Source organism: Eucyclogobius newberryi, unplaced genomic scaffold (assembly GCF_026437365.1).
Source record: "Eucyclogobius newberryi isolate DKJ021-1_F unplaced genomic scaffold, fEucNew1.0.hap1 SCAF_3, whole genome shotgun sequence".
In the NCBI taxonomy this organism is placed as follows: Eukaryota; Metazoa; Chordata; class Actinopteri; order Gobiiformes; family Gobiidae; genus Eucyclogobius; species Eucyclogobius newberryi.
In genome coordinates, this window is record NW_027315945.1 from 9933371 (window position 1) to 10005459 (window position 72089).

At 41.2% G+C, this 72089-nt stretch overlaps 3 protein-coding genes across 3 annotated transcripts; 1 reads left to right on the plus strand and 2 right to left on the minus strand.

Annotated features, from left to right (window-relative positions):
- Nucleotides 1-9550: 9550 nt before the first annotated feature.
- mcl1b (MCL1 apoptosis regulator, BCL2 family member b) lies at nt 9551-11726 on the minus strand. Its single transcript, XM_072461203.1, has 3 exons — nt 11139-11726; nt 10430-10680; nt 9551-10340 (listed from the first exon to the last, which is right to left on the minus strand). The coding sequence occupies exons 1-3, from the start codon at nt 11617-11619 to the stop codon at nt 10224-10226; spliced, it is 849 nt and encodes a 282-aa protein (XP_072317304.1). The 5' UTR covers nt 11620-11726; the 3' UTR covers nt 9551-10223.
- Nucleotides 11727-18510: 6784 nt separating this feature from the next.
- On the minus strand, nt 18511-26735 carry ensab (endosulfine alpha b). The gene is made up of 3 exons (XM_072460015.1): nt 26505-26735; nt 22028-22141; nt 18511-18711 (listed from the first exon to the last, which is right to left on the minus strand). Exons 1-3 carry the CDS (start codon nt 26559-26561, stop codon nt 18541-18543), a joined length of 342 nt encoding a protein of 113 aa, XP_072316116.1. The 5' UTR covers nt 26562-26735; the 3' UTR covers nt 18511-18540.
- A 696-nt stretch (nt 26736-27431) lies between these two features.
- On the plus strand, nt 27432-44086 carry hormad1 (HORMA domain containing 1). The gene is made up of 15 exons (XM_072460754.1): nt 27432-27464; nt 29073-29217; nt 33913-33976; nt 34337-34373; nt 34443-34463; nt 34549-34575; nt 34759-34826; nt 34904-35052; nt 35753-35910; nt 38554-38622; nt 38807-38855; nt 40096-40148; nt 41896-41976; nt 43848-43895; nt 44000-44086. The coding sequence occupies exons 1-15, from the start codon at nt 27432-27434 to the stop codon at nt 44084-44086; spliced, it is 1089 nt and encodes a 362-aa protein (XP_072316855.1).
- The last annotated feature ends 28003 nt before the right edge of the window (nt 44087-72089 follow it).

The following is a 72089-nucleotide window of genomic DNA, read 5'->3' on the forward strand; positions in this document are numbered from 1 at the left end:
TTTTGACTGAAAATCCAAAATGGAATACAATAAAATATGAACTGTAAAATTTTGATAAAAAAGGTTGCGGCTACAATGGCCGACTCCCTGTGGGGTTGAGGATGAGGTCATAAAATAAGTTTTTGCTTGTCCTGACAAGAGGCATGTTTTCAAATGTCATACATTTTAATTTTGAGGTGGCGGTAGTGAATCATTTTGTTACCGTTCAAATATATATTTCAAAAAGTAAATTTGTTTACATTGTCTAGTTAAGGTTGTGTTTATGAAATGGCCCATCGAGTTAACACTACCAACATCTTGAACACCAACAACACAGCCAACCATCTATATGGGGACAGCCTGCTTGTAAATATGATATTGATGTATTATACCTCACCCAAGCACATTTGTTGTGTTACTGGGCAGAAAACATAAGTGCGTACCGTCCTAAAAATCTATTTAAAAATCTGAAATGAACAAAATGTATTAGTAATCTGATTTTGGTTTAATTTCCTGAAACATAATATCAAGATATAAGTATGAAAATCTGCCAAAAATACTGCCCCAGACTGTGTTCCCTTTTCATAAATCACATGTATACATCTCCAAATTATTCTTGGACTCATTGTACATCCATTTCCTTCCCGTCTGTAACAAGACAGGAATTTAGCCTGGAACATCACCACGCCCCTCGCTCCGACAGAATGATGCCGTTGTTTCCCTCCATGAATAGAGACTACCTCTGGTGACCTCCCGTAGGGTCAGCGTCCTGAGGAGAACACTGTGTACTGTATGGAAGCAAGCCGTTATGACAGCGTATGCTCTGTCACGTATCTCTGTCTCACATCAGCCACACAATAAAGCTGTAGAAGACTTAATAGTGAAGAGAGCAATGTATGTGGTTCATGCAAAGGTTATGTCAATGCCTGAATAAGTAGCCACAAATCATTCATTTAACAAACAACTGAGATGCTGCTTTTAAATTGGTAATAGAACATGTCAGCTTAAATCTACCCTAAACACAGGAAAGCGCAATTACTCACATTTTAGTTCAATTGATTCAATAATTTCAATTATCAATTATACCCGTGGGGCTTTTATATTGATATACTAGGTTGATAATCATTCCATAAAATAATTTGTTAATGAGCGGAGTCCACAATCTGAAGGAATACATTTGATTATTTTTGTTATTTGGCACTGATTAAAGTCTTGTTTATGTTATGAATATAAAGATTGAAAGCTGTACTTGTTTTTAAAGAACAGATCACTTTGTTCCCTCATCAGAAACATCCCTGGAGTTGTGTTCAGCTTTATTTTCACTTGTTTCAATAACCCTGTTTACAAGGACAGAGTGCTCTGAGCCTCAGTTTAACTATTCCCCGGATAGTGACATCACATTCTTGAGGTCTTCTGTGCCTTTTTAAGCTTGGAAATCATATTACTGTGCGCCGGTCACATTGCTGAAATGGCTCGTTTTAGTTTTTTTAATAGCTCAATCTAACTGCTGCCAATAGATGGTTGGGTAAGGCCTATGACATACTACATGCATATTTCACGCTATGCACATGTGCTTGGCTCCATGATCGGCCTGCCGCAGTGTAGTGGGTTCGAATCTTGGTAGTTTGTTCTGCCCATTATGCGCTGGGCAGTCCTGTCTAATAAAGCCTAGTTTTTATATTAGGAAAAGGAAAATAATGTCACGGGTATGGTGAGGACCCAAAAGCAGCACAGGCAGACGGAATATCAGTCGGTAATGACCTTTATTTACCACAGCAGTTTTTAACAGTTTATACAGAGACAAGGTGAAAAGTCTTGGCTCACGGTGATCTTCTGCGAGATCTGAGCAGGAGTGAGTCTTGAGCCACAGAGGTAATATCCAGGGCAGAGGCGAGTCAGGCAGGTCGGGGACGGGCATAACACAAGAACAATCTGACACTGGCGCAGAGACAGAAGCAGGCTTGAATGCAGCCAGAGCGGTGTCACAGGTGTAGGGAGTGGGTCTGATGAGGAGGCGTGGCTGACAGGTAGAGCGGAGCAGCGACAGGTGTAGGGAGTGGGTCTGATGAGGAGGCGTGGCTAACAGGTAGAGCGGAGCAGAGACAGGTGTAGGGAGTGGGTCTGATGAGGAGGAGTGGCTAACAGGTAGAGCGGAGCTGGGACAGGTGTAGGGAGTGGGTCTGATGAGGAGGCGTGGCTAACAGGTAGAGTGGAGCTGGGACAGGTGTAGGGAGTGGGTCTGATGAGGAGGCGTGGCTAACAGGTAGAGTGGAGCTGGGACAGGTGTAGGGAGTGGGTCTGATGAGGAGGCGTGGCTAACAGGTAGAGCGGAGCAGAGACAGGTGTAGGGAGTGGGTCTGATGAGGAGGCGTGGCTGACAGGTAGAGCGGAGCAGAGACAGGTGTGGGGAGTGGGTCTGATGAGGAGGAGTGGCTAACAGGTAGAGCGGAGCTGGGACAGGTGTGGGGAGTGGGTCTGATGAGGAGGCGTGGCTAACAGGTAGAGCGAAGCAGAGACAGGTGTGGGGAGTGGGTCTGATGAGGAGGCGTGGCTGACAGGTAGAGCGGAGCAGAGACAGGTGTAGGGAGTGGGTCTGATGAGGAGGCGTGGCTAACAGGTAGAGCGAAGCAGAGACAGGTGTGGGGAGTGGGTCTGATGAGGAGGCGTGGCTAACAGGTAGAGCGAAGCAGAGACAGGTGTGGGGAGTGGGTCTGATGAGGAGGCGTGGCTAACAGGTAGAGCGAAGCAGAGACAGGTGTGGGGAGTGGGTCTGATGAGGAGGCGTGGCTGACAGGTAGAGCGGAGCAGAGACAGGTGTAGGGAGTGGGTCTGATGAGGAGGCGTGGCTAACAGGTAGAGCGAAGCAGAGACAGGTGTGGGGAGTGGGTCTGATGAGGAGGCGTGGCTGACAGGTAGAGCGGAGCAGAGACAGGTGTAGGGAGTGGGTCTGATGAGGAGGCGTGGCTAACAGGTAGAGCGAAGCAGAGACAGGTGTGGGGAGTGGGTCTGATGAGGAGGCGTGGCTAACAGGTAGAGCGGAGCAGAGACAGGTGTGGGGAGTGGGTCTGATGAGGAGGCGTGGCTAACAGGTAGAGCGAAGCAGAGACAGGTGTAGGGAGTGGGTCTGATGAGGAGGCGTGGCTGACAGGTAGAGCGAAGCAGAGACAGGTGTGGGGAGTGGGTCTGATGAGGAGGCGTGGCTAACAGATAGAGCGGAGCAGAGACAGGTGTAGGGAGTGGGTCTGATGAGGAGGCGTGGCTGACAGGTAGAGCGGAGCAGAGACAGGTGTAGGGAGTGGGTCTGATGAGGAGGCGTGGCTAACAGGTAGAGCGAAGCAGAGACAGGTGTGGGGAGTGGGTCTGATGAGGAGGCGTGGCTAACAGGTAGAGCGGAGCAGAGACAGGTGTGGGGAGTGGGTCTGATGAGGAGGCGTGGCTAACAGGTAGAGCGAAGCAGAGACAGGTGTGGGGAGTGGGTCTGATGAGGAGGCGTGGCTGACAGGTAGAGCGGAGCAGAGACAGGTGTAGGGAGTGGGTCTGATGAGGAGGCGTGGCTAACAGGTAGAGCGAAGCAGAGACAGGTGTGGGGAGTGGGTCTGATGAGGAGGCGTGGCTAACAGGTAGAGCGGAGCAGAGACAGGTGTGGGGAGTGGGTCTGATGAGGAGGCGTGGCTAACAGGTAGAGCGAAGCAGAGACAGGTGTAGGGAGTGGGTCTGATGAGGAGGCGTGGCTGACAGGTAGAGCGAAGCAGAGACAGGTGTAGGGAGTGGGTCTGATGAGGAGGCGTGGCTGACAGGTAGAGCGAAGCAGAGACAGGTGTGGGGAGTGGGTCTGATGAGGAGGCGTGGCTGACAGGTAGAGCGAAGCAGAGACAGGTGTGGGGAGTGGGTCTGATGAGGAGGCGTGGCTAACAGGTAGAGTGGAGCTGGGACAGGTGTAGGGAGTGGGTCTGATGAGGAGGCGTGGCTAACAGGTAGAGTGGAGCTGGGACAGGTGTAGGGAGTGGGTCTGATGAGGAGGCGTGGCTAACAGGTAGAGTGGAGCTGGGACAGGTGTAGGGAGTGGGTCTGATGAGGAGGCGTGGCTAACAGGTAGAGCGGAGCAGAGACAGGTGTGGGGAGTGGGTCTGATGAGGAGGCGTGGCTGACAGGTAGAGCGAAGCAGAGACAGGTGTGGGGAGTGGGTCTGATGAGGAGGCGTGGCTGACAGGTAGAGCGAAGCAGAGACAGGTGTGGGGAGTGGGTCTGATGAGGAGGCGTGGCTAACAGGTAGAGCGGAGCTGGGACAGGTGTGGGGAGTGGGTCTGATGAGGAGGCGTGGCTAACAGGTAGAGTGGAGCTGGGACAGGTGTAGGGAGTGGGTCTGATGAGGAGGCGTGGCTAACAGGTAGAGCGGAGCAGAGACAGGTGTGGGGAGTGGGTCTGATGAGGAGGCGTGGCTGACAGGTAGAGCGGAGCAGAGACAGGTGTAGGGAGTGGGTCTGATGAGGAGGCGTGGCTGACAGGTAGAGCGGAGCAGAGACAGGTGTGGGGAGTGGGTCTGATGAGGAGGCGTGGCTAACAGGTAGAGCGGAGCAGAGACAGGTGTGGGGAGTGGGTCTGATGAGGAGGCGTGGCTGACAGGTAGAGCGGAGCAGAGACAGGTGTGGGGAGTGGGTCTGATGAGGAGGCGTGGCTAACAGGTAGAGTGGAGCTGGGACAGGTGTAGGGAGTGGGTCTGATGAGGAGGCGTGGCTGACAGGTAGAGTGGAGCAGAGACAGGTGTGGGGAGTGGGTCTGATGAGGAGGCGTGGCTAACAGGTAGAGCGAAGCAGAGACAGGTGTAGGGAGTGGGTCTGATGAGGAGGCGTGGCTAACAGGTAGAGCGGAGCAGAGACAGGTGTGGGGAGTGGGTCTGATGAGGAGGCGTGGCTAACAGGTAGAGCGGAGCAGAGACAGGTGTAGGGAGTGGGTCTGATGAGGAGGCGTGGCTAACAGGTAGAGCGGAGCAGAGACAGGTGTGGGGAGTGGGTCTGATGAGGAGGCGTGGCTGACAGGTAGAGCGGAGCAGAGACAGTTGTGGGGAGTGGGTCTGATGAGGAGGCGTGGCTAACAGGTAGAGCGGAGCAGAGACAGGTGTGGGGAGTGGGTCTGATGAGGAGGCGTGGCTGACTGGCAAACAGGAAATGACCCGACTGTGACAAATAAAGGATTTATTTAAATATTTGCTCTGTATAAAAGTTTGATTTCCAATGAAAATCAATAGAACTCAAGTGTAAAATTGGCCAAAGTCATGGACAGTTCAGCGCACAAATCTAACGTAATTAAGTAATAAAATAATATATTTCAGGTATAAAATCTGACTGACTGTTTTTAACTATACTTACTTTTTGACAACTCTTATAGAACTCACCATGACAGTAGAAACACAAAATAGTCAACCATTTAAATAAAAATAGCACTTCCTTTGCTATGGTTGTGGTTCATAAAGCTCCACCACCTCCTGAACTATTTAAACACACGCTATCAAGAGCTTTTTCCATTTAAGGTCAATTGTTACCTCCATAAACTCACTTCCACACAGGCAGAGGTTAATTGTGTCACACCACAGAATCAGTGTTTTTCTAGTTGCGTATATGAGATAAAAGCACCTGATTAATATTCAAATTTAAAGGGCATCTTACATCACAATTAAGTCTATGTGCAGCACGGGCCCCTGTTGGTTTAAAATGTTCAAACAATACCGTGAAATGTAAAAAATAACACATTTTTAAACCAATTCTGCTACTAAAGCATCTGTCTTATGTTTTAGATAATATATTCTTGCCATTCATATGGAGCTGTGTGCATGATACGACCCCACACAAGGATAGGATAGGGCAGGCTGTGTGACATCTATTAATACTGCACTATGGCCTATGACTATGGTTTCAAAAGGCTGTCACTCTGAATAGAACATGATGCATCAACCACTGGACTCAATTTCATCCTCACACAACACAAAGAGTAATGTCCCAGCCTGCGCTTTTAATGAGAGCTCACTCACCCCTGATCCACTTTACGATGGTCTGTAAAAATACACTGCTCACTGCCACAGTCCTCATCACATTGTGTGGCATAGCAGTGACATATGTTCTGTTGGATTTTCTTTGTTGTAATTTGTGCAAAATTGCTACGCAACGCTGTACAATTATAGTGCAGAGGGCGTGTATAGGTGATAGGGGAAAACAGGAATTTGAATGCAGGAGAATAAACATGCATGAATCACACCAAATGCATTTTGAGTTTGCTCAATAGGGTTTGTGTCTGCATTCCCTTAAAGTCAGCTGGAGCTCAGGGTAGAGCTGCTACTCCTTTCTCATCTAATGATGGCAGCTGAGGTACCCAGAGCTGGACATAAAATACGACTTCCTTAGAGCCAATAATATTATGATAATATTGAAATCCTGGGTGTATCCTGTTATGAGTGTTGTGTATAATTTAAATATACATGAGCATGACTCGACTTGTTCCTATGAAGCAATCAAGTGTAACTTGACTCCTTGGTTAGTTAACCTGTTACTCTGCCCGTTTCATTCAACCGTTAAAACAATTAACTAGCCGACCTTTTGGAATTGTATTGCTTTACTTCAACATCCTGTATAGCATTTAATCTGACATTGATATAATTGATAGCTCTCGTTTAACAATGAGTGAATTTGTCCTCCCCAGCACCAAACTTATCAAGCGTCTGACGTCAGACAGGCCCCTAACGTCAGACAGGCCCCTGCAGCTGCACCAGATAAACTTCTGAGGAAACTAAAAACTCCAAATAAAGAGATTACGAGGGGCGGATTCTAGTTTTGACATTTAGCTAATGCATATTGGTTGGTTTTAGTCCTTAAAAAGATAGATCCGGAGGTTATTGGTCTTTGCAAAATAATAAATAAATTGGGCATCTCCATTGGGTTGGTTTCCATAATGTTGTCATTGGCCAAATACATATATTTTTTTTTTTACTTAAGACTATTTTAAATAACATGTGGGTAAAATATAGTCATGGAAATTTTAAGTAAAGTAGAGCACTATTTCAGTCAACAAGGTAGACTTAACTTTTACAAACGTACTCTCTGTTTCCTACAGAGTGTGAAAAGTGGGCTATCTGACACCCCCAGAGTAGATTTCCTAGTATTTGCACTCAGTAACAAGTAATTGTGCTGCTAACTTCTGCTGGCAGATAACTATGCGTCAGCTGACTTCCCAGAAACGGCAGCTTTTTTTAAAACAAGGGGGCGGCCTGTTGCTAGGAGGAAGTGAGGCCTCTGGGTGCTGCTCTGACTGTTTAGAGAGCTGTTCCTCTGAGCTCAAATTACAATGCTCATTCTCCATATCACTACTATCTTACATTATGTGGAAATGTCTGTCTGTTAAAGCACTCTTGGCCTCTGTTGTTTCTACTATGGTTTCCAAAGACTTTTGAATTTGCTTATTTGTTTTAGCCAAGCAATTAGCCGTCCAAATTCAGATGCAATTTGAACTGTACGTTTTAAACAGATTATATTTTCACATTCTATATTTGTTTTGGGTGGCAACCGTGAAGTAATCAATACTTGGTTGTTTGAATGTTCAGTTCCATTGTGGTTGGGAGGATAGGTTTATTGGGAACCGCTCCCTGTAACGATCCCAAGCCTGGAATGTGATCACCTGCACATGTTTTTCAATAGCTGCACTGCTCTTTCATGTGCATGTTACTTCAAATAAAGAATCCACTTTTAACCCACAAGTTCAGCACAAACACACTTCTTTATGGGCTTTGGAGGAAAAGAAAGCAAAGGGTAATTTTCTTTTCAAGTATAAAAAAATGATACAAATGCTTTGAAGCAGCATTTTGCAAAAGCCTGCTTTTAGTACAAACCCTGCAAAAGGTCAACGTACTAACAAGTAAAGCAGAAAACTACCTTAGGACCTTTAGAGTGTTTACGTTTTTTCCACCAAATAGTACAGCAAGAAAAAAATAATAATACTACAAACCAAGTGAGGGTAATATTTCATTCTGATGGTGCATTTTTAATCTTTGCAATGTCTTACTCAAGTTCTTGTCCTTAAAGTTACGGTCAGAACGAGACATTTATTTTTCATGCATGTTTAGTTTTGTTATCCAGTATCGCATTATTTTTTACTAAAGTTAAATATGTCTTTTCTCACCGGTAATATGAATTTTGTCACATTTTTTGCAAACCGCCCTGAATTATCACGCATTTGTAATTTGTCCGCAGTAACACACACAATGCATGGAAATTTGAATAATTCCCATTAATAATGCTAACATGCTAATGCCCATTGCTTACTAGTTAGTCTCCAGGCTGATTTATGCACGGATGTAAATAATGCATGTCTAACAAGCGAACATCGAGGCGATTCTAAGGAAGCTGTAACCCCCAAGACGCCACAAGCGCCTGGACGTTTTGTGTGAGCCCAATCCACTTGTGTACGTTCTATATGGTGCAAGCTACCGAGCGAGATTGCCTCAGCCTCAAATCCCCCACCGACTTGCACCAACAGCTGCCGCCTGTTCTTCACAATGAACTGGAGAGAGGGTTGCCAGGGTGAAGGCCGCCAGCCACAGGAGAGGAACGGAGGTCGGTCTGCAGTGGCTCATCACCAAGGGAAAATCTGTCTACTCCACTCTCCTCCCTGGACCTTGAAGCCTGCAGTGTTTGTTCAGATCGACCTGTTGACTTTGGTTACAGGGCAAACATGGACGCAGTCGGATGTGAAGCCAAGGATTCCCCCTGCTCCAGGCTCGCTTGGGTCGGATTTACGTGAAAGCTAAAATGCTCTTTAAGTCTTTAGTTTAAACCATCAGTATCAAAGCGCCACCCAATTCTGCACTAAACAGAAGTGACTTTTAGCAAAGCCACTTTAGCAAATATTGTGTGATGGTAATAGTACAGTAAAGGATGAAGTTAAGCATATTTATTAAACCCTTAAATAACTTGAAGCAATTCCTTCGTGCCAGCCAAATTAAGTGTTTAACTAAGGCAAGGAGAGATAATAGTTTGCCGTGCTTTAGCTTCTTCACCTTTTATGGGGATGCTACTCAAGAATGTGAAAAAATTACACACTAAATTCCTACTAAGTTCTATTGTTCAAGAAGACTTGAAAATAAGTAAAATAATGTGCTTGTGACTGCTCTGCCTACAAGTTTAAGGCCAAGCACAATATTTGTATGCACTGGTCATTGCTTCGATTACAAGTAAACTGTTAATTACATTACATACAAGATACATTTATACATTCTTGGACAAACTTATTTAAATCAAAGCTAAATTGTTCAATTTCACTGAAAAGATACCAAAAAATAGGCAAATATGCATTAATTACTAGAAATGGCCGACGTGGAAGAGCGTATAACCCATTCTGTTGTCGCTAGCGTCAGATAAACACAAAGCTTGCAGGGCATTGGCTGCACCTCAGCTGAGACTAAACGCATCTGCGGTTCCACCACAGAGCCTTCTCATTTCTAGGAAACCGTCGCCATGACATTGAAACAAAGTACTGGACTTGATGCAAACGCCGTCTTATTTTAACAAAACAAATGCCAAAGCCATAGTCTGTGTGAATGCTGCCTTTTATTCACTAATGGGAAATTTTTGAAGATATTGGGATTAAGCTTACAATTACAACTGTATCATGACCATCAAATTCAGCTTCTGTGCCTTCACATTTACAGAGGACCATTGTGTGAGGGCAAACCTCAATTGAAACAACTCTGGGATTCTAGAACAATCATAAGTGTACAAACTGAGCCCACTGCATTTCAACTGTTCAGGGCCACACTTCTGGTTAATGCCAATCCCCCACGTTTAAAGTGACAGTAGCACTCCATGCCCTCATGCAAATCCGTTCGTCCTCTGACATGTTCAGGGTGTGCACACAATGGAGATCCCAGTCTTTTCATGGACATAGTGAAAGGCATGGAAACAAGCTTGTGCTCACCACTTTATCCAACCATTGCCAATAAAGCAGTCTCTCAAAGTAAACTATCGACAGCAGATTTCAGGTCAACTGAGAGCTGTAACCATTCTTAACTTGCATAGAAACTTGTATTTACATTTATTAGAAAAATAAACTTTGTGAAATTAAATACAACTTAAAATGTCTCCAACATAACAAGGAGTCCAACTTTGTGCTCTTGCAAAGTTTGTAAAACATCTCTCATTCCCATCTTGATGTCAAAAGAGCGGGTTGTTAAATAAAAGTGTCTCTTGAAAGTCCTGCCACATTCACCGGATCAACATGGCCAGTGTTGCACCAATACCAGCTAATCCGGCTACTGCCATAAGCGTGTTCCTCACTGATGACTCTGGGTCTTCTACTCGGAAAAATTCGACAAAGCCCTCCTGAAAGACAGAAATAATAAAGATTAGGGGAGGCGCTTTATACAGTACACAGAAACTCAACACACAATCAACAATCTGTTTCAACATACCCATGCATTGTTCCGGACTAGCCACTCTCGTTGGTGTGACAGAAGGTATGAGGAGATTTCTTTGCCCACTAGCTCCACGCAGTTCTCTCTTCCGTTTGTCTTCAGATACTGGCACACAACTGCCCCGAATGAGATCAGGCTGGCGATACGACCCCAGTTGGTGGTGCCGTCTTCAAAGATGCTCTTGGCCACTTCAGTGATGAACGCTACATCGTCTCCCCTGTCATCCAGAGACAGTCTGTTTATCATACCTGAAGACAAGAAAATCCAAGGTTAGAACACAAGAACAAGTGTACAAGATCTAGTGACAGAGCAGAAATTAAGGAAGTCATCTTGTAGGTTCATTTTCCCATGCGTTTACGTTTGGCCTCAATCTCTTGTCTGGTCTAAATCTCGTTTTTTTTATCGTGGGAATTGAGTCTAGTCCACAGAATATTTGAAAATTGTGTTAACGGTAAAGTATCGCAAATAAATGTTCACAACTGTGTCCAATACAGAAAAAGATAAACCGGATCTCAACTAACTAACAGTCTTTGGCAGTAGCTGACAAGTCAATAAGTTTCAGAAGCACAATTCAAATTTATTTGAAAAATGCACATTTTCCTATCTACGTAGTCCAGGCAACACCATGGAAACATCAGTCATCGGGCAAGTGACGCGTAAGCTTAGCTGCCACGACTCCCTTTGTATTGCGGACATCGGTACATACCATTGTATGCGTATCTGTGCTTCTCCAAAAGGCCCTCCACCACTCTTTTCATTGTAGTTAGCGCCGGCCTTTTCCTCCAGTTTGATTGAGAAATCCCAGTGAAGACGTTGAAAAAATCGCTAAGTAGCTGCCTCGTGACGCTGTCCAACACTTCGTGCTCCGCCGAGTAGCCGGAAAGCTCCAGTTCACTCTCCGGCGTGCACGGTAGAGAATCGTCTGAGCCGTTGTAGTTTTCCTCCCGCATGTTTTTGCCCAACAGTTCATTTTTCACGACTAGAGCCGTCGGTCGCGGATAAGGGGGGCCGCTCGAGCCACCGTTTCCTTTGAGAGAATCCATATTTGCAATGGACCTAGTTATCGGCGCGGAAGAATCTGCTGGTACACAGTGCATAGCGCCCTCGACTCCATTTTGAGGCAGGAATAAGCCCATACTGGATATTTTCAAAGCAGTCCGTTTCGCTGGACAATTCATCAAATTCATCGTTGCTGATCAATACCACACGAGTATGAGCGATTGTAATTGAGTTGTTCCAAGTAACTGCTTGTCGGCTCAACTGACTCTTAAGCGTTGTGTTGTGTCGTCGTCGTCGCGAGGGCCAAAGTGAGAGTAGCGGAACTAGCACTGCTTTTATACCACGCTCTTACGTCACTTAGCACGTTGCCGTTACGTTCTACGTACGGTAACGCCCATAGACCACTACTGAAATTGTTTAATATTTTATTTAACATTTTTATAAAACTAATAATAAATTAATTCATAATATGCCATCATATATGATATTGCTATATATGCAACTATATTAAAGTATTTATTTCATAGTGATTGGGCAAAAGTTTTGTGAACATGCAGTATTTTTCCATGTGATGCTTTGACCGTGGAAGTAAGATTATTTTATTATTATTTTTGCGGGACCCTAAAAAACCCTTTAATGGAAAACCCCCAAAACACAAAACGAACTCAAATCAAATATTGTGTATACTGTATGTATTGTTTACATCGTAAATATATATATTTTAATAAATCAATTAAATCACACATTAACAATAATTCAAACTCATATTTCTGTGTCAATGGTTATTAAGAACAGCTGGTGTTAATCCTTCATCTCAACATTAAAAGTGAAATGCGTGCGGCATGTAGTTTTGTGGAATAACCCAGATATTTCCAGAGCGGTAATGCCATCTACGGACTCCTGCCTCCCTCTAGCGGAGATCACAGGTAGTGTAGTGCTAAGATATTTTAACAAATAATACATATACATATTTTTTGTTCCAATTGTATTGTACCTTTTTTAACCCACAATCTAAAATTAAGACAACAAAATGGTATTCTTAATGTAAAAGTTTATTTCAAATACTGACAAAACATTCTCTCACCAAATCCCTCAAATCTAGACAGAAGTATATACTCTGAAGTGTTAACAATCAAAAACATCAATCCGGGGGTCTCCAGTCAGTTTAGAATGTAACTCATTTAAGCTGGGAAGCAAGACCATCTTCCTGCAGTTTTTTCTGTGCCAGGATGAAATATATAACAATTATTTAAAAAAGTGAACACAAGAAAAAGAAAAAAGCAAATCAACAAAGAAACAACAAAAAGAGAAAAAGCAGCACAGGTGAACTTCAGAGCTCTATACATTCTGGCACATTATCATACAAATAAGAGACTCTGTTTTCAAGGTACAGACCAAACCCTGCTTAATACCCTCTTCTTCTTGTACATCTTCTCTAAGGCAGACATCAAGTACCAAGGGCCAACTGTAGCCACCAATATTCAGACCACCCTTCTGAAACGTACATAATATTGAAGTGGCAGGTTACAAAAATTACGCTAAATTGTCTGCCTTGGCATTCACTTTTAAAACAAAACTTGTACAACAGATTATCACACACAACATTGCAACAATATACATTTTTGTCCAATTCAATCAGAGATATTTGAATTGGCGAATTGCTGCAGGAGCCATGACAGATAAACTTGGCTTGAAAAAAAGGTGCGTTTCCAGAGTTGTCTGCCTCAATCAGCAGCATTTATACATATTTTCATATGATACAGAGCTTCTGGTACAGTAATACAGAGGCCAAAATGACATATAGGAACCGCTGATATGACGAACAGCTGAGGCAAGGAAAAGTCATTAAGTATAAATCAGACAAATCTGTTCTATTTACAATGGCGTTCAAAATCATTCATTCATTCATACATACAACTTTGACACGTTTAAAGCCTCAATGAAGTCACAATAAGGTTGAGGATGAGATTTGTGCAGTTTACGTCAGCCTTATTTCACTCAGATAACGTACATTTCCAGAGACGGGACAGAACCGGCGAGTCCTATGAATAACTTTCAAAAATACAGAACTAGTTGCGGCGCGTTTTACTAGCATTTGAAAAATATATACATCTTGGTGCCGGATCACAATTTTGATTTGATTTGCGATTGCTGTAAACTTAGTATGCTTATATGGCCTTGAAGCAGTACCTAAAGTCCTCTGCTTCTTCTAAGAGTTCACTCTTCACTGCAACTGTAGGTGGTGTGGTTGGGAAAATGTGTGGGTTTATGTATTTATTTTTTAGCATAGAGCGGCATTCAAGATACAATTTCGGAATCACAATATAGCGATTTGACTAAAATGATATATTATCTACACTGGAATGAGATAAGATAAGATATTCCTTTATCATGATTCAATTTGTATTGCCATATTGCCCAGCCCTACCATAACAACACATGTTTACAAGTTTTAAGGTTTAGAAGCTAAATTCAACTCGAGGTATGTTTTGGTGAACAATGATCTGACATGGTTAAAAGCTCACAAAAGTAAATTTTGCATAATGTGTCCAAAAGACCTTGTAATTTCTTAGTTTTCCATGTACTTGTAGTTAGAGGAGTGTCCAGTAGAGGGCGCTCCAGCCTTTGCATGATAGTGTCCTTTATGTCTTCACATGTACTTTATGACATCACATGCGCTTTATGACCAAACATGTGATGTCATAGTCTGGAGTTATCTCTCCACCAGCAGTGCCCTGACAAAGACTAAACTTTGAGCTACTGATCCGATACCTCGGTTTTAAGCGCCCATCGCAGCATAACGTTTAATTTGAATAAATAATACACTTGTTGTTTAGACCCTAAACATCTAAACAACACGGTTTTCTAAAACACTCTTTTCACCACTGCACTAGTATAATCTTTTGAGTTAAGCAGTGGAAAACAGCACGAGCTTACCGTCATCCCTGCCCCCTCAGCATGTGTTACAAAATCTCAGTACGCGGTGCCAAGCGGTGGAGTTAGCACACCCTGTAGGCATGCGGCGGCCCACTTCTGTGCCAAGAGGGCGATGCAGGGAGCAGGCAGGCACCTGTGTGAGAGTGTCAGCCTGTTTATCCCAGCACAACCCTCTGACCTGCTGTTTAGTGTTTCAGAACGGAGGGTTAGGGCAGGGTGAAGGTAAGGTTAGCCAAGTGTAGGGCAAAATATTTGGATTTTTTGGGGGCTAGATTTGTGATGTATTAAAAAAAATTAAGATAACGTCATAGAACCTTTTAAACATATCCACGAGTATTAACATTTGAGAGATTGAAATATCTACAAGGATCACATTTCAGGACATGTCTGCGGAGATTGCAACTGCAGGGTTAGTTACGGTTGCACTCGTTCTCTCTGTGGATTGTGATACCTAAATGACACTGTGATAATCTAAATAGCATTCAAATTATAATTTTATTATGTGTATTAGTTCAGCCCTAGCCAAGTAAGTATAGGGAAACTAGAATCATAGTGCAATGGTGGCAGTTTCTGATCAATTAAAAACTAATTTAATTGAAAGAACACATTTTATATTAACTGTAATGTTATTTGCCTTAAAGATGCTCTTGATTCTGCTTTAGCGTCTTATGTTTTAGCACTTAAATGCATCTACTGAAAGCACACAGTACATTGTAGCCGTGAGGTGTTCCCTCATCAGGAATTGTGTTATCGCTCCATCTACTGGCGGCAAAGGGAATCACCGTGGGGAAATACACAAAAGCTAGCTTGCCCCGACATGCTAATGTACGCACACAGTTGTAATGTTGATGGCAGAAATGTTCAGGTTAAGTTTGGTGATTATGGACAGCAAAGGAGACCTCTGGGACTCTAGCTTTGAGGTTTTACTCAACAGGATTAATGAAACAAGTGTGATTGAAGCTAAATACAACTCCAGGTATGTTGATAAAAATGTCAATTTTGCATAATATGTGAATAATGCAAAGAAATGCAAGCTAACTTTTGTCTCTAAAGTTTTCTCTTGACCAATGTCACGAGGAATTATGACCAAGGTTGAGTGTAATTTACAAAGACATGAAATCTATGGAGTTTTGTGTCCAATCTTACCGCAAATCTTTTAGGCCTCCAGTAATCGCTTATTTATGCAACAGCAAGGGAGCTGGCAAGCCCCTGAAATAAATAAATACATTGACCAGGCTCTGGGTCATTATAAATGTATGTGAACTGACAGAACAGCAAAATGTAAATTGATAAGTGGACAGGTTTGGAGGGAAGTTTGTTCACAGAATTATCATAAAGTGAAAGAAATGCTGTAATGTTGGAAGTGAGGCCAAGTTGACTGGTGGCCGAGTAGCTGAGCGGATCCTGAGTGAAAGCATGTCGGGCTAAAGCGCAGCGGTGTCATCATTTACAACCCACTGCTAATGTTGACTCTGCGGCGGGTGTGGATGATCGCTAACATAACAGTGTTAGCAAGCAGATGTACAAAAGGCGGACTTACTAAATGTTTTGTTACAGGGGAAGATATTTCGAATTAACAGCGATTCATTTTTTGACTCTATATCATTTCACAATCAGGGTAAGGCAAGGATTAGGGTTCGGAACAGTTAATCTGGTTATTGTTAGCTCTTTGGGACGTGGAATGCCAAACACTCCACGTGAGAAAATGCCGAACTTTTGGGGAGTGTCAGGAGTAACGGATAAGTGAAAGTAATCCAAAATATGCTAAATTTTAGGTATACCACAACTGACTTAGGCACAGCACCGCAATAAGGGAAAACTGCATTTGCAAAGTGCAGCTATACTGAGGCAGGCCTTGTGACAGTCATAAGACCGTCTTACGAGTGAAACATCCATAAAATGATATCATAAGACTTGTTTATGTATTTAGTCAGTGAAGCCTTGAGTAATAATATGTGTTTCAAAGAATTGTTCTTCCGTTTCCAAAGGAGCCTGTCACATGTGTGCGTGGTGGATGCTTGTCGTTTAGGTTAATGGTCATTTAAAGGGAACATATAATACAAAATAAACTGTAATGAGCTTTTAACTTTGTTTCAACAGTGTTTCATCATCATTAGTTTCCTCAAAGTTGTATTTTGATTGATGCCTGCCTGTTTGAGTGTCCTGCAACTGAGGCTTATTTTATATGTGCTCAGAAAAGTCTGGTTTTCACTTACCCCCTATCTCTGCCCGGTTGCGATTATTTGAAAATGTAAGACTCCGAGTGATACATGGAGGATTTTAAAAAGTCACGTAGCCACTTTCCCGAATAAAAACACGTAAATGACAATTCTCTGCATGTTACGGTGACTTATCAGTTATCTGCAGTTTTGAACAGGAAGTCAATTGTCCTGTTTCTATCTCCAAGCCGTTCTAGGTCAATATTGTGTAATGTAAAATGATCTAGTAATGTTATAGTTCAACACAAAGTAAATGAAAAAAGGGCTAATGTGTCTCTTTTAAAAACATGGACGTTATACATTTAAATTGAACCCCCTCGGAGGCAAATGCTTGTGGTGTCGGGACCTCCACAAGACTTTTTAATTTGGAACAGAATTGGCTGACATTTGTTGTGCAAAACAGGCTCTGGGAAAGTTCCGGATGAAATGTACGCAGTTGAGTGAAAGCACGAGGTGTGGGAGGTGGACTACTTCAGCTCGTTTTGATGGTTGGAGGAAACAAAGTCAAAGTTCATCAAGAGGCCTAAATTCACATGACTGGCGTGCAAGCAGTGCCATTTCTTTTCACATCCATACTTTCACCTTTCATCTCGAATAAACTAATTATTAGGCCCGTCATGAAAACACATTTTCAGGTGCGATAATTGCTACCAAAAATATCAGGATGAGCGATAATATTGAAAGTACTTTATGCCACCGACACAATAACCCCAAACAGCAGAAACATCCCATTACCCTTTAAGTATAAGAGTACTTTTTTAAGTACTCACGTCGAGTTCTCACATGATGAGAATTCCAAGGTTAAAACACTGGAACTATTTTATTGAGCCCCCAATAATATAGTTCCAGCTTTAATTAAAGTTGACAGGCCTAATAAGAGTTTAAAAAAAAAGAAACACAATCATGGTTCCTAGATCATTTTGGTGTCAATTATATGAACGTAGTAGTATACAGAATACAAAGTGCGTTAAGTCGTGCCCCCTGCCCACAGCCTTGATGACGCGCACCCACGAGAACGAACCTAGACATGAGCGAGCGAGCGAGGCGGACTGCGGATCCTCCGTGCTCCCCCCGGACATGCAAATGGAACTTATAGACCCTTTAAAATGTCATCCGAATGGTCAAAATGATGAACTGGGAGGCAAATGAAGTAGATAATAATACATGTTGAATGATTACCTGACATCAGATCGAAGCAGTAATGATTAAAAGTCTTTGATCATGAAAAAGAAGCGACAATTTTGGGTTTCTGGGGTAGAAATGTCAGTAAGGTTTCTTTTTATCTACTACAAAGGATGGAGAATATGCAATGTTTGAGCGTGAAAATAGTTTTAGACTTCACAAAAAGTATCATTTGTGGTGAAGTATGGACATGTAGACAATATCGTGAATGTGGTTTTGAAGCTATGCAAAATTTGAATATTGAAATGATCGTTTACATGAAAAAATGCTACAAAAAGAGATAAAAGTGATGTTGTAACTATTATTATTATTTTTTTTCTACACTTTTGGGATTCATTTTACCGGCCTTTCACTTGTGTATGAAAGTTAAACTGACTTATACTGTCATAATATTGTCTATCAGGATACTCCCACCCCCAGTATGTGTGAATGTTTCTGCAGCATTTTTCCAGTAAAATTATGTTATGCGTGAATAAAAATGTGAAGTGTCTTTCATAATCGCCTGTTAAATAAACAAATCATGTCAAATACAATAGTACATGTCTTTATACCAGTCACGTTACATATTTTGTGATACTCTATTGTTAATCCGAGTTTCTCCATTGAAATATCCTTATGTTAACTTCACTTTTGCCTCCAGTCACGTGTTTGTTGACTAATATTTAAAGGGTCTATACAACTCTGCCCGGTGTGTTAAAGAAGAGGGAGCGTGGAGGCGTGAGTATAAGAGCCCGGTTCAGGTTGATTTTTTAAAGGGAGAAAAAAGGAGGGCTAGCCGGCCAGTTTACTGGTGACCAGTGAAGACTTCCTCTGAGGCAGGTCCTGCGGCGTGGGGATGTGGTCGCCCGTCACCAGGTTCTTGTCCGTGCCGGCCACCGGGATCGGCTTGTTCATCATCTTGGCTCTGGCCATGTTGTAGTCGCCGGAGTCAAAGTACTTTTGCTGGAAGACAATGGAGCGGTCAGTGGTTTTATTTCACACGGTGCAGAGAAGCAGAGGTTAAACTGGTGGGTCAAATATCTGCTGGAGGAGAGGGCCACAAAAATAGACTTACCAGCGGGTGACAAAAGCAGCCAACTAGGTTTTCTTTTTTTTTAGATTTTCAATAAGTCAAACACTGTAAACTGTACCTAAAACAGCTGACCAACAAAGCATCAAGTTAGAAATTAAAATAGTGGGGATGGTTACGATATGCAAACCCTTACCACTATATTCATTTAAAGCTGGGGTATCTAACTTTTATTTAATTATTTTGTACAGTTTGCGTTTTCCACCAAAATGAGTGGTCTGCTTATTATAATGATGTATTTTAAGACTCGTCAACTTGGAACGTAAGATAAGATAAGATAAGCTTTTATTTGTCCACACAATGGAGACATTTTGGTGTTGCAACGTAAGTAAGAAGTAAAAGAACAGATAACTTATAGAATAAAAAAAAACAAAAAACACTCTTAATAGAAAAGCTCTTATAAACAAAACTCTTAAAACCTCTTATATTCTTAATAAGGAATAGAAAGGAAAAAGTAAAAATCAAATAATAATAAGAGCTGTAAGCAGCACGCTGATTGGCTGCGCTTGGGTGGTCCACCCCGGTTTTGCTTTGACATCTGAAAAAAGCTCTTCTAAAAAAGGTGAGCACGTTCCCGAAAATGAATACATGTGAATATTGACAATGTGCCAAAGAGTTTGTGCGAGCCAGGAACTACAGAAGTTACACAGATTTAAAAACCCACTTCCGGTATATTAACAATACAATATTTATTGTGATATTGTTAAGCTAGAGGATAATGTTTCCTTTTGAAGCTCGATAAAGACTTTGGAGTGAATCATTACAGTCACAATCCAAAGAATCAAGATATAAAAGTTTTTAATAAGTTATTTCTTTATGCTGTCGGCACTGAAATGGAGCAAAGGATCATGGTCTATGTACAGTAGTTCCCACTGCATTCAAGCAAAGAAATACTATGGTGAGACTTTTGAAGATACAATATATCGATAGAAACATTGAATTTAAATAGTGCCGCAACTAACTACGATTATTCTAACGATTATTCTTTCAATTAATCAGTTGTTTGGATAGGGAAAGATTATGTGAATTGGAGATTTGTACAAAATTTGACTTAGCTGGAGCTAAAGTGATGCCGCTTAAGGACATCTGATGTACGGCAGTATCTTTACAGACCAAAGAGGTTTTTCTAAATACTTTTTCAAATCTATCAATGTTTTGTGTTGGCTTTCGTGTCCTTTATGGCTTTTCAGCTACTTACAACAACCGTAACCGTGACATTAAGTGCTTTAGAATTTGAACAAATGTACATCTATTTAAAAATCAGTACCAAGACGTAACGAGGGCTGTAGCTGCAGGCTTCAAACTCGTTTAGGCAGTTTGGAAAAGGTTAAAGGACATAGCTGTTCGCCATCGCCGTTTGATACAGTTTTGATGAAGGAAAAAACATGGTTCACTGAAAAGAAGTCCTTTTTAACATAATATAGGTCCAGTAAATGTATAACCTGCATACAAACTACAGTTCAAGGTCACATTACAAACAAAACAGTAAATTGTGGTGTAAAATGCCCGGTTCATGTGAGGTTCTAGGCTTGTGTCAGCATTAAAAAACACACTGGTTTGGACTTGCACACTGTGTTTTTCTCCCTTTTCCCCTGATGGCCCCCCTCCTGAGGCGGAGCTCCTCTGTAGCACACATGTGTAGGAGGAGAAGACTAAGCGCACTAGATGCTTATACAACAGGTTCACAGGGCTCCTTCTACTGTGTGAATAAAAGGCATTATCGGCTGTTTAACATTCGGGAGGTAACAATAACTGAAATATCGCTCCTTAGTTCACTGTTTTGTTGCTAAAAAACATATGGAACTACATAGACCATGATCCTTTGCTCCATTTCAGAGCAGATAACACAAAGACATTACTGTTATTAAGCACTTTCATATCTTATTTCTTTGGCATTCAAAGCAAAAGGAAAAAGTAGTATTTCTACAATTCTCCACAATGAGTAAATGAAATGTCCAAACCTAACAAAGGAGGTGTCACCCACCCATTTAGAGCTGAGGGTTCTAAAAGAGCACCAGGCTGGTTGAGGGTTCCCACTTCCATTAAGCAGAACTAAGAGCTCCCCCTGCAGCTCCCTTGAGACAACACATGGTCAGTTTTTAACTTTTTTTTTCTTTCTTTCTTTGTCATTATAAAAGGCATACAAAAACATTGCCAAATAAAATGTTTTAAAAGCCAGGGTTTGTCAGGAGAGTCGATGTCTTTGAGTCGATGTTGGCAAATGTTGCAAGGCTGGTTTTCCGCCCAGAGACAGCAGGGGGCGACGAAGGGGACAATTCAAACGCCCCAAAAATACATATTTAACCAACACAAAAGATATTTAATCACGTGAAAATGTTACTTAGAGCCGCTTTAAATGACCCTACAACTTTAAGTTAAAAGAGATTTTACTATGAAAACCTTTGTCCAGTTGACAGATGATTATTTTGTTGCTATAGAAACAGTAACTGGGAGTAAACTGATAAAATGGTCATATTCAACAGCTAACAGTGACTCTGCTTGTTCTACCGCAGCTCAATGAGCTCTGGTTACTCCGGGTTTAGGCCAGACTTAGAGCTGGGTTAGTCATAGTTTTAGTCCCGGGTTGGGCCTCGTCATGAGATTCACAAAGATAATGAGCATTTTTCATCTCCTTTTTACTTGTTTTTAAACTAAAAACATTGCCGATGTTATGGAAGTCAAGATTAACCGCTTAGTCAATAACTGTGACTATTAACTAAAAACTAATTATCTATTTTAGAAGCAAAAATGATCATGTATCATTTCTGTCAATTTGGATCCCAAAAAGTACACTTGAATGTATAGTGAGTTTTATGTGCCAGTTTATATCACAATAACTTTACTTTTGCATTTGGAAAGCTTGATTTCATAAAGCTGGTCAAATATGAATGGAACTATTAGAATGTAAGAAAATGACTTTTTAGAATTTTATCGTTGTTCAAATAATCATGAATAATCGTTAAATTGTGGCATTTCTTTTCACAATAAACAGTCAAATTTGATATCGTGACATCCCATTACATTTGCTATAACACAAATACAATAAGTGTGGATTTAGTTATATAAATAATGATTGCCCCCTTTACTACTATCCTTATATGAGCATCTTTTTTGGCACTGCTGGAGGATTATTTTGTTGTTGTTTTTTGGCCCTTTGAGTAAAAACGATGCAGTGTGTGGACGCCGTACCCCTTTCTGTAGCCTCTTCATGAGGAAGTCGGAGCCCCCGGGCTTCTGAGGGTACTTGGCCTTCAGCTTGGCCTCCTCAGCCTTCATGGCGTTCACATTCTTCTCCTGAGAGTCCTGCAGAGACGAGCGCAAACACAGCATTGGCGTGATACGTTTGGACACAAAACAAGCTTACAGGTTAAAGCTTTTGTTTAACACATATGAAATTACAGACGCACCAAATCAACAACGGGTGACAGCAGGGTACATTGTCTATGCACTGACCTGTTGGTTGCCCTGAAGTAGCATTAGATTTATTTTATTTTTTCAATTCATTTATGTTCTTTTTGTCTTTTTGTTGATCGGCTGATTAAATATCGTTTAAGTCTCGATATTGCAACAAACTGAATATATTCCCAAAACACCATTTTTTATATGAAAACTTAAAAAGGCTGATTCTTTTCACATTTCCCCTTCATTCAGTCCAAATGATCCTTGATTCAATCTCAATTGTGTCATTGTTCAGTATTTTCCTTTGACAGAGTTTGACTAATACAATAAAGCATGGACTAAAATAAGCGTGTCAAATAGTATATACAAATATCGCACTAATACTGATATCGCAGCACTCAACAGCCATACCAGGGACATTTCCAATATCGTGCAGCCCTAATATTTTGTTTTTATAGTAGTTGGTATTGGAGTTTTTGTGCTGAACTGAACCTAAACTTATTCAGAGTTTCCAACCTAACCTAAACCTAAATAAGGAGTGTAATTGCAGGTCCAAACAGGTGCCGTGACAGTCGGACACGGCGCTCTCTGCCGCCTGAGCCACTGGTTGAACTGGTCCGCTCTCACAGTTGCTTTAACAGGAGAATTTGGGCCGCCTGCTCATGCCCTGTTGGTGCCGGAGCGAGGTCAAACTCCACGGGCCGTAAACGCACGCTTAGATCCGATACGAGCGGCATCTTTCAAAAGTAAGACAGGAGGAAGTGAAGGGAAATGGCCAAGACAAATAGAATATGGGTAATTAATCAAATACCAGGACGACTGTTGAGGACGGATTGGACGGGAACTTGTAACAATATCTGATTATAATTTTATCCATTGCAGAAATATCCAATCCAAATGCAACTCATCTTAACGGGGAGTATGCTAAATCAACCTTCATGTTAGAATGGTGTTTCCTCATCAGTAGTTTACTCCGAGTTGTGTTGTGTGTGCTGTGATTTAGATATTTGCATGTATAAGTAATCCTGCATCAGACTCAGAAGGACTTTTGTTCATCCAAGAAGACATTATTTTTGTTACAAACATGAAACAGACCAGCAGAAGGAAAAAATAAGAAACTAAATTAAATATCAGTATCACAACCAGGCATGTCACGATATAAAATGTTGCTGTTACGATTATTGCGAGAAGCAAAAATAAAAATGTAACAATTATTCTCTATTATTTGAACGTGACAAAATAAAAGCAAAATCCTTAATTTCCTTCACTTCTAATACATCACTGTTCCATTAATACTTGACCAGCTTTATGAAATCAAACTTTCTCAATGCCAAAGTAAAGTTATTGTGATCTAAACTGCTACATAAAACTCACTATACATTTGGGTGTACTTTTTGGGTCCAGATTGAATAGAAATTACATAATTTTGCTTCTAAAATAGTCACGATTATTAGTTTTTAGTTCTTCTGATTATATTGTGACCTGACTAATCACAATTACCAATTAATCGGTTAGTCTTGACATACCTACTCACAACAGAATACAATACGATAAATCTGTTTTTATTTTTTGTGAGAGTGAATGTTCGTCTATGTATCTGTGTTAACCTTGCAATGAGGCCCCTGTCCAGGGGGGCCTTGTCGCAGGGTTAACCCGCCTAAAGGAACAAGCGGTGGAAAATGAATGAATGAAAATCATGTCCAAAACAATTGCAATTAACAATAATATCACAATAATGTTCTAGATATGAATATTTCAGTGTTAATATGAATAAGTTCAACGTTCCACAACTATTATAAAAATGTACTTTAAGTGAAAACAACAAACAATCTAGATGAGACCACACCTTTGTATTGCAATAAACTATATTGTTGTTTATGGGCTCATCCCCCCCAGTATGAACTAAATAAATTTACATGTACCCTCAAAACATGAATGATGAAAGCTATAGTCGAATACTAAGTCCTAGAAATGAGCGTAATATGTCTCCTTTGAGTTGATGGAACCTTTTATACTTTAATAAAGAACATGAGGATATTTATGAACTGAAAGAACAGATGATGTACAGCCTGCAGGTCCAGACGCCGCAGCTAGAGTCAGAAAACTGCTGAGCTCCAGAGCAGAGTCAGAGCTGTGGGTCAACAGGTGCTTAGCTCTGAGCACCTCCACAGGGTCTGCTCTGCCTTCCAAAACAAGAGCAGACAAGCGCTCTAGAGAACAAGAGAAGACTTTCTGTCCACCTTTTTTAATTATATGTAATTACATTCTAATACAACATTTCTGGTCAAACTATATTTTTGCTGAGTGAAGATTTGACTATGTCCAGAAGCAGTGGAAGAACTACAGGTAAAAGAGCAAACAATGACTCAAGTTTAAGTACTGCATTTCAAAATCTATTGACGTAAATGTACTGAGGTATGCGTTTATTTATTCATTTTATTTTTATAGTAAAAAGTTCAAGTATTTTGTGATGACTTTTGATAACTATTAAAGTGTGAAATGTGAAATTTTCCCCTAATTTCTCAGTGTTTCTAGACCTTTTTTTAACATATATTTTGGTTTGCTCAAAAAAACAACAACTTGAACTCAAAGCCAGAATGTCACTATAATAATTAACCTTTAAAACCCTTTTACTTTACTTACTTTTCAATCCTTTTCATAGATGTAGTGGAGTAGAAAGTACCGACATCTGCTCTCAAATGTAGTGAAGCCTCTATAAAATTGACTTGACATGTACAGATACCTAAAAGCACTTTTACTTTTGTACTTTGTTATTTTCCACCACTGTCCAGAAGTCTTAACAGAGAACTGAAATATGAACTGCTAAACTAATGCAAGAATCACATACATATAGACCATAGTTACACATATCCCACTGTGCTATTGTCCTGTAGAAAAGTCAAGATTATACACACTCGTAAAACCCTTATAATAATTAATGTCACAATTTAAGAAGCAAAATCTTGTCATTTCTATTGTAAACCTAAACGTAACCTTTGTATTTGGCAGTATATGTCATATTTATTTAACTTTACAGAAACTAGGGGTGGGCAATATTGACAAAAATGAATTAATCTCTATATTCAGAAGATATTTTACCACCAGAGCATCAGGAATGTACTAAAATATGCCCGTAAATGTCTTGTTTATAGTTCAAGTATTGCATGACACGTGAATTGACCATAAAAGTCAAACACACTTTATACCCTTGTTTGAGTCTGTTTTTACTGTCATTTTTAATAGATTTAACTATAGACGATGCACTCGATATTCTAATTTCTCCAAAACAACAATTGCAATATTATGTGCTTGAAACTGGTCTCAAACTTGTGCGAACGGTGACGCATTAGACACAACGGTAGTGAAAGAAAATGAAGGATATAAGTCCACAGAAACAGTCGCGTGGAATGAGAACCATGCGTTTGCTCAGGCTTGTTCATGATGTTACTATGGATACATCCTGTAAAAAAAACCTTGTTCATTTTGGTCAATATTGCTCACCACAACTGCCCTACGCCGTTATATCAAACATACTTTGAACCTGAAGTCATAGGAGACAGAAACCTCCTTTGACGCTTAGTTACTAAAATGTTTGCCAAGTCTGAGGTGTTGAACTCCCGGCTATGTCAGACTAATCCACACACAGCTGGTTATAACCCAACGATAAATCATAGATAAAACCATGATAATAACTAAGTTCACATGGGAACTGTTAACACTCAATGTACAATTGTTTTTATATGGCTCAGGTTACGTGCCCACGGGCTTGAAGATGGTGGGATAAAGTTTGAGGGCCTTCCTTATATTGAGAAGTTTTAATATAGGGCCACTCCCCTGTTACTATAAAGTGTAAATAATTTTGGGCTAATGAGTAGAAACTCATTAGGTCTAAAAGGAGAAGGCTGATCTAATTTAGAACTGATTGATTGATTGATTGTGTATGAATGCGATTATAATAGAAATGGAGAAAACATATAACATAACATATAATATAACATGTTCATGGCCATACAATGCAAGTGTGACGGTAAAGCCATTGTAGCCCACATTTCCAGGATGAACCAATGAGGCCCAGGCTGCTCTGAACTCAGCAGCCAATGACATCAGGCAGTAGAAACAGAAGTGTCACTCAGCCAAGGTGTCTGCTGTTCTAGTCGTGATCGTAAAAAGACGCGCTTCCACCCTAAATGCACAGCTTCCCCCTGTGCAAAGACCGCACGTACACACACACACACGCCAGCAGCACCACCTTTACCAAATCTCCCACCTGTTTTTCGTCCTCGCAGTCCACCTGAGTGTCCGAATCCGTGTTTTCTGACGACATCGTGGACTTGTTGTGAGCAGACCGCTGTCTCCTCTCGCACCCGTGAACACGACGCACGAAAGCTCGTTACACGAAGCTACCTGTGCGATGGAAATAATCCTGCTTTTCCCCAACACGACTGCTGTGCTGCTGCCGCTGTGCTCTGCTGCTGCCTGACAAAAATGGCGTAATGAGATATGACATCGGCAGAGGGGGGGTTGAGCGACGCATACAGTAGCCAATGGGAGAAGAGTGTTGGTGCGGTTATAGCCAATGGCGCGGTAGTAGTAGGCGGGTGGAATTTGAGTGACAGGCGCTCATCCAATGGTTGTACGCGAAGAGTGCGATGCGGGGGCTGCGCTGCATTGACACTAAACACATAAACAAACGAATTTTGTGGGGAAATAAGCGACACATTTTACTTGTGTGAACAATTTGAAGCAAAAGCAACTACCCATGCAAGCCCAGTGCGTAAAACGTGCCCTTTTATAATAAATAATAATATTATTATAGTATAATTATAGTATATTATTTGTGATTAGGAAATCTCTGGCTTCTGATTGGCTCCGTGCTCACATCGCCTCTGTTACGTCTCTTGCCAATCAAATAGATTATTAGCGGGATGAGCACAGACGTAAACCAATTGTTTTAAATTGTCTACTGAAGCTTAATTTAATAAACGTTTCTACAGGCTTGTAAGTAGACATTATCCTCCGAGCATATTATCAACGTTTTGAACCAGAGTTTGTACAAACGTTGTAATTAATTCTTTGGTTGGTTAATATGGATTAAAGCTAATGCTAGCATTGTGCTAATGTAGCTGTTTCTCAACAGGTGCTTCACTTGAATAATGACCTTTTTCTTTTGTTCTTAGCTGTTCTCTCACGAATTATGGCCTGTCTGCAGCAAGTTCGGACTTCTCAGGTAAATCAACAACGGGGTTTGTACTTTGAATGAAAAGTACAAGCCATACATTTGAAATGTATTGTTTTCCCTAACTTTTATTGTTGGATAAAAGACCATTTGGGTATGTATGATCACCGGGTATGAATGAACACGCAATATCTAACACTTTTTGTAAGTTTATTTGGAGAATACAATTTGTACACAAAGTAAAGTCCTTTATGGAACAGAAAATACAAATCGCAATACAATCAATTGAAAGGATCCTAATAATTATGCTGTTGCTGTTGTAACATATTAATTTATCCACCTGGTGATGTCTCAGTGGTTTTCATATTTTAGAATGTGTTTATGTCATACTCCCAGCAAGGCATGTCAAGATTTCATTGATAAAAGTGATTATTTAGGACACAATATAATCATGAGAATTAAACAAACACAAGCTTGACTATTTTGGAAGCAAAGTTGATTGATCTAAATTCATTCTAGACTCTAAAACGTAAACCCAAGTTTAAAAATGATTTACATCAGTCTGTTAATGTTATTAACTTGATTTATCATTCATAAAGTTTGATTATATAAAGCTGATCACATATGAGACAAATAGAATGAGAGAAAATTAAGGATTTTACTGTTGTTTGGTCGTGGCGTTAATAATTGTGAATAATCGTAGAATAATTATGTTTCTTCTCACAACAGTCGTAACACTAAAACATTACATTGTTTTTTTAATAGAAAAATCTAAAAGGAAAAATCCAGTGTAACGTTCAACTTGATAATTTACAGTATATTAGTAATTGTATCTTAGAACTTGCTATATTACAACAGAAAATGCAATTAAAAAAGTAAACTACCATCCCCCATCTCCATTAAATATAATACGCCTACATAATGTTGTGATGTCATCTGAAACCAAGCATCAGGATTCTAATTGGATAGAGTAAAATCTAATTAGAACTTTCTGACTCGGGTAGCACTGCAAAAACTTACAATCGGCAGTTTGCTATTAATCCAATAGTCTCCTCAGATGATTCCCTGAGTATTTTGTGGCTATGATCTGAAAATTTGCTTCTACTGAATGTTGATGATTTTTTGTAAACTTAACGCCAAAACTGATATTTTGATTAAAGACCCAGTTTCCCATTTTTCTTTGGGCTATGAGACAATGTTGACTCGACACGGTATGGATTTGTCAGAACAGGGATGTCACAAGGATTAATAGAGTTAACAATTTATGATAAAAATGTGGCAGTTGGATATTCAGAATAATGTGGATGATACACTAAGATAAACAAAGTACAAATAATTTCAAAAGAAAAGAGAGTCCTGTTCTGTCCTGGAGAACAATAGGATTTCCTTTTTTGTGTCACTTACAATGACACTAAAGACTAGTAATGCTTCCTCTCTCATAATTGTAACTCCTAAATTTGACATGAAATCTCTAATTAGTATTGACTAACCTGTTAATGACGCTTTATATAACAAGACAACAGTATAAACCATATACAAATGAGTGCTTTTCATAGTATGAGTTTGAAGTTTTGTAATTCAGCGAACAACCAGCCAGAGAAATGTATTACTGACAAGACAAGTTGTTATAATAACTGTGTAATCAACCCGTTTTTCCAGGAGACGCAGCTGTTACCGAACCAGGTGGCGTCTCTGCAGCAGTCCCTTATAGTTGTCAAGAAACTTTTGGCCATTGCAGTGTCTGGGATAACGTACCTGCGCGGGTTATTCCCAGAGAAAGCCTATGGGACCAAACATGTGGAAGGTAATTACCTGAAAGTGATCAATGGAATGAATTTATGGAAATGATGGTCTTGACACACGGGGAGTGATGTCGCTCCTTCAGCATTCAGTTCCATCGATGGAACCTGTGCGACAATGCAAAACCATGTCAGTCTCCTCTAGGTTGGCGACATGTGAAAGTAGTACTCGTCTTTGACAGGTCCATGAGCTGGAGGAAAACTGCACAAATTCAACATGAAGGACAACTAGTCTCATGTGTCCAATTTTCATATATTTTATTATACGAAACTACTATTGGGACCTGTCTTTTCTTTTGACAGGAAGCAGGGTCAATAAAACCATTTCAGTCAATTTGTGCCCCCCCTCTGACACTTTATGTCATTGAAATATAAAATTACTTTTAAAAGCTCATTATCCCCTTGATTTTCACAGCCAATCAAATATGTGGGAGACTCACGATCTGTCCTGTCACAGAGCGCTGCTGCAGTTCATTACGGCCCGTGTGTTTGAGTTTAAACCGGTTGCAGTTAAGGACATCAAGAATAACCGGTTTAATTACTGTGAATATTTATAGCTACGATAGGTTATTTGTGGGGGTTTTGGCACCCACGGTATACCGCAGAAATGAACTGAACAAACTATTGCACAATGTTTAATGCTTTTGTTTAAATAGAAATGTTTTTTTAAAATTCAATAGGCAATTCATCTGCCTTAGGTGAAGGGGTAGAGCAGGGGTGCCCATTGCATCGATCACAATCTACCAGTCGATCTCGGAGGCAGTGGCAGTCGACCCCAAAGCAAAGTTTATTGTCTTGCGTTAAGAGACAGTAGATGCACACGATGAGCAACCAGTCCGCACATGGAAGTCCCCAACAGCGCAAGTGAACCATGAGTTACAATAAGCGCGAGGAGCCGACAGTTGTTATTTTGTCCGCTTTCTGAGTGAGTTTCGGCAGGAGCGTACCGCGGCGCGAGCCGACAACACAAGACAACAGCGGAGCCGTAGAACGCGCACATGAGGGAGGAGGGGGAGACCCAGGAGCAGGAGACGGGTAGAGTTTGAGCGTAATCGTACCTGTTCACGCTGTTTCTATCCTTCACAGAGCAGTTTGTAATTGACGCGACCCAAAGGAAAGCTGACCTTTTCTATGTCTTAAGCCCCTCCTCTCAGCATTACCATGGAGCTGGTTTTATTATAATAACTAATATTATCGTTAAAAAGAGCTTCAAGTGATGTGATTATAAATTCAAACTTAAACTATTTAGTCTAGTTACAGGGCTCAGATTTAAGGATTTTCTCTTGTTTAGCGATGCTGCTAACAATCCATGCATTTTTTCCAAATTTTTATACCAATTTATAAGTTGCATAGTAAAACACAAAAATGGCTTTCCGTTAATGTAACAAGATTATTTATTTCGAATGTATTTGTAAATATTCTATTTGAAAAAAAAAAAATAATACATTTTTAAACACACACGGGTCTGGATTTTTCCAGACACACGTCTTGGTTTTGTCCAGGACATGAGTGAGTTTGACCTCTTTGAATTCAACATCCTCTGGGTTCTCAGAAGCCTGTTCTAGTCTGAAAACGGGAGAGCGCGCGGAGGCGACGAGGGGCTTTGACGAGCGCCGCATCAAAGCCCCTCCGCTCGTTTACGGCGCTCGGCATTTAGCACCACTTTATTTTGTAAAAACGCCGGAAAATATGCCGCTCCTAAGCGGCGGAGTATGGTCATATTGGCTTCCCATACCCCATTGCCTTCGGCTCTCCCAGCGGGACCTCATCAAATCAACACAGCACATCCTACATTGTGTCATGCCATTGTTGACGATCGATTGATGAGGGATCAGTGCTTTTTAGGCGCTTTGGTTATACAATTGCACACACATTTTTGTATCGCAAAAGCGAATAAAAAACACTTTTTTCTGACAAATGCATCGCATTTGAGAGGAATTGAGTCGCATTTTGCGATGCAATACAGCTTATTCTGAGCCCCGAGTTATTGTTTCAGTCATCTGAATTAATGGGTCTAGTCAAGTCAATTAACCTGTTACCACCCACCTGTCCGCCGGCGAACATTTTCTATATCTCAAATATTCTCTTACATCATCACTTTTATTTCCGTGGTCAATACCAGCAAGCCATACATCATTTTAAAGCTTATTTTCTCAACAAAACGAATATATCATTGATTTACATTGAATAATATGCCCCAAGAAGCAATTGACAATAGTTTGTGAGAAAGTCTCAACTTTTACAAACACATGTCCTACCTGTTTGCTGTTTATGACGGACGAAACGGCTTTAATTCTGTACATCCTTGTACTCAGTCTGTCCATAAGGAATCATTGAAAAACAATATCCACTTGTATTTTTCCTGAAGTTATCCGATTTCGAGATATTGTCAAGTAAACAAACTTTTCTTCGTTTCTCGCCGGACGAGAATGCGCTTGTCCGCCGCATTTCTCCGTCCATAACAAATGACCTGTTTGACTTATACGATAGTGTTTGACATCGATCTCTTCCTTAGACTGTTACCTACAGAATGAGACCATCCACACATTTTTCTGTCACCGGGTTTGTTTGCTACAGCCTCCGGAGGAAAGCCACGTAGCCACCTCCAAAGCGCGCGTCCATCTTTGTTTTTAGCCCTTAGCTTCTGCTAACAGGCACGCAGGAGACTTTGAGTGACATATTATTCTAGCCAATCAGGAGACCTTTTTCCTGATAGGCGGGACAAAGGGTTTATTTACACAGAATTCTCCCTGTTCTCGTGCGTAAGGCTCCGGGAAGGCTGTAAAGAGCCAGATTTCTCGGCAGGATTTTGCGCATAACGTTTTCTGAGTTTATTAGCCTTTTGGACGTGCATTTTGTTAGATATATGTATTATTATACCAATACAAAAATAAAATAAAAATATTATAATTATTTTTTTTTTTTTTTAACCTCTATATGGGAAATTCATGGGTAAACTCATATTTACACATTTTCACATATTTTTTTTTTTAGCGGTTATAATTGCTATTAGTGGCCTACAAAACATCAAAATGTATGTTTTATGATCATAGAGGAGCTAAAATTGTAATAAAACAGTTTGGCACAGTTGGCACATATTTGGATCACTTGTTCCGAATATACTTTTTGATACAAAAAGGTCAACAGCACCAAAATGCCTGTTCCTAGAGATCTGAAACTTTACACAGTTGTTGTCAACAAGATAAACATCATGTACAGTGAACAGCATATGCACACAATGAAGTATGTCATGCTCAGGACCATTACAAATTGACAATATTCAGGCGAGACTAAAAAAGGATGTTTTGTTTATGTTTGGGCCTCTGTAGTGTAAGTTGCTGTAAGAAGCCCTGACAGTGTTCATGTGCACATCTGCAGAAACTAGAAGGCCTGAGCTTTCTAATGATGCATCACACTTGCATGTGGAACATAAGATCCTCTTTTAATAAGCAATGCCATTTGGGTATGTCCAACCATTGTGCACAGGGCGAAAATAGGTGGATGGTAACAGGTTAACATATTTTCTCTTCCCTGCTTAATATTGCACATCTATACATAATAAAATATTATTAGGCACAATACAGGACTACTATATATATATATATATATATATATATATATATATATATATATATATATATATATATATATATATATATATATATATATATATATATATATATATATATATATATATATATATATATATATATATATATATATATATATATATATATAGGCCTATATTGTGTTTCTATAGCTATTTATAAAAATAAAAAGGTAGTATAAATCTATAGGTAGATTTTCGGGCTTTGCCGAATCTAAAAGTAGCTTGCGTGCTGAAAAAGTGTGGGCACCCCTGGGGTAGAGATGGGGTTCCAGATGAAGGGGGGACTTCTAAAAGACGGATTGGAATCAAACAGCACACCGAGATTTCTGGCTGTAGGTTTGATATTAAGAGCCAGGTCCCTAAGATCAGCACAATGAGGTGCCAATAAGCTTAAATGTGTATTATTTTATACATTTGTGGCCTTTAGATTAAATAGTCCATCCATCCATCTTCTTCTGCTTATCCGGGCCGGGTCGCGGGGGCAACAGTCTAAGCAGGGACTCCCAGACTTCCTTCTCCCGAGACACTTCATCCAACTCTTCCGGGGGATCCCGAGGCGTTCCCAGGCCAGCCGAGAGACATAGTCCCTCCAGCGTGTCCTGGGTCTTCCCCGGGACCTCTTCCCGGTGGGACATGCCCGAAACACCTCCCCAGTGAGGCACCTAGGAGGCATCAGGAACAGATGCCCGAGCCACCTCAGCTGGCTCCTCTCGTCGTGGAGGAGCAGCGGTTCTACTCTGAGCTCCTCCTGTGTGACTGAGCTCCTCACCCTATCTCTAAGGGAGCGCCCAGTCACCCGGCGAAGGAAACTCATTTCGACCGCTTCTATCCGCAATCTTGTCCTTTCGGTCATTACCCAAAGCTCATGACCTTGCCCCAAGTGGAGGAGTTCCAGTATCTAGATTAAATAGTGGGCAAGATAAAAAAGATTTTAAAAAAATCCTCTCAAGAATATCTGCAAGTTTAAACATAAAAAAAGACAAGGCTAGTAAGTAGTAGTAGTCGGCCCTCAGAGGCGACTGTTGTTGTGATTTTGGGCCTTACAAAAATAAATTGAATTGAATTGAACTAATAATTGTGTTTTCTCCAGACCAGAAGGTGATGATTCTCAGAGAGGAGAAAACCTGTCCTGGCGCCAGTCAGATTGTCCAGTGGTACGTGTAATGTATGTAATGTACAACTAACAAGACGGTAAAGTACTGTTTTTACTTTATTCATACAACAAACAGCAACAACAAACAATTGGCAATTATTCAACAACTAGAACTTGGTGAAAACTCAGGATTGGAATTGCTTGGATATTATATTGTCCTCTGCAATCCTAATTTAGACCTCTCTTCATTCAGATTTTGTTTGTTGGTTCAGCTCTAAACAATCAACAATTGTGAATTAATCAGATGCATTTATAAAAGACAATGGAAGTAGCCTAAACCTAAACTTATTCCCTGAATGCTTTTGTGAACAGTTGAAAACAAAGAATGATTACGTTTATCATGTTACGTTTGATCTCATAGGATGCAAGGATGCTTCGATGCCATTGAGAGGAAATATGTAAGTATGTTGTGAATATTAGTATTAAGCCTTGTTTATCTTTATCCTCTTCTCTGTTCTCCTCCAAAGCTGCGGACAGTCATTTTGTCTGTGAGTATTTGATTCGGCTACTCACATTACACATGCACAAGATCTATTTGCTCTGCGTATTCACGTTTCGGTGTTTCTTACACAGATTTACACCGATCCAGACAACCCCCAGGTATTCTGTTTTTCTCAATTATTATTTCTTCTTCATTGCTCTACTTGTTACTTTATTGTTGCTCTACTTGCTGTTGCCTTTTACTAGCGTTAGTTACAGTCCCTCGTTGTGCAATCAAGCCATCACACTGACCAAGTAATTTCCCCGTGGATCAATAAAGTACGTCTGATTTACTCTTTTCAGAAAGTGACAGAGTTTTACCAGTTCCGAATCCAGTACACAACGAAAGGCGCTCACATGGACTTCGAAAGGTGGGCTGTAATTTGCATTCACAGACTTCAAATCCAAAGCTACATGTATTCCGTATTATTTGACTGTTTCTTTTTAGCAAGCTCAAGAACAAGGCGTCGTCCTTGGCCTGTGGAAACACAAAGAAGGCCAGTATCCTGCTGGTGAGAAAGCTGTACACGCTGATGCAGAACCTGGGGCCTCTGCCGGACAACGTGTGCCTCAACATGAAGCTGGCCTTCTCCGATGGTACAGAGCACGAGGCACATGACCTGTCAGGTTAAACTGATAAGTGAACCCAAATACATATTCAGAATACTCACCTATTTTAAGTACCGGTAACTGCATTCCGGTACACTAACCAAAATCAACTCTGACTGGTGACAAATACATGTAAAACAAATATGAAGCTGTTTTAATCATGTATACATTCAGGTTTGCACTCAAGTAATTACACAAGTACAAGATTTTTTTCAGCATTTTAGTTGTTAAACTTTTTTATTTTTTTTTATTGTCTAAACCGAATTGGGTTATTTTAACTGGTAATCTGCATATTCTGTCCAATCAGTGCAGGTGATGCAGTGTGATTTTGAGTGTTTCTAGTAAAGAAGCAGATACATGTAGAGACAATTGTGCATGTACGATAGAGACTTGTACTCATGATTTTTATTTTACTCTAGCAAGCACAAAACTCTACCCAGAAAAGAGCAAAAATCCAAGTTATGTGTACTGTAAGTAGTTACTTCATGCCCCTGTATATACTACATAATGTTTTACACTACGGTACATAAAATACAGTACCGGTGCTCTGATTGGCCCATGTAATAAAATACAATACATTTTAATTTAATTTGAATGCTGAAATCTGAAACACACAGTTTAATAAAAGCCCATTGACTGACATGTGGCCCTTGTTGGACGGCTCCTTCCTCTTGTGTGTGTGCTGCAGCCACCCCAGAGGACTACCAGCCCCCGGGGTTCAAAGAGGCTGGCACCGAGACCATGGAGTTTGAGCGGGAGCCGGTCAAACTGCACTTGGGAGAGGTCGTGACCCCGTACCACACTCTGAAACTGGACATGGCCACAGAGAGGCAGAGGCTCGAGCAGGTGCCCAAACTACACACAAACTCCATACAGATGTCAAGCCATATGTGTGTGCTGGGCTTTTGATGACCAGCAGAGGGAAATTAACACATACGTATCACACATTTTAAAAATGAGTTTTGACCCTGTGATCACATTGTTCCCTCGTCCAAAACATACTTGAAGTTGTTTTTAGCTTCACTCATGCGTCTGTCATTGATCCTGTTTACAAGCTCAACTTTTTTTCAAACCTCAGAAAAACATTTGGTTTCATTAAAGTGACACTGTGTAACTTTCTGGAGGTAGAAAGTCATCTGCATGATTCCATGGAAATAGAAAGTTAAAACCATATTTTGAAACTTTCTCCATGGCATAAGTTTTATGCCTTACCGTGGAATATTATATATTATATCATATTATTGTATATTATATTATACAGAAACATTCCCATGGAAACCTGAAGAGGGGCATCAGGGAGGCCAAGCACAGCCACAAGCTAAGGATTGAGGAGCACTTTAAGAACAACTCCGATCCCTGACGCATGTGGCAGGGCATCCAGGCCATAACTGACTACAAACCCACCAACACCACCCCAACATCCAACGACGCCTCCTTCCTGGACGAGCTTAACAGCTTTTATGCTCGCTTTGAGAGGGATAACCAGGAGCCAGCCATTAAGGCTGTGCTCACGACAGGACACCAACCCCTCACACTCTCCCTCACCGACGTATCTGCTGCACTGAGTAGGACCAATGCACGTAAGGCTGCTGGCCCCGATGGCATCCCTGGACGTGTGCTCAGGACTTGTGCTGGGCAGCTAGCTGGGGTCTTGACTGACATTTTCAACCTGTCACTGGCCCAAGCAGCTGTCCCCACATGCTTCAAAACCACCTCCATCGTGCCAGTGCCAAAACATTCCAAAGCTGAGAGCCTCAACGACTTCCGCCCTGTTGCACTCACCCCCACCATCATGAAGTGCTTCGAGAGGCTGGTCCTGGCTCACCTCAAAACCTGCCTACCACCCACACTGGACCCCTTCCAATTTGCCTACCGCCAGAATAGGAGCACGGAGGATGCCATCTCTACGGCATTACACTCCGCCCTTGCTCACCTGGACAATAACAACACCTATGTGAGAATGCTGTTCATTGACTTTAGCTCAGCATTCAACACCATCATCCCCTCCAAACTGATGACCAAACTCAGTGACCTGGGTATCGATGCTTCCCTCTGCAACTGGGTTCTGGACTTCCTAACCAACAGACCCCAGTTTGTTAAGCTGGAAAACCACACCTCCTCTACACTCATCCTGAACACCGGTGTCCCACAGGGCTGTGTGCTGAGTCCTCTCCTCTACTCCCTCTTCACCCACGACTGCACACCTGTACATGGTTCTAACACCATTGTCAAGTTTGCAGACGACACAACGGTGGTTGGCCTCATCAGCAACAACGATGAGACGGCGTATAGAGAAGAGGTTCAGCATCTGGCAGTGTGGTGCGCCGCCAACAACCTGGCTCTCAATACCAAGAAGACCAAAGAGCTCATCGTGGACTTCAGGAAGAAGAGTGGCACACACACCCCCATCCTTATCGACGGGACGGAGGTCGAGCGTGTCACCAGCTTCAAGTTCCTGGGTGTCCACATCTCCGAGGATCTCTCTTGGTCTCTCAACACCTCAACCCTGGTCAAGAGGGCACACCAGCGTCTCTTCTTCCTGAGGAGGTTGAAGAAGGCCCACCTGTCTCCTCTGATCTTGGTGAACTTTTACCGCTGCACCATTGAGAGCATCCTTACCAACTGTGTCTCAGTATGGTATGGCAGCTGCTCTGCTGCGGACCGGAAGTCACTCCAGAGGGTGGTGAAAACCGCCCAACGCATCACAGGTTCCTCACTCCCCTCCATTGAGACTGTCCAGAGCAAGAGGTGTCTGCGGAGGGCGCGCAGCATCGTCAGAGACAGCTCTCACCCCAGCCACCAACTGTTTGCCCTCCTCCCCTCCGGGAGGCGCTACAGGGTGCTCCGTTCCCGGACCAGTAGGTTCAGGAAAAGCTTCCTCCCTGCAGCGGTCATCCTGCTGAACTCTCTACCTCAATGTCCCCCCCCCCACACACACACACACAGACATGCACATACAGAGACTGTAGACTGCCACACACACACACAGTGATTGTGGACAACTGCTTATACCCCATACTGCCCCCTACTGTACATTCTGTATTTATTCACTGATTCACTTTACATACTCTGCACTTTTAACTGCTGTTTTGCACTTCTGGTTGAAGCTAACTGCATTTCGTTGTCTTAGTACCTGTACTCTGTGCAATGACAATAAAGTTGAATCCAATCCAAGTAGGATGCTCCTCCAGGACAAGCTTTTATTTAAGTCTATTTTTTGGCTTAAGAGTTAAATGTGCATCTTTGAAATGTGTATTTTCTGAAATCTAAAATCAGGCTTTTTTCTCATGATCAAAATTAAGTTTGAAATGTTGTACCGTGGCTAGTATTCCATAACTCTTACGCACTTACTCTTACTCAATACACACATGATAAAAACTATACAAACTCTTAATTTTACAATCTAACTTTTACTTTGTCAAAGGTTAACAAAATAATGTGTACGTATGTGTTGTAAGGGAGACTTGTTGATTGTTGCTCTGTGTCCAGGTGGATGAGAGCGTGAACGTGGAGGAGAAGTGGGTCCTCAGGATGGACGAGGACGAGGCCCCGTCAGAGGTAGGACAAAAACAACACTTTAACCTCTAGTAAATCAATTTAGACAGAAATGAACACAAATATTTTCCTGGAGTCATTGTGTTTTTTAGCTTGAGGTCTTATAGGTGGGTCAAAGCTTCAAGAGAAGTCAATATTTTACTAAAAGTATTGACAAAGTTGAGTGATTGTGTGTTTTAATCTTCAGAATCATGAGACTGAGGACGTGGAGCAGTCAGACTCGCAGGACAACACTGGTGAGAACATACTGCGGCATCCACTGCATCACTATTATTCAGAGAGGCACACAATGCAACACCGAGCTTTTATCCACATTTAAACTGTTTACTTCTCATTATATATATCTCATTGTATTTAGAGCCATACCAACAATGAATCAACTAAGTGACAAGAATCCAAATACAGGTCGTATTTTGATCATGGTAATCGTTATCTGGACTATACAGACTCTAAAACACTTATGAAAAGACCTTTCAATCAATTGATCTATCAATCAGTCAATCAATAAAAAATACACTTTAATGTAAATGTTATATATCTAAATATTCTAGTATACTTTAACTAGAAGTACCGTATTTTCCGTATATAGCTATATTTAACTTGTATATGGATGGATGATGTATTTAAAAAGTCTAAATGTACAATATAAATAATAATTTGATTTGTGGACTTCTAAAATAGCCTAAATGTATGAGTAATCTTTCCTGCATTCAAGACGCCGTCGCGCCATAAAGCCCCATTTCCCCCGACGTCCCAGACAAGCCCACTGCTCTGGACTTGGTGCTCGTTTTGTATTTTATTTTTCCACTGTGATACAAGTTTTGGCACAAATGAAAACAAGTAAAAATACAGATACATTGCTCTCTCCCATGATCTGAAGCCCTTCACAGTCAGGGCCGTCCGCCTTGTCTGGACGAGCTGTGGTTTGTTGTGACGGCGTTTGGAGCGAGGGCGGCGAGAGGCTGGGGAAATCTGTTTCTTTTACCAATTTGTTTTGGATCCATTTAAAATGTCCAAAATATGAATTAAAGATCTACGGGTGTCATAGATGATAGATATTTAGCAGACAAAAGCACAATATGTCTTCTTTAATCAACAAATGTCCAAAACACCCACATTTCACCTCAGTATTTAATAAACTACAATTCAAATTTGAATCTGAATACTCTCTTTACACAAGCTATAATTACTAAGTACAAGTACTGGTTATTGAAGCTCTGGTTAGAAATGGGTTTTAGTAAAACAAAAACAAAATTATCCACTAGACATGTAGAACAAATGTTAATACAACTTATGAACACCAGATGGCAGTGTTTACAGCTCAAAGTGCAGCTACACAAAAGCAACAATTCTTCACGCCAACATTAATCACAGATATAAACCTCATACTTTTTAACAGAATAGGCTGATGTCATCTAATCAAAGGCTCATTTTGTGCAATAATTACAATAAATAAACCTGTTGTAATGTGTGCAGAGATTCAGATGAGCTGCCGGGAGGAGATCCACCACTCCACCAAAGTCACAGAGGTAAGAATTCGACCACCACACACTGTTTCTGTTATTTACACATGTATTTATTTATTTACACATAGAAAAAATAAATGTCTGACCTTATATAAGAACAACTTATTCAATATCTGGCCATCACTTTAGCGGAGCGGATATTCAGCACATAAAAGATCACTGTAGTCTTTATTTCACAGCGTAACTAGAAGTGACATATTCATGTGTATAATTCATGTGATGCAGAGGAAGCATACTTTAGAATGGCATATATATATGTAAAATCAATAGCCACATAATCATTAAAATATGCAGCATGTTAGTCGTTACAGTAAGTACACGACCAAGCCAAAATGTGGATTCTCCAAATGAGATATCAGTCTAATTATGAACTAGATATTTGTTTATTATGTCAATTGTTCAGTTTCTTTATACATAATCAGTGTTGGGCAAGGTCCTTCAAAAAAGTTATCGTTACTCGTTACTTCTCCCTAAAAGTTATTGAGTTAGTGTTAATGAGTGATGAAAGTAACTAGTTACCAGGTGAACGATTCAGTTACTTAAAATTCCACCCACCGCTGTTTATTTAAATAGAAGATTTGCTCTGTCCTGCCTTATTTAAGCTGCAAATCACCAAATGCACCACAACCAGCATTAGTTACAAGAGACACAAGGGACACACAGTCGCCTTAGCGCTGCATTTACAAGCACATGCTGATCCCAGAACATAATACACACACATGGCAGCGCTCTTACACTCGTAAACCAGAGGTGAACGTTCTGAAGATGGCTGCACCTACTGTCTCCAGACTCGCCTGGCTCACGTCTTTTACCTATTGATCTGTAAACTCCAAACGCTCGTGGGACTGCCGCTGTTGTTGTCTCCTTTTACATCCATCACAAAGAGTCACAATATAATTATGTATATCCATAAAAGCCATGCTTATGCTGCGGCCGCACATTTCCTTGTTTCTGTGTTTTGGCTTGTACACAGTCTCCAACTTTACTTCCCCAAACAAACAATAAATCCAATTGCAACTCGCAGTAAAATAACTGACAGTAACTATAACAACAACTATAACAGACTTATGACAACGCTCCAGCCCACGGTCCACCAAAGACCCTTTCAAAAGCGTTGCCATCAGAATGTTCAAAATGACAGAATAGAGGCGACTGGAGGCAAAGTGAAGTAAACCAATTTCAAACCTTAAGATTATAGTTGAGCTTCACAGAGAGTATAATTTGTGGTAAAGTATGTAATGTATCTGTTGATAAAATGAAAAACAATTATGGGCTCAACATTTCTAGTAAAACCTAAAAATACGGATATTTTTTTATTGAATCTATTATGAGATCTCCTATCATATATACAACATAAACTACAATAGTAAATGTGTTTAAACCAAGCGTTGATGTCACTCATGTGTGAGTGGTTTTCACATTTTGTGATATTCTGAGGTTAATCCCAGTTCCTCAATTGAAATCACATAATGTTCCACTAGACTTTTGCCTCCATTTATAATGTTTTTGTTCACAAACTTTTAAAGGGTCTAATAATTTACTTGGATCTGGAGTACTCCTTTAGCTTCTCTATAACCAAGCCCCTTGGTTGTTACTAGACGTGAAGCATGAAGCTAATTGAGAAGACTATTTGATTAGTTAAATCGTGTTTGTCTTGGCGTGGTGTGAGTGTACTTAGTGTGTAAAGGAAAGTGCGTGAGCCTCTCAGCGGCTCTAAGAGCAGGCGTTACGGCCCATCTGTGCCTCTCAGATGGACACTCTGGTGAAGAGGACCTCCGACATCGAGGTGGGGCTGAAGAGGACCAGGAGTGGACGCATCATCTCCTCCACGGTCAGTCTCCTCTGCTCTGTGTTTATGAACAGCCCTCAGGGGAAGAGCGCTCTCAACACTGTCAGCTGTAAATGACAAATAAATATACAGTCAGAGTTTTTGTTTTGAGCCAATAAACATTCACAGTCAGTATTAGGGGTTGGCAGGTAACATAAACAGCCAGATATAAATGCTTTTTACATTCAGGTTTACTTTTTCAGACTATTCACCTTATTTCGGTAGCTCTGAGCACCGCCATAATACATAATCCTTCTTCTGGTTGTATCAGTGAACAAAGGTTGCCGACCTCCAGAGAAAATAAGTCCTACTCAGACTAAAAAAATGTTTTTTGGCTGCCCAACCTTTGTCCCACAGAACTGGAATGCCAATTCCCTGTGTTTAGTCCTGACTCTGGCACCAGCAGGAGGCCGGCCCATGTTTAGTCCTGACTCTGGCACCAACAGGAGGCCGGCCCATGTTTAGTCCTGACTCTGGCACCAGCAGGAGGCCGGTCCACGTTTAGTCCTGACTCTGGCACCAGCAGGAGGCCGGCCCGTGTTTAGTCCTGACTCTGGCACCCGCAGGAGGCCGGCCCGTGTTTAGTCCTGACTTTGGCACCAGCAGGAGGCTGGTCCATGTTTAGTCCTGACTCTGGCACCAGCAGGAGGCCGGTCCATGTTTAGTCCTGACTCTGGCACCAGCAGGAGGCCGGTCCATGTTTAGTCCTGACTCTGGCACCAGCAGGAGGCCAGTCTGTGTTTAGTCCTGACTCTGGCACCAGCATGAGGCCGGTCCATGTTTAGTCCTGACTCTGGCACCAGCAGGAGGCCGGTCCGTGTTTAGTCCTGACTCTGGCACCAGCAGGAGGCCGGTCCATGTTTAGTCCTGACTCTGGCACCAGCAGGAGGCCGGTCCATGTTTAGTCCTGACTCTGGCACCAGCAGGAGGCCGGTCTGTGTTTAGTCCTGACTCTGGCACCAGCAGGAGGCCGGTCCATGTTTAGTCCTGACTCTGGCACCAGCAGGAGGCCGGTCCATGTTTAGTCCTGACTCTGGCACCAGCAGGAGGCCGGTCCATGTTTAGTCCTGACTCTGGCACCAGCAGGAGGCCGGTCTGTGTTTAGTCCTGACTCTGGCACCAGCAGGAGGCCGGTCCATGTTTAGTCCTGACTCTGGCACCAGCAGGAGGCCGGTCCCTGAGGTCCAAAATGGTTCATATGGCACTAACATGTCTGAGATGTACTTTGGTGCTATGACATGATAGTTATGATTTGACCATAAATAATACCTGATACACCTTGATTTTCATTGAATGATCTTTTGACCTCTTAGAAAATTGTGTCAGTTGCATGTAAACGTCCTGTATTTTCACAGGCACTGTGCAGACACAGGGAGAACATGCAAACCCCACACAGAAATGCTGTGTCGCCCATCCAGATGATGGAGCAATTCCTGTCATTTTGAAGATTTATTTTTCAAATTTTCATCACAAACTCCAACTTCACAAATGTAAACTAAAGGTTGAATGGATGATTTTTTTTGCCCAAATCTGAGTCTTATTTCCTCGTGGCGTGGACTGCCGATTAGTCCTGCCACGTATCAATCATAAAACGCACCTACTGCACAGCTGCAGCCGCGTATCATTTGAGTAAAGTATTGTATTAAACAATTAATTCAATACGTAATGCCAGTGAGATCTCTCGCCGTACAATCACAGCTAATAATAGTTAAGAAATTGTTCTGAATAGTTTTAGAAACATGTTTGTATTAGATATCAATATTGTAAACAATGAGAGTAATTTCATCCTTTCAGCTGGCATTTCTTTATGAATGTGTATATAATTATAGGCAGTAGCTGTTTAGGACTTAAATATGAGTTTTGTGTTGCTTTAGGTGTCAAAGGTGAACAAGAAACACCTGAGCATTCCAAAGGATAAAATGGTAAGCTATCCCCCCAGCTTACTTACATATTTACTATACATTGATCAGATTAGTATTTATTGTTGCCAAAACCAGCAGCTAAGACCGGCCGTTATTGTCCACAGGAGTTTGAAATCCTCAGTCAGGACACGCCCTCTGTCTCTGCTCCCATGAAAAAACGCAAGTTCAGTGAACCCAAGGAGCCTTACTGACCTGCACAGCCCGGCTCACCTCAACAATTCACATCTTTTGAAATACTTTTTGTTTTTATGTTTTTATACAAGCATTCTAAGTTCATGTTTAAAAAGTTCATGTAAAAAACATTTTTATTGATTGTAGACTTCAGGCTACAATTGAACAAAATATGAATATTGTTAAGGATATGACTTTTTTCAGAGAGGTCAGTGGTAAAGTTCATATTCTGTAATGGAAATGTTTGTTTTTAGTTTAATTTTATCTGCATTTTTCATCAGATAGCATTTTTAGCACTTGTTCCTGGTTACTGTCACCCAAGTTCATTAATATCACACAATATGATACCAAATGTGTCACCTTCAATAAAACGTTAAAACAAAAGATGTCTACATTATGTGCATATTTCTAGTGCAGACTGATTATGAACTTTACATGTCCAATAAGGCATCTCTTTATGCACAAAAACAATCATTATTAATGGCGTGTAATCAAACAGTGAAAGATGATTTATGCCTTTAATAGGACACATCCCATAATGTCTAGAACTCAATTCAGAGAGCTAAGAACAGGCCAGAACTAAATACTCCACTGAACATCTCAATACTGAAACAAATACTGCTCTATATCAGAACTGGTATGAGACCAGATGGTAATATTAAAGAAACCACTAGTATTTTGTCTTTGTGGTATTAAAATAGTTCTTGAGTATCGAACATTTTCCTTGGTCAAAATAAGGATTTGTCTTTTGTATCAGGGCAACACTAGTTGATTGTTGTATTAATACAGTGGGTCACAATATAGAGCTCGCTTGTACTCGTACTTTTACTGACCAGCAGCTATAACCGAGTTTGTGTTCTGCTCCACACACGCTGAGTGCGATAGGGAACGTTTTTGTACTCCGGACTTGTCTCAGCTGAATCAGGAAGCAGACTTCTGTTGACTTTTTAAAATGTAAAGAGCATCACACTCGGACTTGAAAAATCCGCTGGTACTCCCCGCTGCTGCCGCGGCTATGTTTATCTCTGAAGGAGCACCTCGAACGCCATTATTTGCATGTGAGGTGCCTTAAATGAAGCTGTTAAGTGAAAGTGGATTATATCTGTACACAGTGACCTTTGGGCCTCAGATAAGGGCCCATCAGCAGCCTCCCGCCCGGCCGACTGTGTGTTTTTAATCTCCTATTGTTTTTCCCACAGAGAGGGACATTTGCTGATAGACTGCCTTAACCCAGAGCCGATCAATACGGCAGGAAGCCTTTGTGATGCATATCCAAGCAGTGCCCCCTCTCCGGCCGCCAGAGGGGGGAGAAACCCAGAGTCCATCAAATCAGGCCAGGCATCCTCGCCGCGGCCATTGTCTCACGTTTACTTCATCGTCTTTGTGCTTTTTTATGGCTTTTTCTGGTAGTACAGTGGACATTATGGCAGCTACACATTGGCAGTCTTTATGAGCTGTGAAATGAGTCAGGGTTAGCTAACCTCCAGCTCCATCTTTCAGCGCGTTTTATTATTTTGACAGAAGCGCGGTATCGATAAGTGATGAAAGCGGGAGGCGGTTAAGGCACCTTCGCGAAGTAGATAACCTCAGACTCAAGATGTGGACGGTATAAAGTAATACAGTAGATCACTGGAATGAGCCAATAAAAAGCAGCCAAAAGAAAGAAACATTTCAATTGTAGAGAATAAAAAAAGAAAACTTGTCCTTGTTTGAAAAGTGCTAAAGTTGAGTCAAGTTGCCTTGAGTTTTTACTATCTTTTCTTTCATTACGATTGTTGCTGAATCTTGCTAGCATCGTACCACCTTTTGTTTTGTCCGAGAAGAGAGAATCCTTCTGAATTAATAATATAGAATTGATTGTGTGTTTGATCTTTGAATGTTAAAAACGGCTGTGTGCTTTCCGTACCATACGGCTCGTCTTGGTTTTGTGGATTTAAGGCTGGCAATCCTCTTCATAACTTAATATTACTGGAGTAGAATGCTTTGATTGAAATGTATTTTCACCATAGTTTTCTTGGTACAATTATGATTTATTATTGAAATCCAGCTATTGTAAAGTATAGAGAAAGTATAAATGTAATATATTTTGTGATATTTTATTACTAAGCATATGCATAAGATAAGATGAAAAAAACTTTATTTGTCCAACAATATGGAAATTTCAGCGTTTGCAGCAGAGATTAGGCACAGAAACACAGATTAGGAACAGAAGTGGAATGATAAAAACAGGAATTATAAGGAATTATATTTTTGATTACCACATTTTTGTAATTGAAAGAGTAATCATTTGAATTTGATACGATTAGTTCCACAGTCCTTGAATGTGGCACAGTTGCAAATAATGTTTATGTGACAACTCTCAATTCTTCAAATGTGAAAATAATTAAAGTCATTTTGTAAACGGAAGCTGACTGTATGTTCTGAGCAGAGTTTCTGTCAGACTTGTTCCAAATATCTTTCATCAAAACAGAGAAAATCAGAATTTGAATTATATTTCTGCAGGACCCTCAATCCTTCACAGGCCTGGACTCTACATCATGTCTGTACACACTGCTCCCACAAATGAATTCTGAAATTAAATTCAGGGACACACGTCCAGCAGCCAGAGTTAACAGATCAATCAGCTGGTCAAACAGCGGGAGGGGCTCCATGGACTCCTCTGTGAACCAATCAGAGCCCAGTTCGGGCCCATGTGAGTCCGTGGCTCTGGTTCGGTGAAGGCTAACCCAGGGCTCTGATGGACAGACAGCCGCAGTCCATCCCAGGGCAAAACCAGATTAAAGAGGCTTGTGTGAGCCTATAGTCACGCTGCAGTGATTGTGCCTGCAGGGCCTATGGGCCCCAAGGGGGCCGGGCTTTACAGGGTAGGGGGAGGAGCGAGGAGAGCAGTGACCCGGTGACCTTGCCAGAAGGGCAGCAAATGTTTCCGAGCTGATTAGCGGCTCCCGAGCACAGAGTGTGCTCTCTGTTACCTCTGAAGCAAATGGAGAGCGAGTGTTGGAGGCAATCTACTGAAGTGTCATCCAACACCAAACATGCAGATACTGTGGAATGGATGGAAAAGCAGCACAACATATGGGACGAACAAGTATCATATTATGTTATCAAAAAGGGAGTAGCGAACTAGCTAAGAGATCATGTGACTCTGTAGAGACTCATGATTTCCTATCTTATGTTCACTCTTCTCAGTTGCTGAGAGATTTTGAATGCACTCCCCCTCAATCCATTTTCTCTGATTAGCAAAGCTTTTTGATAAGTGATTGGCTCATTAGACATAACGCAGTCTGACCATTTCTATTGTCTATATGTATAATAAGCAAAGCCACATTAGCAATGTATACTAAAAGAAACTGTTGAAACTGTTATACTGTCTATTAAAATTGCCTGTGTACAATAGACTATCAATTCCCAAAACATCCACTAGGGGGAGATAATAGGCCACACTGCGCTCCTACCAGCTGCAGTTCCCCACAGCCTCACACAGCCTCACACAGCCTCACACAGCCTCACACAGCCTCACACAGCCTCACACAGCCTCACACAGCCTCACACAGCCTCACACAGCCTCACACAGCCTCACACAGCCTCACACAGCCTCACACAGCCTCACACAGCTGCCCTGTCATGCCTGTAACGCATCTTTTTCTCTTGCATGCCTTAATGAGCTCATACAGTTGGAGCCCACTCTCGACACACTTTTTTGAAAGCATGCAATCCCGCTAAACAGCCAACACACGCCTATTCAGCTCCTTTTGAGAGACACTGCAGCGGAGTCCAGCGTATTGATCCAAATAATAAAAGGAGGGGAGGCCAAGAGCAGGTGGCAGTAGGGGCAGCACATTCGGGGGATTTAGCCGCTCACCGGGTTGGGCTATGGTCAGAGCTGGGCGAGTGGTGATACCTACTCCAAGCAGATGCTCAACGCAAAGGGATGTGCCCCCATTGTGATCAGAGTGGACAGCTGAATTGTTTACCACCAAAGGACCCTTTTCGTTCAGCAGCAGGCCTCAGCACAATAGGGGCCCCCACCACACCAGGGCTTCTGCAGGGGAAGTGGGGAGGGCTGGGGAGCGAAGTGTGTCTCCACAGAGGAAGTCCTATCTACTACTTCTATCTATGTTTGTAGCAGACCTTAGTCTCTTTACCCTATTTATTTTTGTATGAATTGCAGTTAGTTTTGTGTATGCACCATTATCTCACAGGTCACTTTAGATGTGCATGTAATTATGACTATTTAAGAAGCAGAAATGTTGTACTCGTGACTGATTCTTTCTTAATTGCGTGTAGAAGTTAATTGTAACTCATAGATTGCATAGTGGAGTGGATGGTGTATGATAACCCATCAAAATCGGAAACTTCATCTCTGCAGAATAACTCTTTATTTTGGCTAAGCAGCTCAACTCGATTTCCAGCCCTTCTTCTATGAATTAGGAATGGTGAAGTACTTTGTTTTCACACTTTTGCTTTGAAGGATCGAGCGTGAATTTAGCATGTTTTGTGAGAAAGAATGTAAAAAACACACTGCTATGTGATTGAGTTACTTTACTCACCGATCTATGGAAATGGGGTGATCAACTCGTATAACATCCACGGCCTCAATCTATACGTCCTGTCACATCGTCACGAGCTCAATGTATTTATTTTAGCTATATTTTGGAAAGTTGATCTGATTTGTGGAATATTGAAAAATACATCCAAACCTCTGCAGCTGCAGCATAATGCACCTTATCAGGCTAAGTTGGTGCCCCCTGTTCCCTCACCGTGCGCAGATGAACCTCTCCTCAACCCCCCCAGCTTCTCCAACAAAGCTCCCTTGAAGCCACCGCAGGGCAGGGGTTTAAATGTCACGCTTGGCCATCAGAGCGCCCAGCCTCCTGGCTCGTGTCTCTGGGGGGACGCACGCCAGGAGACAGGCAGAGGAAAAGAGCCCAAAGCCGAGGGGAGGGAGACACAGACCCGGGCCTTTTGTCCACAGTGATAAGCATGAGGCGCTAACTGACTCCAAATCAAGTGTATCCTCTCGCCACGCGCCCCAAACGTGTCCGCTCCTGCGCAAACACAAAGGCCTCTGTGTTTTTTGTTACCCGCACACCCGTTCATAAGTGAATAGACGCCTTGGTCATGGTATTTTTGGCCGAGCAGCTTAAAGGGGAGTAAATTCAGCTGGACATCAGTCTGAAGGCTAAGAGTTGAACCTTGGAACTTTGGAGAGGTCTTCACACTTACTCTTCTACCCAATGTGCTCAGGTGGAACAATCACGATTGGTGCGTTTCACCTTTTTCAGCTGTAACCTGTCAGCGGCAAGTTGTGTTCCCTTATATTTCATGTGAGCCCAATGTTAGTCCACCAAAATATTTGAAATTTGAAATCTGGAAGTATACTATTCTATACTCTACATATCATTGTTGTAAGCAAGTAGTTGCTTAGCCCTGGATTTCCAAGGCAATAGGAGGAGACAACGGAAAACCAGTGATCATTTCATCAAATAAAAAATATGTCAAGATCAGCCTTCATACCACCAACTCCAGTCTAAAATGTATTAGAATTAAGAACTAACACTTTGAAGTATACGTGGATATAAATATGAATGTTAAAATTACATTGCCTGCTGCTCTATCTACATAACTTAGAAAATAGGTTAGGCCCATATTTTGACTGAAAAATGTATTTGAATAATTATGATATCTGAATGTTTTTCCAAACTACGTACGTTTGCTCCGGGTACTCTGGTTTCCCCTATCACTAAAAACATGTACAACAGGTTCAAATAACATCAGCCTGCACAGGGACTATAGGTGGAAATTAGCACTTGAGCTACATCTGGAACAATGCATCTCCTGATAAGGTTAATGTATACTGTCCCAGTCTCAAATAAATACCAACTAACTGAAAGCTGTGGGCGCTTGTAGACTCAAATTCATATGCATGGCACACGTGTAGATGTAGCCCACCCTTAAAAAAAGCAGGTGTTTAGGATGTTAAAGATGATGGGGGTTGGGTGATAAAGCGTCAAGCTGAAATACAAGTACAGCACAAAATATACGAGGCAACGGCCAACTTTATCCCGGCTCAAGGTCTTGGCCCATACTTTAGCCACCCACAAGATTGAGTGTTTTATGTTTCTATTTGTTCTAAATAGTGGCACACTTGACCTTGAGCAGAGATGTGTGTGCTGGCGGCTCAGCCCGGGAATCATCCCTCCTGTCAGCGTCCCCGAGGAGTGACCTTGAACTGGTGCGGCACTGGCCTATCTGAGTGCACAAACTCATTTAACTCCGCCGTTTGTTATCGACATGCTGTAATCGTTAACATTATAGATGATGAATAACTACTGACTGCCTTATACCTGGGCCCATACGTCCAAACCTGAGGACTGTGTAGTTGCAGATGGAACAGGCTGATGGTCAGGTGGACGATGAACCACATCACTTACAGTTGTTTTTCTACACAATCACAGCAGCCACTCATCACAGGAGCAGGCAGAGCCACAGTGAGGTGTTTAAAGATATACATCACACTATGCTTTTCTTTTTGTAGAGCTTTTCAAGCTCAGTGTACTTAAGGACACTTGACCTCCCACACCAGATCGCTATATGTTGTGTTGGAATGGTTGTTTAAGTTGCATGTTGTGAAATTTGTAGGAGAAAAAAATATGAAATTCAATAATTGTTTGAAACTAATCTTAAAGCAAATAAGAGTATTCATTCTACAGTAAATATATATTATTTTGTTATATTTCAGAAGATAATCTTGACCATGAGAGATGGAAGAAAACTTGCACATGGACATGAACCCACATGACATCACTTCTTAACCTTCTCTGTAAATCAAGAAGCTCATGAAGCAGCAATGCCAGTGTACATTGTTGAATGTTGGTTTTGCTGTACAGAATAGAGCGTTGCCATGAGGCATTTTTCAGCTAAAAAGGTTTGTGACCACAATCATAAGTCATTCCGATACAGTAGCCACCAGTAATGTCTGACCTGTGTGCTCATAGCCACTTCAGAGATCCAATAGAGAAGCCCACTAAAAGGCCCCATATTGTTCTGATGGACTAAAGAATGGTTTTCTATATATGATGGTCTCATCTCAATCTCATTCTGAAGTGGAATTCAGTTTAAGGACTAGGGCCATCATCCAGCCATTTTCCCTGGAGAGAAAATTATATTATGTTCAACCATGAACTGTTACTTGCATCTTACAAAAAATCTTGAGTATTTACTTACTTAATTAAGCTACTTTAAGCTACTTGTACCATAAAGTTTCTAATATATACATTTTGATACTGACCAAAATGTTCCTATTTAGACAGTTTTAGAATTATCTTGATATATAACTAGTATAAGATAAGATAATCCTTTATTGTCCCACATGGGGAAATTCCATTGATGCAACGCAGGTAGATACAGAGATAGATACAGAAGAAAAGAACAAATAACTTATAGGTATAACATCACTTGGTAATATTGAAATAACTTCTACTATATTGTGTTGAAATGTACAATCTACTTTGAAGAAAATGCAGTATCAGAACCTTTTGAGGATCGAGAATTGTTGCATTTTTCTTAGTATCCAAATCAAAGAGCATATAGCAAATTACTGCATGGGGTTGGATTATCTCATATAGAATATAAAAGTATGATGCTGCCCGGTGGTGGAGTGGTTAAGGCGCAGCACTTGTGCCAGGCTCCATGTTCAACTGGTCACAGTGTCGTGAGTCCGATTCCCGACTCTGACCGTTTACTACATGTCTCCCTTTTCTCTCATCCCCCATTTCATTCTCAACTGTCCTCTCCAATCAAGCCTACGGGCCTTAAAAAAATAAAATGAATAAATTAAATAAAAGTATGACTCAAATATTTCTGAAGGTCTTTTTGAGGCGTAAATGCACAAACTGCTTCAGAAACCATGTTGGCCTATATTCAACTCCATCTGCAAGAAATGCTGTAACATTTCCAACTTATACTGAAGTTTGTCATTGCCCTGATCGTACATTTGCTATAGAGTAACATAAAGTTCTGCCACACACATATCTTGCCGGAGGGGGAGTGGAGAAAGTTTCTTCCTCTTCTCACTGGTCTTCCTTTCTCTCTCTTACGGCCCTGGGAGGTTGACTTCTTGCCCTGCCAGCCTTCTCCTTCTCTCCAGGCTTTGAGGGCTTTTCATCTCGCCAAAGGTGCAAGGTTAGCCACAATGCTACCAACACACCTCCTCTCGTTCTCCCCTTCCTCCATAAACATGCACATTACCATTTCAGTTGCGGTCCGTGAGATTAGCGGCTGCAGCACCCCAAGGCTGGCTTAAGACAGGAGGCCAGACGTTCAACGCTGTTGGTGGGATGCGTGCGGGGGAGAAGGAACCCCCTAAAGACTTGTTTGAGACCAGTGCGGATTCGGAGGATGAAGCCTCAAAACGTGCTTCTTCAAGTTGAGCTGGAGTGTCAGTCCATTGTCAGCTTGATTGCCTCACACATTCACTCCCTCTTTAATGTGGGTATAGATTTTTTTGTTTACCGCATGCCTAACATCTTTATTCAAGTTATGTTTTACGGTATACTGGTACACAAGTGTTAATTTGAGCAATTTGTCAATAAAACGTAGGCGTTGATACGGTGGCGGTTGTGTTAATGAAGTTTAACCTTTTGAACCCGATCCTCTCTGTCATCACTTTGAAGACTGTTAGAAATGTCACCAGAAAAAAGTGGTGCTTTTGCAAACTTTCCATGATAACACAAGTTTACTTTTGTATACATTATTTGGATAAATAGCAGAAACTAAACTTTATATTGCTGTGTGTTTAGCTTGTGGCTTTAGCAAATGGAGCTCTGATGGGTCATAGTTGTGTATTTTTATCAACTAAAATATGTCTGCTTTAAAACTTAACATATATGTAGTAATTAGACAAACAAATAAGATTTTTTGAGGTATAAGTGCAAAACTCAGTGCTCAGTTTTTCTTAACTCCTTTATAACTAAAGCTTTGATACGTTCAACTATTTATGGCATATAAAGCAACTGACACATGATTGACTTGATGAAAATGTATCTTAATATAAAACAAGTCAATCCAGACATTTGTGGGGTCCGGGTCCTGCCTTGGCCAATGTTTACCGGCCCAACATGATAAAGAATTGGCCTAGATGACCACAAACCCCCAACTAGCCCATCAAACAGATCAGACAACCAATGGCAACCGCTCTGTTACAACTGACCCGTAACATGTGGCCCAACTACAACTAAATTGTGGCTGAATTATTGATACTGTGGCCGTTTGGCCGCTTTGCAAGTGGGGGCATGAAAGGGAGCCAACATGGGAATGGTCTGCAAATTTCATATGGGAGCCTCAGGGTACATTCCACCCAGTGAAGACCAAACATATTGACATATGTGTGTGGGGCTGTATATAATATGAGCCTTGTGGTTAAGAAGAAAAATGGCCAGGGTGACACTCCATACTGGACTGACCTCGGCCTACACGTGTTGTATGTGCCATTTGTCCGTAAATATGACAATCCGATCTGAAATTGCAAGCGCCGAGATGATGCATGTATTGAGAACTTGGCAGGGCCGAGTAAAAATGCATGCAATATTCCTTTGGGTGGACTTTTGTGGATCGCTCCCTGGGAATCATTACAGCTAAAATATCTGTTTCACGTGTATTTGTCAGTGCACAACCGCTTGCACATGGAGAAATGGCCGGGAGAATTGTGATGTATGGGATCAAGTCATTTAGATTGGGCAGGTGGTTGGGGGCCGTTTGTTGTGAAAGCCGAGGTTGTCGAGCGTCGGTGAGCTGGCCGGGGCTAATTTCTCCAGAAGTGGTCGAAAAGCCTTTGTGTCCCGGCCGCACTTTCATTTCCACCTCTCTTGGAATTGTGATGACCGTGCCTCGGGGCAACAGAGACACCTTGAGGAGCGCCCACCTTTAAATCCGCAGCGCCGTGACTTCAACCGTGACCTCTTGCTGGAGGGATCCCTCAGGCCAGATTTAAACGAGCTCCCTCAGGTCTGCCCGCCGCTCCTTTCTTTACCGTCAGAGTTTGGAGAGAGATGTGAACTGGATCTATGTAATGGTCGGTATAGTGAAGGGCCATTTGAATAAAAGACAGTAAAATAGATACATGATGGAAAACTTACATATGGGCAAATGAGGCTTGACGTGCTGCGGCAGAAGGGCGCACAGGGGCAGTGACAAAGACATGGCTTGTTTCTTGTCTTGTTGAGTTTGTCTTAACAAGACAACTGTTTAAGGATTTATCATCAGAATAAAGCTTTAAGTGCACACAGTAAGCAGTTGTGTTCACTATCAACTGAATAAAACACATCCACATGTCTAGGATAAATGTAACGATTATTAACTAATGGAATAATGAAGCTATTTTAATTTTTTGTATTGATCGTTTAGCTTAGATCTTGAGAGGCCTGTAAATATGAGCTTTTGACCATGTGGCGTAGATAAAGCATACCTAAAAAGTAGGTTTACGTAAAAAATGCTTAGTTCACATATCATTTTGAAATCAGAGAGTCATAGTTGCATAATTCAGAGTTAGTCTATAGTTCAGTTAACAATTTCTGTTTCTAAATTAGTTAACACTTCATTATGCATAATTCAGTTGTCTTAAAGCAGGTAACCATTGCATATTTGTGCCACTACAACTTTATAATAACATATAAACAGGTTATGTTGTTTGTTAACCCTTTCCTTACATGTGTAGTTGTACGTGCAGGCTAACGTTATGTCTCCAGGCTGTAATAGCAGAAGAAGAAAAAAACAAGCAACCCTAAAAAACTATGAATTTGCGGCAAATAACTCGACACATTATTTACTGAGTTCAAGTTTGTCAAGCCACATACACTAACCTTCACATTTTAAGTAGCATATTTATATTAGTTGATGTGCTATGCAACTCATGCTAATCATTAAATGGGTTGTCTTTCTTGACAAAATGGCTTCTGTTGTAATTTCCCATGATTTTCCGGTTATTGTGTACCCCATAGCTGGAATATTTGTGAGATTAACAAATTATTTAATTGTTACATAGCAGCAGCTTCATTTGGAGACTGTAAAGGGCCTTTTCGTAAAAGAAACTTCGCCCAAACAGCCTTTTGTGGGAAGGGTTCTAATCTGTGGAATTTGCTCCCTGTCCCTTAAGTCTATGACAAAATTTAGTATCTTCAAAAAGAAACTAAATCTTGGACGTGCCAGCCGCAGCACTGCACTGCCGTTTAATGTGTTTCTAATGTATCTTTTCTTGTCCATGTCCTAATTTAGTACATATCTCTGTGTCCTTTGTTTTTTGTGTGTGAAAAGCCCTTCTAGGGACAAGTTCGGCGAATTAGCTCCGGCCATAAGCACTATGATGCATCGGGCTGCTGTGCTACAGTTAGCCAATGTTTTTGTGTCTGGCCCATATTCAAATAAACAAATAAATAAAGAAACATTATGCCATTGCTGATGTGGTTGTACCTCTCACCTTGCACTTAATAGGAAGCTACTTATGCCAAACCGACAGATGCTAAGATCTGAGGAAACTAAAGGCTGCGGCGCTCCTGACAGTCCAAATACAACAATAGTCTTGTATTTCTAATCAAACTGGATCATGTAATCATGGATAATAAGTCAAATTCAAATTATGATGATAAATGGCCAAACGGTGTAAAATAAGGTGGACTGTGCGAAGGTGTGTTGGGTTATGATAGAAAAAGCCAGTTATTGAGCGGCGGTGACAAAGAGTCGGCAGAACTGCTTGAGGCCAATCTGAGGTGCCATTTTTCTTTCAAAATCTCCATCTCTTTCATTCTCCAACCATCCACTGTTATCTACATGACTTCTTAGGCTTCTTTGCCTTTCTCACTTTAAATACTATCACTTACAGCCATACAATTCTGTCTCTGCACCCCCCTTTTTTGCTATTATGAAGGACGAATAGCGAGAAAAGCATACAATATACAGGCTATTGATCCACGCCCATCACCGCGGAAAAAAAGTGGGTTTGGGGGGCGGGGGGACTAAAGGGGGGACTGGACACAGCGATCGATAACCTACTCTATCAGCCGTTTCCATGGCAACCGGCCGAGGCAAGGACAGAGGGCTGCCATGCGTTCTGCACCTGTCTGTTTCATATACCTATTGTGATAATGAAAGTGTCAGGGAAACGAATGCAAAGGTGACGAGGTGCTCCGGCCCCGCGTCAACTTCCACAATTAAAGAAATTACATGAAGGTTAATAGCGGGCCAGCGAAAAAAGAGGTGAAAAATGGGAGGGAGAGAAAGAGGGGAGTGGCGGTGGGGGTCTTCTGAGGGGGGATCTCCGTGACCTCTGCCTCGTTGTGTAGGTGGAAGGACGCTGGAAGGCAAAACGCACCAAATCCGGATATAATTTCCAGACAAAAGATGATTTGCCATTGAGTGATTTGGTACATGCTGGGGTCAGATACGCCACGGTTTTGTACTGGTAATTCCTAAGAAAGCTGGTCTGTTTTCTGTGCTTTATTCACATCTGCTATTTATAAAGAATTAAAACGAGGCCAAGCGTTTTACCCATTTCCATTTGCTAGAACAAGCGAGACAGTATGATCTTGTAGAGGCGTTTCAAGGATTATGTACTGTTTTTTGCAGTTTATGATTTAATTTCTGCAATTTACGGTCGGGCTGCACGATATCAGATTAGTCTGACTGTCAAAATAAAAATTTAAAAGAGACAAAACTGAGACTGAATCAGCTTAAGTTCATTTAGGCCGAATAAAATTAAAAACAAAATCAGCATTTTTCAACATTTTCGTAGAACAAATGTCATATGGAGGCTGTTGTTGCTGTTCTTGTGATATGTTTCATTTGTTGCGATAACGATTATTGCGTTATAGCCAATATTGCAATAACAATACTTTACTACTACCCAATACTACCCAAATTTATGGTTATATCTACAGTCGATCATTGCTGTATTTAAACTTGCTTATGAACATTCGAAAACTAGAAAAAGAAAGTTAGTGGATAATGCTGTATCACAATCCTATTTCAGAAATGTCAAACAATGTCAAATTAAAATGGAAAATAAGCATATTCAACAGTACAAAACTATGAAATCCCTTTGTAGGTGGAAGTGTTGAACCATGGGCAAAGGTAATATCATTTCAAAGTTGTTATATTTCCAAAGTTCAACTACATTTGCTTTTTTGTCCATAGCGTTTAGAGACATTTAGGCACCATAAAGCCACCCTTTACATCAAATATCTACTGACCTTTTTACACTAGGTTTCAGCAGATATCAAAAGCCACTGTGCAGCAGACAAACTGAACTCGCCGCTAAAAACATTCAATTAAAAAGTCAGCAAAAGCCACAGATTTGAACACAAACGAAACTAACAGAACTTTTCAGACATTTGTAGATTTGAGAACAAACTTCCTTTCTGCCCGACTTGACATTAAAGCGTTGAATGGAAAAGAGGAATCAATAATGACAAAAGCTAGTCGCTCTTGAACTGGAGCGCACTTCAAAATGTGACAAAGAATGCTCAGGTCAAAACACGATGAGGCCAAGTATGCACGCGCGGCGGTTGAAAACAGCAGTTGTTTTCCTGACATTGAACTTTGGGGCCTTGTTTTTGTGCTTGACCCCAATTTGGAGGTCTGTTGATCAATGTGTCACCTATTAGCTCACCGTTAGCAGCGCGAGCGGAGGCATACGGCTGCTCGAGGTAAGCTAGTTCCCACAGATTAAAAGCCGTAGAGGGCTGAACCAGACAGAGCTGACACCACCACACCGTCCCCGTCTCTCCTCGTCTCCCCTCGTCTCCCCTTGTCTGACCGCGGTGGACATTGAACTTCTCACCCGCCTTTGAACCTTGGAGGCTTTCCGGTTTCCAGCGCTTTGGTCAGCCCTTACAGACCGTAGGGGATGGGTATCATGACCCAACCCCGGTGTTGATCATGTGCCATATTGATCGCTAATCGAAGCTAGTGCTGAAAACGCGGGATGGAAAGAGGAGGAAGCGTGGGCGGCAATTGGCTGTGGCTTTTCACAACAGTCGGTATCTGTGTATCGCGCTGCTGTGGTTGCCGACATGCTACAGACAAAGATATGGCGCTGTTAGTGTAGTGGAGGAAGTCCTTCAAGTCGTGCAGGAGGTATTCCTTCAATCTTCAGTTAAACCAGGTTGAGAATGTCTTATTGTTATACGTTGCAAATTTAGAATGTGAAGCTTTTTTTCCCCATGAAATTTGACGTTGCATCAGCAGAGAAAATAGCGATATTACTATAATATAATGTTATATATTGGTTGGCCAAATATTGGTGTTGAAATTTCAGCATAAGCCAATGTAAGAAAATACATGAAGCTTTATTGGAGCTGTTGAGAGGAAAGAGGGCCCTGCAGCAAATGTACTGCTCTCTTAAAGGTTTTAGGCTCAAATATATATTTTAGTTAGACTAGTACACAGTAACTTTTACAGTCATTTGATAGTATGCACTGTAATTTGAGAACAAAATTGGAACAGAGCTTAATGACCATTGGCTGCTCTGGACTGACACAATTCTTCGAGTTGTGAAACTGAAAAAAGTGCACTCCAACTTTTCTTGTCTTTTTTTCTTCTGGTTTCCATGCTCCATATTGTGGGACTTTACAGGCAAAGCAATGACATCTCCTTGGAGACAAGCAGGTGGCAAAACCCCCTGCAAAATGACATTGTGCACCTTCAATTATTTCAAAGCTCTATATTGACACAAAGAACAGCAATGCATTTTAACCTAAAAGAGGACTTTGTTACAGTGTCTTCAAAAAATACAACTTTACAGAAAATTGAAGCATATTAAACAAAACAAAATGTTGTGTCTGTTCATATTCTAGAATAAAGTGAAATAAATTGTGCTCATCAAAAGATATAATTATTGAACAGATTTATACTAACTGCTGGGGGGTATTCGTTAACCTACTAATCATTAACATGGGCCTTTCTTTCGCGCAACCGAAAATATTCAATAATTTGCAAACTCAAAATAATTGTCAAAGATCAATAATGATTTACTTCCTGGCTGTTCACAGTAAAATGTAGCTTTACTTTTTCCTCCCTCAGCAGTGACCAGCCTCCCTCTGCCCGTCTATTGTCCGTGCCATTGTCTTGCGTCGGAGTGCTTTCTGATCCTGATTTGTGCCTGCTGGAGCTCTAACAGACCATGTCAAACTACACTCCACCGGACAAAACACTTCTATTGCCGCGGCACACTGTGTTTTGTGAGCTGTGACAGGGGACTATTGATGGGCACGTGGCGCTGCAGTGCTGCTCGGGGCCCACTGGCCACCGCGCTGACCTTTGAACCCTCCTCAATGCACAGCTCTCGTCGTGAAGGGAAGAAGATGAACCCGGCAGAGAGGATGAGGGAGTGGTGGGAGGTGGAATTATGCATATGTACTAGGTCCAGGGGATTTTATGTTTGGAAGTGTTTAATTGGTTGGTTAAGGTTATGCTTTTGATCTTAGTTGATTTGTTTGTGAGACACATAGTTGATGAAATATGGAAGAATTGACCCAGATTACAGAGAAAACAGTACATTTTACATACAGCTTTTAAACACAGGGAATGTTTTGAACTCTTAAAAGTAACATGATGTATTATGTTTATTCATATATTTAGTAATAAACTACAACATACATAGATTTTGTTACACTTTGTTTATCGTAAACCGCAATATTGATCTAAAACGGCTTAAAATAGAAACGAGTCCGATGACTTCCTGTCCAAAACTGCTGAACTAAGAGGCCCTCTCTTGGCTCTTTGTGAAACTGTATCAAGCAGCAGATTTTCATTAACTTATTTTAAATGTATCAACATGTTTTAAAATTATCATGTGTTTACCGGATTCGGCTGTGTTTTATTTTATTTATTTTTTAATAATTGCGAGTAAGTAGAGAGAAGTGGGCGGGCATAGGGGGTAGGTGAAAACAGACGTTTTTGAGCACTCAAGCCTCAAGTGCAGGACAATACAGGACTACTCTAAAATGCATGAATCAATCGAATTACAACTCTGACTAAACTAACAATGAGGGAACTTTATAGCATGGTTAAAAGCTCAGAAAAGTAGATTTTACATAATATGTCTTCTAATTTATGTCCCTAAAATGCAGTTAGGAATTCAACCACAAGGGGTCACCAAACGAATTACTCCAATAACTAACTATACAATTGCTGTATTTTTATTTCTATGATACTGCTTTAAAAGGGCTACAGCCGAGGAAAGGTGGAAGACAGTGTCATTTGTGGAATTATAGAAGTGAGTAGGGGATATGACCCTTGGGTTTGTTGGATGCTGCCTCCCTCCCATTCAGCCCCAGTTCTCCTGCCTGCCGTCCATCCATCCGTCCCTCCCCCCGGCCCCCACCGACACTCCACCTTCTGCCGATCAATGACAGTTTCATGTGGCTTCTCTGGGCCCGCAGTGACGTGTGTCCTATTGATTTATCGACGTTCCTCGGGGCGGGTGAACCTAGAAGCCCCTCTCTCGGTAGGCAGCCCAGCTCCAGCCCAGCAGAGCCTTTACCTCCCTCTGCGCAGGGTGAGCCCGTGCCAACTCATCCAACTGTACCGGGCTCTGAGGAAGCAGCAGAGCATTAGATGGATGTGTATCTCTGTGTGAGACTGGACATGCTTCTATGCCCCGTACACATCTGCAAAGGCAAAGTTCTATACGCTGTCGTGAGAACTTGGAGCCCGTTAACAGTAAATGAGTTTACTACAACGTCCATGTTTTGCCTTTGAGCTACTCATTAGAGCAAGTAAGCCAATCCACCATTGTAAAAAAGCCCTTGGTAGTTCAGGATTTACTCTTTTGATAATTGAAGGTAAACTTAGTAACTTGTTTTAGTGTAAAGAGCCATTCCAATTCCCTCTAACATTTCTACTGAATGATATATTTTGTTAACATTATACTCCTTGTAAGTAACCTTCCATTATTCATTTCTTGATTGTATGCTGTTAATCTTAGAGGATATACATCTACCCATTTCTTAAGTACCTATACTTTGTACACAAGCAGTAGTTGTACTTGAGTATCACTTATGGGAGCAGAAGAAAGTTTTACTTTGCAACACTATACGTTTCTTAAATCTTTGTTAAGTTTAAGATCACTAAGGACTAAGGATATATTTGTACTTCCTCCTTACAATTTAAAACTTTAAGTTTCAATTGATGAGTTGCCAGTAGTTTTCGCTTCGCTCTGTCCAGTAAACATGCACGTCCTCCCTTCATTCTAACTGGACTGAATTGAAAACGACTATGGTACTGATCTGACTCAAATCAAATTGACTTATCTAATTGTATTGTACTCTAACACTTTATAATTGCTTATTGTTGCCTTAATAAAGCATGGATGCATAATGAACAAAAAGTTTAGTGCCGATGATTCAGGTTTAGTAACTACTTAATACCCTAAAGCCTCAAATAAGTAGTTATTCTTTATAAATAAATTGTTTAAAATGACTTAAGTTGCTGTTTATGCTTTTTTAAGGCTAATTAAGGTGCAGTTATTAAGAGGTTGTTCCATGTTTTACATAGAAAGACTTGCAATTGCCTAATCAAGATGTGTAGTATTAAGTGCTATGGTATTCCTTCATTGTGAGCGAAGAATTCACATTTGCATAACAACATTCTTTCAATATTATCCTTTTAGACTAGACCCTACCTCCTCTTTCCTTTTCCAATATGTCTGAAATGACTTTATCACAAAGTAAAACTGGAATAATGCAAGTTTTCAACACATAAAAAACAATATTGCATATTTGTCGGGCCTCAGAGGCACTCTACCCCCTCCCTTTCTGACATCTGGCCATCCCTCTACAGTTCCCTCTCGGCGGGACGTGTAGCTCAGGACAATGGGTGCGCCACCCTGGCACTCGCAAACACATTTACTGTCCGATTTCCACAGGCGACCATTCCACTTTTATGGTCAAGAGCTTCTTTTCTTTGCCCTGTGTCAATGTCATGCCTCTGTGGCTATTGCTGCCCCCCTGTTCCTCTTTCAACTGGGGGGCTTGAATCAGTGCGGTCCATCCCCCACCCCCTTGGGCTCTCCTGTGTCCAGTGAAAGGCTATGAATAGGGGAAGGGGGGGCGGTAGAGAAGAGAGGGCAGCTGGACACTCCCCATGGCCGGGCTGCTCGTCATGGGGCGGGGGCTCTCCAACACCATTAGGATAGGGCTGCTCCACTGGCAGCTGGCTGTAAAAAAAAAAAAAAAAAAAAAAAAAAAAAAAGGGGGGGGGGCAGGATGAGGTCAGAGAGGGGCTTAGAGATCAGTGACCTGGCCACAGTGTCCATCTGGGGGGTCATTTCGTGGGCCCACCTCCAGCCACGTGCGGGATGACCATCTGGGGGTCTCTTGGCAAACGCTTGACAGAGGTAGAGCATCGTCTTCGTGGAATAGAAGACAACAAAAGTCAAGAAATGTCGGGGCCTTCTGCTGGGATAGAGGGCAGCAGTGATGGTGGGTGGTGTGAGCGAGGGGCTTACATTGCAGCTGCCTGTTGTTGTTTGGCATCAAGTGTGGGGTGCATCTGCTCTTAATGCGATGGAAGGCCAGCGATTGCACCATGATACTGCCATTAAGTAAACGTGAGAGGGATAATCTTTTGGCTATTCTTTACAGGGGCAGGGGATAATGATTCTACCCCAGAGATTAGGTTGGTCCTTTTACTGTGCCTGCATTTCAAAGATCAAGTTATAATGAATACATATCCGTATCATTTGAATTGATTTGTTTATCCAATATTTTTTTTTTATAAATGAAGTTTAAGAACGTTAAAGAATGAAAAGCCAAAGGAAATTGCACATCGAGATTCACTGAATTCAGGATTGGCGCAATATTGAGAGAAAATATTGGTCTCCTTGGAAAATATGTTTTAGGATATCTAAATGTGTCTCCAGATATTAAATGAGTTTTCAATTTAGTTGCCATAAATATCTAGTACAAGTAAATTGAATTGCAAATATTTCTTTAATTTAATTTAATTTTTGAATTGTTGATACAGTATGTCAAAATTAACATTAGGGCTGATCACAATATTACAAAGGTATTGATATAGCGTTATCCGCTAACACAATATTGTGCATTGCAACAAACAAAAAAACAAAATGTAATGTATTTAAAATGAAACTGTAAAAATAGCATGGTTTGATTCATTATAATCCATTTTAGCTCTTATATAGTCTCAGGTTTGTCTCTGTTTTGACGCATTTGACTCATAAATTAAGTCATATATGTGTTAGTTTTAAAAAACTGAAATTATTATGTCAAAAAGTATATTAAAATATCCCAGTAATGTCGTTATTGCCATTGACATTAGTTACCTCATTGCTGCTTTGCCTCCATCGTGCCTTGTGACTCAATATTAGATTTTTTTCTAATCCCTTTGGCAAAAATTAATGAGGACTTTACTTCCAGAACCGCGGCGAACTTCAGAGTTGGCGGACTGTTGAGCTCCGTAAGATTTCTCTGACCTCATACGACGACAAAGTAACCAATGAATATGTATTCAAATGAGCAGGAACACCAAGGACCCTTTGCAGTAAGAACACGCATGGACAAGCAACATTCTTTGGGCATGTAATGAGGAAAAAGACCCTGGAACATCTGGTCAAAATGGGCAAAATAGAAGGAAAGAGGAGTCGACAATAGACGAACCGACAGACAGACTCAGCAGATGGTTAGATACATCTACCACAACTCTATTGAACATCATCAGAGAAGGGATTCTGAGCCATGGTCGTCAACTCCTCTGGCATGGCAAAGAGAGAGCAAGTTACGTAAATGTATGCAACGTTATCGCAAAGTTCGCAGATGGTTCAAAAACCCACAAAATATGAACGCCTACATCGGACCGTTATCACAGATATGTCAACCAAATACTTTGCCCATCCAAACTTCCCCAAATGACAAATGTTCAGTGAAAACAGCGGTGCAACAGTGTATAAACCTATAGCAACATCTTTAAACAAATATGTGTGATATGTGGCACTTGACTTCACTATTTTGCGATGGTTTGACAGTAATGTATTCCCAGAGCAGAGCACACAAAACAATGTAAGTGGTGCAAGACGTGCACGTAATCCTTGCTGTACTATGTGTGATGTCATATTGCAAGTTGTTAAATCAGTGCGTTGTTCAATATTGATCGCAGGCTTCTGTATTGTGCTGTGTCGTGATTATACCGCAACATTGTTCTAGTTTCACCATCACATCACATTGTATCGTGGATCCTATGACTTGATTACATACCTAACAAAAGAGGTTACGTACTATTTATTTTAGTATCACAAAAAATGAACTCAATTCTCCTTGTGTCCAAGTATAAAAGTAGCATGCACCCATAGGCTAAGGGGGGTCCCTCCGCAGCCCAGATGGACCTCCAGATTCTCTTTTAGCTGAGCCCATTCAGTTTGATGAGTGAACAGATTAGCAGTTTGTTGTCAGTGCTAACTTCACCCCCCTTTCCTCTTTCTTCCTCCACCTCCTGTCCTCCCCCAGCCTTTCATCATCCCCTTCTTCTGCTCGAGCCTTCTGTCTTAAACAGTTTAAGGTGATCGAATTTTGGCCCATCCTCCCAGCGTGGTCGGAGGGGGATCAAAGGTTGTCGACCCCTGGCTGATTGTAAAGGTTGCGGAGGGGGACCTCAATAATAAATAGCGGCCTTACTAAACTGATCTGACCTTCCCCAAAGGTTTTTATGAGGTTTCCAAATCTTTGTCTTTATTTGGGAGACCCGATAATCCCTTTAGCATGTATCATCGTTCCGCCAATTAAAGTGATCTTTGTGATCATGTGTGATTGGTTTCTAATCAGATTCACATAGACCCATCTCAAAGCGAACCATGGCTGAATTGGATTTTCATGCTCAAAAACAACCATAAAGTAAAAGAGATAGGACAGAAAGGTATGTTTTTGGATAGAATTGTGGTTAGGGTTTACATCAATATACTGCTGAGAATGTCGGGGGCAGCCAAGATCTTTTGTTGTTGTTGTTTGTTTTGTGTTTTATATTTAACTGTATTTTTATACTATTTACGGTTTAAGGTATCTTCTACCCTCAATGTATTCTTATCTCATACTATTTCCAGCATTGGTTGGTTTTCAGAGCTGTGTCCTGATGCTGACTTAGGCCAGGATTATGGAAAGATACATAGAGCTTAGCTGTAAAACGTATATCTGCACTAACTTGATAAAGCATGGCATAGAGCGTATTATTCAGGCTTAATGTCATGAGCCAAAGCACCTTTTTCTCTAAACCTAGACATGGTGTAAGAAGCAATGCATTTGAGGTCTTGAAGCATGGCTTTTTGGCTTTCACCACCCACTCCAACCTCAGAAAGAATCTTTCAGTCACAATGCTGAAGCAGTTATTTTAGGCTTTGACATGACTACTGTCTTAATCTCAGTACTCTCACACAAACATGTGTTCTGCACAGCACGCACCAAGTGTCATGCCTGGATAAAGGGTGTGCATGAGACCAAAAGCATTGGAGAACTGTATACCCAATTTCCTCTCAAAATGTTTCCCCTAAATGACACTTGACATTGCAGGCAACTTTTATCATCTGTCATCAGTCAGGAGCCACACAAACACTCAGTGCCGTGGAAGCCTATCAAAACCCCACTCACTAATAGTATTTTATTGTATGTTGTAATAATATGTGTACTACCATAAATCTACACATAAAGGTTATGTGTAGGGCTGGGACATGCTTTTGTGACGATACAATCACGATATAGAGCCCGATACAATATATATATTTTGTGATGTCAACATATTGTGTAAATATTATTTTGTGTTGCGATACTTTACCTACAAAATGATCATGGTTCAATGCAATACATTCCCTGAAATAATATAAATAATGTCTCTGTTTTGACGTCAAGTTTCCAGAAGTGATAAAAGAACTGTAAATCAGTCTGGCATTTGTAAAAGTGCAAAAAAACATTAGTAGTTAGTTGGTGTTGTAATACATATGTACAGATAAAACCACATACAAGTCAATTTTACTAGTATTTGATCATGTCATAGTGTTTGGCAGATGAAGTTGACCTGTGTCCTGCAGAAGTCACTATAACTGTGAAAGTCAAGCACTTTATTATACACAAGATGTTTAAGCATTGTAATAAATGGGGTCCAATGTGATACAATACAATATGACAAAACTGTGCAACAGTATATTGCAAAATATATATTGTCCCAGCCCTAGTTATGTGTTTGTCAAAGGATGAAATGCATAGACATGGTTCAGTATGTAATGTAATGTTGGAAATATACTTTTTCTTCAAAAAACAGAATAATTTGGTGCAATATAGTGAAGCGGTGAAGGTGTGGAATGAGCTGCAATTCTGCACTAGTGCAATCTTTGGTCAGCAGTTCTTCATGGCCAATGCTGTGATAGGAAAGAAATCCTCTTCTGAAATTTGATTAATTGCAGTCTCTCCGCCTCTCAATCCAAACATTGGTGGAAATAGAGGTGGGTTGACAGGACAGATACATCAGTCCGAGGAGCTGCGAGCCCCTGGCAAGCAGAGGCATTTCTTATCCTGTAACAGGATATCCACATACAGCGAGGTGTGGAAAAGTGAGGAGTGCACCGTCTTCATTTGGCCATAACAAGAAGAGGGGGTGGGGAGGAGGCAGCCAGCCAGCTCACTAGGTTGGGCCGAGGCGTATCGATTGATTTCCCAATAGCCTCTGGTCCATGAGCGGCGAACCCTGGCCTCGGTTGCTAGGTGACCACACCGTCCAAGATGGAGAGCAGGGTGATGAAGGGTGACAGCAGCTCTGAGGGTCAGCGGGGCCACTGGTCATTCTGCAGCCCCTTTGGGACACTCCGGACATGCAGATAGTGCATTGAAAGTGGACCTGTGCTCACAGAGGCTTAGATGAAGCCAGAGTACAGAAAGACAATATCAGCAGCCGTCGTCCTCCATCTTTGTTCCACGCGCCACGATCAATGCACATTCATTTCTAGTTCACTGTATGGATGTTTACTGCACTCCTCAAACCACTAAATAAAATGGAAAAGGAGCTGTTGCGCTGACATAAATTTTGGTTTATGGTGATCATGTGAAGGTTTAGTTTTCACATTCCAGGTTTTCAGCAAAAATGGGTTCTTTAAAAAATATTTATGGCACCCGCATGATATCATAAAGGCTGTTGACCCTATATGAAAATATTGATTCAACAAACAAAAAGCAATTTAAATAGACATTGGTCCAACCATATTGGCTAAATTTGAAGATGAGTGATATTGTCTATTCATGGTTGCAGTTAAACTACAATTTCATCGCACCACGAAACAATTTGCTGGGGTAAATTGCAAATAGATCTGAGAATTTATAGTCATATACTGGTCACAAAAACATTACAAGAGGATATGTTTTCTCATGGCTGTGAGGTTATTGGGAGTATAAAATAATATTTAATATCTGAGTGTAAAGCAGCTCTGGATAAGGCTAGAATTTGTCCCCTGCAATAGTAAATGCACGCTATCCGTATCATAACAACATCCCTAAAGACATGAGCAATAGGAGATGAATCAAGCTTAACATGGCTCCATCTGCAAAATATAAATGATACTGAGCTGTAGAACAATCACTCATCAAAGCGTTCTGTTAAAAGGACAAGCAGAAACGGCAATAAATGAGACCAATTTAAATTCATGACATTAAAGTTGGGAGTATTTTGATTTATTTTCATGGTCACCACTGTCTACTGCACAACTAACTGACTTTTATCCCTCATCGCGACAGAACTTCAATTCAATGGTTCATTCATTTAGACATATTTCTAAATCTAACTAAATAATAGTTTGAACTTAATACACTGTACATAGTGTAATTTTTTACACAGCTTGTGAATAAGAAAAAAACTTAAAACAATTGATTGTGTAGTTCACTTACGTAGATGTAGAAAAAGTACATTACACGTTTTACATCATTTTTTTTGACACATGAGATACAAAACATAAAATAAAAAATATTATTATTATTAATGATAACACATATATTAATATATGTGTCGATTGGGCAATTTTGTTTCCAGATGAAAGCATGTTGACAGACTTACATACACCTGAATGTAAGACTCATTCGTTTTTATTTCATTATAATTATGTTTTTTTTACACATTTAAAGCATTAACTGAGCATCCTCTGGACCTCATTAGTATAAAGCTTGTATAATTTCTCCTCGTCGTGGAAATGAGGCCACCTACTGTAGACAACACACCCAGACAACCCTTTTCAAGTTTTAGAGCTATAACTTATCAAAATGCTCTTGTAAAGGTGAGAGAGTGGGCTGCATTCTATATATTACACCACTGAGCGTGCACATGTCATCACTGTAAAGAAGCTTAGCAGTCTCATCTACAAGTGAAAGATACCTTCTGCTCCAAACGGATGAAAAGAATGCAAATAGGACATTTTACAGCTTTTATGACCAGATGACTCACGACAGAGCCCTCCGTGCCATTGTTTTACAGTCTGCCTTGAGTCCTCAACCTGTGAGCTGCTATAGAAATATATATCTTCTGAAGATAAGATGCATAATGAATATTGCAAAACTGCACCCTGATGTGAAATGTACAAAAGACAAATACTGTAAACATGAACTGGTCATAATCTATACCACGTATTCCACAATGATACATGATACCGGAGCGCTTTTCTACATATCGATTGTTCCACAGTGAAAAATGATACGGAGGGCAAAGAAGAAGCAGCAGCAGGAGGAGGTGGAGGGAGGGAGGGGGTGGATATAAACCAGGAGACAAATGTAAAAGGGTCTGGATCACACTGTAAGCTCTGCACTGAGACAAGTTTACCAGCAGGCAAACAGAAGGGCGGCAGGGGGTGTGATGTGTATGTCGGGTTGAGGGTCACGGGGAGAAGCCCATCCAGCCAGCTCTAAAAAGGCCACTTCACACCGCGCTAGCTGCCTATGTTCTGCCTCTATAAAGGATTTCCCTTCATCCTCTGCCATGTCTCTCATGTCCTCCTCAGAAGGAGCTCCAGTGTTTTTTATGTCTGTTGGAGTTCCATGTCCTGAGGAGAGACGGCTTATGTGTGTTTTCCAATCCGTTCTATCTATTAATAATATTGGGGGAGAGAAAGAGAGGAGTGTTTGCTTTGGTACAAGGCGAGAGCTTTCGGTGTTTGCCGCCCTAAGCTGTGCGAGTATTCTGCTCTTAAATATTCTCTTCCCTTGTGACATAAAAACCATCTCTTGCCCTCAAGGTTGCATGGACCTCCCTGTCCAAATATCATACCTTTAACTGCAACTGGCAACCCAGAAATGGGAGGATTTAGTGGCTGGAAGGCTAAGGCTGTGTCCATATTGGTAAATCCAGTATCAATCACTGTACAATTGAGTAAGACAGTAGAAACAGGTGTTACTAGTATGCACTGTCTGTACATTTCCTTTAATTGATTTCTTTTTAACCACAAAATTGCCGTCAATGCCATATATTGTTTTTTATTACGAGTCGATTATGCACGTGAGCACAAGCAATATTGAACAACCTGGTACATCCTAGATTTAACTTTCTACATACTAATCTAGCAAACGCTTCATGAAAACTGTGATGTGAAAATCTTAACTAGAACAAGAAACATTTCCGTTTCAAAAAAACATCAGGGACAGGATTGTTTTATTTACTTAATAGCTAAGGAAAGATGACTAGGCAATGAACATTAGTCTGCTGTCAATAGCTATACACAGAGCAACACAACCCTATAAGGTCTGCGATATCTCTGTCATAGCATCTATAAAAGGCTTGAGTAATGTGGAGTCTACAAGAAAACACAGCACAAGAGTGTTTTAAAACATATTACTCTGAACGGAGCCTAGGAGGAAGACTGAGGAGCGAAGCTGCTAAGGACCCTATGCGCAAACCAAAGCTAATGTTTCTCACCTTATGTGGCGTAAGCAATTGGGAAATGATCATTTATTACAATTACCGCCGAGGGCCCCTGCACCCCTCACAGTTCAGCAGCTGTTTATGTGTCACTGTGTGTGTGTTTAGCGACGCAGCGGCGAAGGGGGAGGTGGATGTGGAGATGGTATCAATCGCCAAGCCAGGCCATTGAACGTATTGATTAGTTACCTTTCTTATTAACATGCTGATTAAAGAGAGAAGGGAGAGAGAGAGGAGAGGGAGGCAGTGCGCAAAGAGAGGCGGACAACGCTGCTAGACACACATCCGAACCACGCCTGGCCACGGACTGCACGGGAAGCTCCACCGCCGCCGCTGGAACAACCTCGGCGGAAAAAAAGAGAAAAGAAAAGAGGATGCAGAGTGGATTAAACAGCTTGGCGAAGAAGGAAAACCAGGGAATAATTGGGAAGAGGAGGAGAGAGTGGAGGAGGAGGAAGAGGTGAGGTGAAGGGGGGGGGGGGGTGAGGGGGTGGAGGTATGGCGGCAGTGGTGGGGGGGCCGACCTGACTGTAAAAAAAAAGAAGACGAAGAAGAATCCCCGATGCTGTGTGTGATCCCCCGCCGAGCTGCACCACCGAAGAGACATTTAGACATATGCACACACTCGAGAGGTCTAGCTTTAGCACTGAGTAGTCAATATGCAGATGCTTTTCTAAGACAAACTGGCATGTGACTACATCAGCGAGCATGCCAAAGGTGTGTAGGAGGGCAGGGCGACGGTAGCGGTGTTTATTTGTGTGATGGCCGGTGTGCGTGATGAGTGGGTGTTTCCTGTGTTTGGCAGCAGCAGCAGAATTATGCGCTGGAGGAAGACGCATGCAAGCGGCTCATACAGTCGGCCAGATAGTGTCCTGTCAGGCACAGGAACGCCTCCCGCAGAGAGAAGAGATGGATGAGAGCGGGAGGGAGACTAGGGAGTGCAGGCCCGGGCTGCTGCAGGAGGCCTTGTGTACATGACGCACTTTAGGAGACGTGTGCACAATCGTTAGGTTTATTTCACCACACGTTGCTGTGCGTGGGGATCTGTTTTATGTCTCTTTTATTGGTTACATATTAGCTATTAAAACGTCTGCCTTGTTGATTTTGGAAATTCTAAATGTGATGGTAAATTAGGCAAAAATGATGATTTATTTTGTGTGATTTAAAAACAAAACAATTATTCATTCTCCACTGTAAATTGTAGCATTTGGTGGTTTGCATAATGAATTGGCAAACAATGTATAAGTATATGCCAGCTTCAATAAATCCTGGCACAAACCTGTATGTTTAAACATACATTTGTATAGGGTTAATACGATGTTTTTAGTGCTTTGATGCTATAAGCTTTCATTTTAGTCATCCACTGTCCTCAGAATTCAAATTGTGTGATTTAAATTAGCTTTAGCTGCACAAGCATAAAGGGTCACACGGCCAAGTTGTGTCAGGACAGAGATTATACATTGATCACAATAATACTATTTGCATTTTGTTTACCATTTTTCATCATACTCCACTTGAGCTTTAACGTCATTAAGCATAGCACATTGTATTTCCCATCATTCAGCGGCTGTATGCACTGTTTCCCACAGGTTTACAGATATTGAATTTGTATGTCCCGTATTGATTTTCAAGATAAATACTAGATAGATAATAAACAGAATAAAGTTACTGCTATATATTTATAATGATTCATCAAGCAAAACGCATAATTTGAATACATCTCTTCCTCAACTTGTCTTAGACAGTGAGGGGAAACAAATGTGTATGGGGAGCTCCACTATTTATTAGAAACACTCTGTATGCAAATATCCCGCACATTTGAAGTGTGACTTCAGTGAACTGGTGTTTAAAAGTGTTTAAAGTCCAATTTTCAACTATTTACAGACACATTTGTTTTAGTATTTTAAGGCTGCACTTACTTATCCAGAGGAAGTGTGTTGACTGCTGTTGCCTGGAAGGAATACATCAGCAAAACAAAAGTAATATAACCACATTTGCCAAATAATGAAAAATCTCTTTTAGCAGATTATTTTTCTCTAATCCGCCTCAGAATGCCTAATCACATTCTTATTCACTCTTAAAAGG

Bases quoted from the DNA above. Each gene is read 5' to 3' on its own strand.
- mcl1b (XM_072461203.1), bottom strand. From the start codon at position 11,619: ATGAATTTGATGAATTGTCCAGCGAAACGGACTGCTTTGAAAATATCC. The intron at 10,681-11,138 runs GTATGTACCGAT...TCTTGTCTTCAG, and splicing joins GCACAGATACGCATACAATG to GTATGATAAACAGACTGTCT. The intron at 10,341-10,429 runs GTATGTTGAAAC...TCTGTCTTTCAG, and splicing joins TAGTCCGGAACAATGCATGG to GAGGGCTTTGTCGAATTTTT.
- ensab (XM_072460015.1), bottom strand. From the start codon at position 26,561: ATGTCGTCAGAAAACACGGATTCGGACACTCAGGTGGACTGCGAGGAC. The intron at 22,142-26,504 runs GTGGGAGATTTG...TCGTCTCTGCAG, and splicing joins ACTGCGAGGACGAAAAACAG to GACTCTCAGGAGAAGAATGT. The intron at 18,712-22,027 runs GTACGGCGTCCA...ATTGTCTTCCAG, and splicing joins TGAAGAGGCTACAGAAAGGG to CAAAAGTACTTTGACTCCGG.
- hormad1 (XM_072460754.1), top strand. From the start codon at position 27,432: ATGGCCTGTCTGCAGCAAGTTCGGACTTCTCAG. The intron at 29,218-33,912 runs GTAATTACCTGA...TGTTTTCTCCAG, and splicing joins TGGGACCAAACATGTGGAAG to ACCAGAAGGTGATGATTCTC. The intron at 38,856-40,095 runs GTGAGAACATAC...TAATGTGTGCAG, and splicing joins AGACTCGCAGGACAACACTG to AGATTCAGATGAGCTGCCGG.